Source organism: Hemitrygon akajei, chromosome 25 (genome assembly GCF_048418815.1).
Source record: "Hemitrygon akajei chromosome 25, sHemAka1.3, whole genome shotgun sequence".
In the NCBI taxonomy this organism is placed as follows: Eukaryota; Metazoa; Chordata; class Chondrichthyes; order Myliobatiformes; family Dasyatidae; genus Hemitrygon; species Hemitrygon akajei.
In genome coordinates this window covers 47,365,475-47,434,512 of record NC_133148.1, presented here as the reverse complement: position 1 = coordinate 47,434,512, position 69,038 = coordinate 47,365,475, and the positions used below count along the sequence as shown (strand labels likewise).

General features: G+C 44.0%; 1 gene segment (V, D, J or C); it reads right to left on the bottom strand.

Annotated features, from left to right (window-relative positions):
- Positions 1-24,858: 24,858 nt before the first annotated feature.
- Positions 24,859-48,870, bottom strand: LOC140716286 (immunoglobulin gamma-1 heavy chain-like). The segment is given in 9 exon segments: positions 24,859-25,541; positions 29,426-29,746; positions 31,519-31,836; positions 31,925-32,227; positions 33,964-34,269; positions 35,164-35,478; positions 44,411-44,500; positions 44,891-45,178; positions 48,858-48,870. Coding segments are annotated over 9 exon segments (2,340 nt in total).
- Positions 48,871-69,038: the final 20,168 nt, after the last annotated feature.

The window sequence follows — 69,038 nt, the reverse complement described above, 5'->3', positions numbered from 1 at the left end:
ATCACATCATGGCAGCGGGGATGATTAAAGTCAGTTTATTAAACATGTAACAGTGATTTAATTCTTAATTATTTTTTAATTAAATTTGGATCTGGTCTGAAGTCGTCTCCTTTTCCTGCAATAATGTTCCCAGTATCAGATTCAGTGCCATGCACCCTCATGACCTGCTCTGCACTCCAGGTTCTGGGCACAGGGAAACTCCTACAATCTGTGATTTTAGACGCAGTTTCTATAATCTTCTCCATATATATTTTTCCCATATGACTGAACATGGTGCATTCCTGAGATGTGGGGTTTGGAATCTGATCTCGGATTCTTCCAAATAACTGATTTTAAATTGTTTCTCATACATGGGAATCACAACATTCCTGAAGATCAATCGTGTATTCCCAAGCTCTGTCGTATTCCCTCATGAACAAAGTTGAGAATTAACCACAATTTTTGGTCCTGTGGAGGGGTATTTTTCCCATTGTCTGGTCCTTCATAGTTTTCCCCAATGTCTATTCCTGGAGTATGTTCCTTCAATACCTGTGTGCCTTCCTGCAACGTCTGTCCCTTGGACTTACTCTGCTCAAGTCAGCTGCTGTTGTCCATCCACTAATAGCTGTTGTATTCTATTCTAATCTTGATTTGCATTAATTAGTAACTGTTTATGTTTTCTACTCCTAATGAGTTTACCCCAGTATAGACCATAGACAATTGACAATAGACGCAGAAGTAGACCATTCGGCCCTTTGAGCCTACACCGCCATTTTGAGATCATGGCTGATCATCTACTATCAATACCCGGTTCCTGCCTTGTCCCCATATCCCTTGATTCCCCTATTCATAAGATAGCTATCTAGCTCCTTCTTGAAAGCATCCAGAGAATTGGCCTCCACTGCCTTCCGAGGCAGTGCATTCCCAGACCCCCACAACTCTCTGGGAGAAGAAGTTTTTCCTTAACTCTGTCCTAAACGACCTACCCCTTATTCTCAAACCATGCCCTCTGGTACTGGACTCTCCCAGCATCTGGAACATATTTCCTGCCTCTATCTTGTCCAATCCCTTAATAATCTTATATGTTGCAATCAGATCCCCTCTCAATCTCCTTAATTCCAGCGTGTACAAGCCCAGTCTCTCTAACCTCTCTGCGTAAGACAGTCCAGACATCCCAGGAATTAACCTCGTGAATCTACTGTTACGTATTCCAGGCAACAATAAATATATATGAGTTAGGCAAAGGGTTTTTATAACAAATAACATGTTTATTAAACACTGAAAACAAACCCCTCAAAAGTAAACAAACTCAAACGTAACCGGAAAACAGCTGCTGTGTGACAGCTTAAACAGTTCTTAAAGCGATGTTGAAAAAAACAGTTCTTTAAAGCAGTATGCCGAAAGTTCAAAAGCTCACAGTTCATTAAAAGGAGAGACTTTTCAAAAGCGATTTAAATTCTCTTCTACGTCGTTGTCCTTCGATTCCCCCGGCGTCGAACTTTCCCACGAAGAATTTTATGAAATGTAATGGTTTAATGGCACTAACCTCTTCTTCCACACTCTGTCCTCAATCTCCCGCTACCCCAGCGGAGATTAACACGAGAACAGTCAACGAAATCCTTCCGAATGAGATCAAGTAAGGTCGAAACCAATCCACCGTCGAAAATCGATTCTCCTCGATTTTTATCTTCCAAACTTTTATCTTCACTCTCCACAGCAAAGAAACTGTTGGCGATGACCTTTTAAACTTTAGGCATTAATATAAAACTTCATTTTTCAACTAAACTGCGTCATCACATTAAATCACGCAGGGACATGAGTCAGCTTGGCAAATCCGCCACGAACTGCCCCACCTGACAGGGTGGGTCCTTCCATTTATAACCTGTAAAAAAAACCTGTCCACATGACCTCTACTGGCGGGAAAATGACATCACTCCACCATCACAAGACCATTACCTCATGTCCAGTATAACTTCAACCCCAGTCACGTGACAAGGGTACCACTGTCACGTGTCACGGGTACGTAACACTACGCTGCACTTCCTCTATAGCCAGGGATGTCCTTCCTTAACCCTGGAGACCAAACATGTACACAATACTCCCAGGTGTGGTCTCACCAGGGCCCTGTACAAATGTAAGAGGATTTCCTTGCTCTTGTACTCAATTCACTTTGTATATGAAGGCCAACATTCCATTAGCCTTCTTCACTGCCTGCTGCACTTGCTCATTCGCCTTGTGACTGATGAACAAGGACTCCTAGATCTCTTTGTATTTCTCCCTTAGCTAACTTCACACCGTTCAGATAATATCTGCCTTCCTGTTTCTACTCCCAAAGTGGATAACCTCACACTTATTCACATTAAACATCATCTGCCAAGTATCTGCCCACTCACCAGCCTATCCAAGTCACCCTGAATTCTCCTAACATCCTCATCACATGTCACACTGCCACCCAGCTTAGTATCATCAGCAAAACTTGCTGATGTTATTCTCAATGCCTTCATCTAAATCATTGACGTAAATCGTAAACAGCTGTGGTCCCAATACTGAGCCCTGTGGCACCCCACTAGTCACCACCTACCATACCGAGAAACACCCATTCACTGCTACCCTTTTGCTTTCTATCTGCCAACCAGTTTTCTAACCATGTCAATGTCTTCCCCCCAATGCCATGAGCTTTGATTTTTCCCACCAAGCTCCTATGTGGGACCTTATCAAATGCCTTCTGAAAATCGAGGTACACTACATCCACTGGATCTCGCTTGTCCAACTTCCTGGTTACATCCTCGAAAAACTCCAATAGATTAGTCAAGCATGATTTACCCTTGGTAACTCATGCTGGCTCGGCCCAATCCTATCACTGCTATCTAGATATGCCACTATTTCATCTTTAATAATGGACTCTAGCATCTTCCCCACTACTGATGTTAGGCTGACAGGGCGATAGTTCTGTGTTTTCTCCCTCCCTCCTTTCTTAAAAAGTGGGATAACAATAGCTATTCTCCAATCCTCAGGAACTGATCCTGAATCTAAGGAACATTGGAAAATGATTACCAATGCATCCGCAATTTCCAGGGCCACCTCCTTTAGTACCCTAGGATGCAGACCATCTGGACCTGGGGATTTGTCAGCCTTCAGTCCCATCAGTCTACTCATCACCGTTTCCTTCCTAATGTCAATCTGTTTCATTTCCTCTGTTACCCTATGTCCTTGGCCCATCCATACATCTGGGAGATTGCTTGTGTCTTCCCTAGTGAAGACAGATCTAAAGTACTTATTAAATTCTTCTGCCATTTCTCTGTTTCCCATAACAATTTCAGCCAATTCATTCTTCAAGGGCCCAACATTGTTCTTAACTATCTTCTTTCTCTTCACATACCTAAAAAAGCTTTTGCTATCCTCCTTTATATTCCTGGCTAGCTTGCGTTCGTACCTCATTTTTTCTCCCCGTATTGCCTTTTTAGTTAAGTTCTGTTGTTCCTTAAAAATTTCCCAATCATCTGTCCTCCCACTCACCTTAGCTCTGTCATACTTTTTTTTAATGCTATGCAATCTCTGACTTCCTTTGTCAACCACTGTGGCCCCTTTCCCCCCTTTGAATCCTTCCTTCTCCGGGTGATGAACTGATTTTGCACCTTGTGCATTATTCCCAAGTATACCTGCCATTGCTGTTTCACTGTCTTTTCTGCTAGGATATCCGTCCAGTTAACATTGGCCAGCTCCTCCCTCATGGCTCCATAGTCTCCCCTGTTCAACTGCAACACTGACACCTCCGAGCTGCCCTTATCTTTCTCAAATTGCAGATAAAAACTTATCATATTATGATCACTACCTCCTAATGGCTCCTTTACTTCAAGATCGCTTATCAAATCCTGTTCATTACATAACACTAAATCCAGAATAGCCTTGTCCCTGGTCGGCTCTCGTACAAGCTGTTCCAAGAATGCATCCCGTAGGCACTCTACAAACTCCCTATCCTGGGGTCCAGCACCAACCTGATTCTCCCAGTTCACCTGCATGTTGAAATCCCCCATAACTACTGTGACATTACCTTTGCCACATACCAATGTTATCTCCAGATTCAACTTGCACCCAATATCCATGCTACTGTTTGGTGGCCTGTAGACAACACCCATTAGGGTCTTTTCGTCCTTACAGTTCCTCAGTTCTATCCACACAGACTCTACTTCTCTTGATCCTATGTCCCCCCTTGCAAAGGACTGAATCTCATTCCTCACCAACAGGGCCACCCCACCCCTTCTGCCCACATTTCTGTCCCTACAATAGCACGTATACCCTTGTACATTCATTTCCCAGGTCTGATCTCCCTGCAGCCATGTCTCCGTTATCCCAACAACATCATAGTTACCCATTCGCACCTGAGCTTCAAGCTCATCCACCTTATTTCTGACACTTTGTGCATTCAGATATAGAATTTTTAGCCCATTTCTCCTCTCTCTGTTTGAAACTCTGCCTATTGTGCTTAACCCAGCTCCCTGAACTCCCATCGGGCTATACGCCCCTAGAATTTTGTTGTCCTTCCTAAATTTACTTATTCTTTCTGCACATTTAACTCCATGTTCCGTCAGACCATCCCTCTGTACGTGTCCTCCTTATCACTTGTTCTGCCTCACCTTTCTCTACTACACACTTAATATTCCGGAACCGCGTAATCCCCACCTGTCCTTTATTCTTCCTCTCGCTATCCTCTTGCACATTCTGGATCCCCGCCCCCTGCAAATTTAGTTTAAACCCCCCCCAAGAAACACTAGCAAACTTCCCTGCAAGAATGTTAGTACCGCTTCAGTTCAGGTGTAAATCGTCCCTTCGGAACAGATCCCACCTTCCCTGGAACAAAGCCCAATTATCTAAAAACCTGAAGCCCTCCCTCCTGCACCATCCTCTCAGCCACGTATTAATCTGTATAATCCTTCTGTTCCTTGCCTCACTCGCACATGGCACAGGTAGCAATCCTGAGATTGTTACCCTGGAGGTCCTGCTCTTCAGCTTCGCACCTAACTCCCTGAACTTCCTACGCAGGACCCCCTCACTCATCCTACCCACGTCATTGGTCCCTACATGGACCACAACATCTGGATTCTTGCCCTCCCTCTCGAGAATAACCTGCACCCGATCTGAGATGTCTCGGACCCCGGCACCAGGGAAGCAACATACCATCCGAGACTCCCGATCTTCCCCACAAAATCTCCTATCCGCCCCCCTGACTATAGAATCCCCTATCACTACCACTCTCTGCTCTTCCCTCTTCCCCTTCCTAGTTGAGGGTCCAACCTCAGTGCCAGAGACAGGAGCACTGCAGCTTGTTCCTGGTAGGTCATCCCCACCAACAGTATCCAAAATGGTATACTTATTTTTGATGGGAATGGCCACAGGGGTGCTCTTCTCTCTCTGTCTGCTCCCCCTGCCTCTCTTGACTGTCACCCATTTGCCTACCTCCTGTCTCTTTGGTGTGACTACCTCCCAATAACTCTTATCTATCTCTGCCTCTGCCTCCCGAATGATCCGTAGTTCATCCAGCTCCTGCTCCAATTCCCTAACTCGGTCTGATAGGAGCTGCAGCTGGATGCACCTTTTGCAGGTGTGGTCATCAGGGACAACTGTGTTGACCCTGACCTCCCACATAGTGCATACAGAGCACACCACTGCTCTAACTGTCTCCCCCATTACCTGATTCCAGATTAGTCAGAATAAATGAAAAAAGAACCTACTGACCTTACCTTTTTACCTCAGCAAGCACATACTCAGGCTCACTGATTTCCCCTCACCGAAGTCCCCTTGCGCCAAAGCCCAGCACTCTGCTCCCGCGCACTCCACTGCAGGTTCCTGAAAGTGGGCCTCTTTTTAAAGCCCGCGCTCGCTGCTGACGTCACCCGCGCCTGTGCATTTTTACCTTCCTCCTCAGGTACTCTCCAGGTCGGTCCGAGGGTCTCGGCCCACCTACAACAGCTGATCCTCCGATCTCCAGTCGTCTGTCGACCTCGAGCACTCCTTACTCCCTATTGTTCTGTATCTGTTGTATTTTCCTGCACTGGCATATTTTTTCAAATACTCTCTCTTGCTGACATCACATTCAAACATTTACATGGTCGATATTCAGTTCAGAGTCACCTGATCTTGTACCAACACCTCCACACACTCTGACGGGGGATGGTGCAGGATGCGCAAAGTTTCCTTCAGCTAAACACCGAGCAGGCCAAAAGCTTTGGTCACAACAGTGAGTTCTGTTGATGCTGTTAAGTTGCTTTTCAGTGATGTGAGAACAGAGATTCAGGCTGACTTGGCTGTTCACTGTAGTACAGAGGGACAGAGGTGCTGTCTTTCAGCTGAGACATTGAAGGGAGTTTGTACCCCACATTTTTATGGGACATGGAGGGTGGAGAATTAGGATAATGTGTTGGAATATGGCCTGAGACACTCATTATGAAACATTCCATCAATATCTGGCTCTGGGATGTGCATCAGGGTTCTGAGAAACTCTTTCAATGAGCCGCTGTGTTTTCCTGAACTGTGCAGCACCCCAGTGTTCCCACTGTGGGAAATCCATTAAGAATGTGAGCAGTACATGTGGAACTACACTCATACACAAGCAGGAAATATCTTTGATATTTTTTTCCCGGGATGCATTACCCACTTGTTGTACTTGAAGAGAGATGAAGTCACTGCAGTGATGAGGGAACTAAGATGTTCTGAATGGCTTCCCTCAGTTTTATTAACTCCAGTCACTTCATTTTCTCCTTTTCTTTATTTTTAATGAATACAATTTCAAATCATGACATAAACTCCAGCGGAAAACTGAAAGAAAAGCTACAGGCAATGATTTCCACAACATCTGATACACAAAATTTGACAGAACATCCTCCAACACACTCCCCCTTCCTATGTCAACCTCTCGCTCCATAACAATAATTACCACTTCCTCAACCCCATCTTCTCCATCGCTAACCACACTCCCATTCCCCAGCTCCTCATTCCCAAGCTTTAACCCTGCCTTCCTCTCCCTCCTGTATACCCCCTCCAGTGTCACATGTCCTGCCATTTTCCAAATGTATCATCCACTGCTGTCCCTCCGCACACCTAACCGGCTCTGTGCCCCCATTTCTCATCTGGCATCCCCGGTGCATTTAGAGGTTTATATTCTGAAATGAGCAGTTGCAGTGCAGTAGCCTCGGATTGCCGAGTGAGTGAGATGGAGACTCCATTTCCAAACATAGGGATCTCTTGATTGAATGTGAGGCGAGCATCTGCTGGTCACTGCTGAACCTGAAATATAGACAGGAGAGTAGATATTGTGTGTGACAAGGTGCCGCACAGACCTTAACCTGTGAGGACAGATGAACTGAATAACATCTAATTCAAGGAGATGAAACCCTATGAAGAGGTGTCTGCCAGTATTCTAGAACATCAACTGAAAACAAGAATCTGAACACCAGTTCGGAACTTTAGGATGATCCACAGTTGGGCTCATGTTTTAGTTCCTGAGTAAAACCATAAAATAAGAGATAGGAGCAGAATTAGGCCATTTGGCCCATCTAGTCTGCTCCAGCATTTCATCATAACTGTTCCAATTTTCTTCTCAGCCTCAATCACCTGCCTTTCCCCAGTATCACTTCATGTCCTGACTAATCAAGAATATTTGTTCCTTAAATATGCCCAATGACTTGGGCACCACAGTTCCCTGTGGCAACAAATTACACAGATTCACCACTCTGACCAAAGAAATTCCTCCTCATCTCTGTTCTAAATGAGTGACCCTCTAGTCTGAGGCTGTGTCCTCTGGTCCTAGACTCTCCTACGAGAGGAAACATTCTCTTCACATCCACTCCATTGAGGAATTTCAATTTGATAGGTTTCAATGAGATACCCCCCTCATTCTTGTGAATTCCAGTGAATACAGACCTGAGCCATCAAACACTTCTCATATGATAAACCTTTCAATCCTGGAATTGTTTTGTTAAACTTCTTTGAACCCTCATCAATGTCAGCACATCCTTTCTTAGATAAGGTGCCCAAAACTGTTCACCATACTGCAATTGAGACCTCACCAGTGCCTTATAAATACTCAACATTACATCCTTGCTTTCATATTTCAGTTCTTTTGGAATGAACTCAAACATTGCATTTGCCTTCCTCACCACAGACTCAATTTGCAAATTAACCTGAATGGAATCCTGTACAAGGACTCCCAAGGCCCTTCGCACCTCAAGTTTTTGAATTTTCTGTCCTTTTAGAAAGTAGTCTACACCTTTATTTCTTCTCCCAAAGTGTATGACTTTTCACTTCCCAACACCTCATCATATCTGCCACTCCTTTGCCCATTCTCCAAATCTGTCTATGTAGTTCTGTAGCCTCTCTGCTTTCTCAACTCTATCTGCCCTTCTACCTCTCTAAGTATCATCCACAAACTTGGTCATAAAAGCCATCAACTTTGTTGTTGTCACTTCGGCAACACATATACTAAAATTGGAACAACACAGAGAAAATTAACATAGCATCAATTTTGTAATCCAAAACATTGATATTTTACATGAAAAGATGTGATCCCAACACAACAGCTGACTTGTGTTCATTGCACAAAGCCCAATCCAGAATAGCTAATCACCGAGTGGGTTTATTCACCAACCACTCATGGGCATCCTACAAATTCTTTCCCTTAGGATGCGGCACCAAAATAATTTACTGCAGCACGGTCCATTTGGCCCGCACTGTTGTGCTGAACCAGCTATAAAACAAATCAAAAACACCCAAACACCAATCCCTGTCACCTATGCCATGTCCATATGCCCCCTTCTTCCCTACATCCACTTGCCTATCCAAACATCTCTCATGTATTTGCCTCTACCACTACACCAAGCAACACATTCCAGCCATCCTCCATACTCTGAGTCATTCCCTCTGGTAATACATATTTCAGCCCTGGGAAAGAGATACTGTCTATCCGCTCTATCTTTGTATCTCATAATCTTGCAAACTTCTATCAGATCCCCCCCACCTCAACCTCCAACGCTCCAGAGAAAACAACGCAAGTTTATGTGGCCTCTCTTGATTGCACGTTCCCTCGAACCCAGGCAGCATTCTGGCAAACCTCTTCAATACCCTCTCCAAAGCCTCAACATCCTTCCAATAGTGGGGCAACCAGAACTGTATGCAGCACTTCAATGCGGTCTAACCTGAGTTTTGTAAAAGTGGCAACATAACCTCTTGACTTTTGAACTAAATGTCTCGAATATTAAAAGCAAGCATTCCTTAAACCTTGTTAACCTCTTACTGACCTGTGTAGCCACTTTCAAGGAGTATGAACTTGGACCCCAACATTTCTCTGCTCAACAACACTGTAAAAGTCCTTGCTCTTAAAACTGTACTGTCTCTTTGCATATGCCCTCCCGAGGGGTATCACCTCACATTTATCTGGATTAGACTCCATCTGCCATTTCTCAGTCCATACCTGCAGCTGATCAATGTTGTGCTGTATTGTTTGCCAGTCTTCTGCGCTGTCAACAACTCCACCATTCTTGGTACCATTCACAAATTCGTAAACTCACCCATCCGCATTTTCATGCAGATCATTTATATACATTACAAACAGCAGAAGTCCCAGCAAAGATACCAATAGAACTCCACTAGTTACAGATCACCAGCTTGAACAAGTCCCCTCAAGTATTACCTTCTGTCTTCTATGCGCAAGCCAGTTCTGAATTCAAACAGCTAGTTTGCCATGGATCCCATGTGTCTTAATCTTCTGGATTAGCCTCCCATGGCGGACTTTGTCAAATGCCATATAAAATTCATGTAGACGACAATCACTGCCCTACTCTCATAAATCTGACTTGTCACTTTGTCAAAAAACTCAATCAATTTGTAAGGCACGACCTGCCACGCATAAAGCCATGCTGGCTCTCCCTAATTAAGCCATGGGTTTCCAAATATTCAGATATCCTAGCCTTATGATTTTTATTGGGCAATTTCCCTTCAATTGAAGTGAGATTTACTGGTCCATAGGTTCCCAGAATTCTCCCTTGTTCCCTTCTTAAATAGAGGTTCAACATAAGCCACTCGCCAGTGCTCTGGGACCTCACCTGTGGTGAGAGAGGACACAAAGATCCTGGTCAAGGACCCAGCAAGTTCACCTCTTGCCTCCTTCAGTAACTGGGAGTAAATCCCATCTGGCCCTGAGGACTTATCCATCTTAATCCTGATCAGGAGGCCCAACACTTCCTTCTCCTTGACCTCTAAGTGCCCTAATGTATTTATATACTCAGCACTGATCTCCTGGTCCTCCATTTCCTTTTCCTTGGTAAATACTGAACCAAAGTACACATTTGGCACCTCACTCATATTCTTTGCTTCCAAGCAAATGTTCCTCCCCACTCCTTATCTTTGAGTGGCCCCACCCTCTCCTGAGTTATGTCTTCCTCTTGGTGTCTGTATAAAACGACTTGAGATTTACCTTAATCCTACTTTCCAAGGACTTTTCATGGCCCCTTCAGACTTTCCCCATTCCCTTTTGTTCCTTCCTGGTTTCTTTATACTCCTCATGTGCTTCATTTCATCTGAACTTCTGAAGCTTTACACACTTTTTCTTTTTCTTCTTGACTAAATTCATCACCTCTCTGGATATCCAAGGTTCTCTTATATTTCCATCCCCATCCTTCCCTCTGACAGGTACACACCTTTCCCATACTCTGTGTAGTTGCTCTTTAAACACCCTCCACTCCCTAAGAAGGGAGGAAGGCAAAAGAAAGGAAATTATAGGCCAGTTAGCCAAAACTCAGTGATTGGGAAACTGTTTAAGTCTCTTATTAAGGATGAGGTTATGGTGTATTTGGAGACTAATGATAACATAAGTCAAAGTCAGCGTAGTTTCTGCAATGGAAAATCTTGCCTGATAAATCTGTTAGAGTTCTTCGAGGAAATAACATGCAGGGTGGACAAAGGAGGGGCAGTGACTTATTTAATTGGATTTTGAAAAGTCATTTGATAAGGAGCAACACATGAGGCTGCTTTACAAGATAAAATTGAATGGCATTACAGGAAAGATATTGGCATAGATGGAGGAATGGCTGACAGGTAGGAGGCAGCAAGTGGGAATAAAACGGGCCTTCTTTGGTTGATTGCCATTGACTAGTGATGTTCCTCAGGGGTCAGTATTGAGACCATTACTTTTCACATTGTTTGGTTATGATTTAGATAATGGAATTAATGGCTTTGTGGCAAAGTTTGCAGATGATACGAAGATAGGTGGAGGGGTAGGTAGTGCTGAGGAAGCAATGCAATTGCAGTATGACAGATAAATTGGAAGAATGGGCAACAAGTGGCAGATGGATTACAGTCTTGGGAAACCCATGATAATACATTTTGGTAAAAGAAACAATAGTGCGGACTGTTATCTAAATGGGGAGAAGGTTCAAACAACAGAGGTGCAAAGGGATTTAGGAGTCCTCATGTAACACTCCCTGAAGGTTAATTCACAGGTTGAGTCTGTGGTAAAGAATGCAAATGCAATATTAACATTTATTTTAAGGGGAATATAATATAAAAGCAAGGAGGTAAGGCTGAGGCTTTATAAGACATGGATTAGGCCTCACTTGGAGTATTGTCAACAGTTTGGGCCCCTTATCTCAGAAAGGGTGTGTTTTCATTGGAGAGAGTCACGAGGATGACTCCAAAAATGAAGGGATTAACATATGAGGAGTGTTTGGCAGCTTTGGGCCTGTACTCACTGGAATTCCGAAGAATACGGGCAGATCTCATTGAAACCGACCGAATGTTGAAAGGATGAGATAGGGTGGATGTGGAGAGGATGTTTCCTATGGTGGGAGTATGGAGAACAAGAGGGCACAGACTCAAAATTGAGGGGTGATGTTTTAGAACAGAGGTAAGGAGGAATTTTTTTAGCCTGAGAGTAGTGAATCTGTGGAATGCTCTGCCACAGCCTGCAGTGGAGGCTAATTCCATGGGTATATTTAAAGCAGAAGTTCATAGTTTTCTGATCAGTCAGGCCATCTAAGGATATGGTGAGAAGGCAGGTGTGTGGGGTTGAGTGGAGTCCGGGATCAGACATAATGGAATGGCAGGGCAGCTTTGATGGGCTGAATGGCCTAATACTGCTCCTGTCTCATGGTCTTATGTCTGATGTGGACTTGCCAGAGAATGTGTTCTCAAATAACACCACTTAGTTCCTCCCTAATGCCCTATGTCGATTTAAAACTCTTCCACAAGGACCATACCTATCCTGTCCATAGCTATCCTGAAAGTTAACGAGTTGTGGTCGTGATTCCCGAATTGTTTACCCACTGGAAGGTCAGTCACCTGGCCAGGCTCATTCCCCAAAACCAGGTACAGTATGGCCCCTCCTTTCACTGGACCATGCACATATTGATTTAAGAAACCTACTTAACAAATTCTAAACATCTGAACCCCTTACACTAAGAAGCCTCCCCAGTTTATATTAGGGAAGTTGAAGTCCCCCATGACACCAACCCTATTATTATTACACTTCTCCTTGATCTGATTACATATCTGCTCCTCAATGTCCCAGTGGCTATCAGGGGCTCCGTAGTTCAATCCCATCAGTGGGATTGTACCCTGCCTATTCCTGAGTTTCACCCAAATGGACTCAGTTTCTGACCCCTCCATTATGTCTCCTGTCAATGCAGCTGTGATATTGTCCCTGATTAGGAGTGCAACTCCTCCCCCCACCCTCTTACCTACTCCTCTATCTTTTCTAAAACTCCAAAAACCTGGCACATTAATCATTCATTATTGCCACTCTCTCAACCAAGTTTCAGTAATGGCTACAACATCGTAGTTCCATGTACTGATCCATGCTCTCATTTCATCACCCTTACCCATAATACTCCCAGCATTAAAATATACACACTTCCAACTATCTGACCCATTCTACTTGTTATTTAAATTTTGCCTTTCAATACTATCCCTGACATCTAACTTCTGGTCAGATCCATTCCCTACTGACCTGGGACTCTGGTTCTCAGCCCCCGAAAAACTAGTTGAAACTCTCCCAAGTAGCATCAACAAAGCCAGGATATTGGTTCCCCTCCAGTTCAATCAACCAGCAGATTGAAATTCATGATGACTCTCTTAACATTGCACTTTTGACATGCATTTTCTGTCCTCCATTGTAATTTGTAGACCACATCTTTGCTATACTGTTTGCAGGTCTGTATATAACTCCCATCAGGGTCTTTCACCCTTGCAGATTCATAGTTCTATTCAGAACGATTCTACACCTTCCGATCCTATGTCACCTCTTTCTAATGATTTAATTTAATTTTTTACCAAAACAGCCACACCACGACTTCTGCCTACCTCCCTGTCCTTTCGATACAATGTGCATCCTTGGGCATTAAGCTCACAGCTATAATCTTCTTTCAGCCATGATTCAGCGATGCCCAGAAAGTCATACATGCCAATATGTAGCTGGGCTTCAAGTTCATCAAGCTTATTACATACCCTGTGTGCATTCAAATATAACAGCTTCAGTCCTGTATTCATCACATCTTCAAATGTTGTCCCCTTTCAGATTGAAACTCATCCTGTTAACTAAAATTCTACCCAGTCGTCAGCTTCTTCTTGCTAGCAGTCTCACTACACACTGCCTCTGTTTGTAAACCAATGATTTGATCCTCAATCCTATCACTCCATTTCACTTCCCTCTGCCAGATTTGTTTAAACTCTTCTGAACAGCTCTAGCAAACCAGTCTGCAAGATATTTCTCCCCTGTGGATTCAGATGTAACCCGTCCCTTTTGTACAGCTCATAACTTTTGTTTATCAAAGCCCAGAGGCTTGGAGAAAAGAGGAATGTTGTAAGGTCCCAGGGGTTGTGAAAGGCCTCAGACTGCATTGTCTGTTGATTGTGCTGTCTTTGCAATTGCAATGTCAGAGAATACAATGTTTGATAAGGAAGGTGAAAGTTTGTGTTTCAAGGGATATCTCTTTAGTCAATTAGTTACCTTGACAACGGTGACGAATGTGCTGTAGAGGAAACTGATGATGAACAGAATGGCAAAGGCAGCAACTGTAGGCACATTGTCATCTCCATCCACGTGTCCCTGTTCTTCCTTCCCCTCCTCTCCTGTCAAGTCTGTGCAGGTTTCTGAAAGAATTGAGAAAGTGAGATGGTTAGTTTCTTGTCGATGGTTCTGGAAGTTCAACATGGCAATAAAGTTGAGTAAACTTGATGACTTGTTTCTTCATAGCATGTCATTTGTAACCTGGGAGCCCCTGGACAGAACAAAATGAACTAGTTTCTCCGAATCAACTGTGTTCTCTCCACTAAAATTATTAACCAGATCTTCACTTAGCATTCATTAACCATCATCCCAACTTGTAATTTCCACTGGGGAGTGCATGTATGTTCAGCAGTCCCTCCAAGACAGTTTGTCCAAAGACCTGGAGTTGGCTCTGCCTATTCATTTCATCGATTATCATCTCTGATAATAAAAAGATGCTGACAGATCTGCCAGCCTTGTGTGAGTGGCAAAAGTTGGTCATGTGTGTTTCTGCCCAATATCTAAACCATGAATAAATCCAGTGAATAGTGTCAGCACTCAACACATTGCTGCAGGTCCCAGGGCATCACTGGCTACATATTGTCCCTTCTTTCTGTAACTCTCCACTTTCTGAATGAGTTCACCAAATGTCTTCATAAAGTTGATAAAATACCTTTCCCTGTCAATTAACCTTTGAAACTGTGGAACCCTCCAGAATGTTCTATCATTTGCACAGTGGAAACAATACACATAGACATACACACAATAATAATACACATATACCTATATCTACTTGAATGTCTATCTGCTTATACAATGAAGAACAGAACCAAACAGGCAACACTGCCTACCCCACATGTTTAAGTCACACATTGTATCCCAAAATGTACCGGCACGGAACACTGGTAGCTGAATGCTTTCCACACCTTCTTTATTGAACTTTGATTACACAAACACAGATTGACATTTAACTTGTCCAGTAGTCTATACAAGTTTCCAACAGGATCAGACCAAAATAAAGAGGTTTTAACAAGAACTGCAGGATCTCAGAAATGTTGGTAATTTATTTTGATGTATTTAATCGTGGAATCTATATATTTCCATTTTGCACTAATGTGAAAGGACTTGCAGGTAGTCTTGCTTGTTTCAGTGACATGAACCACAATGTTGTAGGATCAACTATCAATTGAAGGTTGACAATTGGAGTTGTCGGCCAGTCTGTCCATGGGAATCTCTGCTGCAGAGAACCCAGTGACCCAACCTCTTTCCATCTCATCTGGTGGGGAAGGGTAACCTTAGAGGGTTCCGATTGGGAATGGACCTTTATTTTCCATATGATGTTTACCTGGAATATTCTGCTCTTACATCATCAGGTCAATGTTTACACCACTAGTGATCTCTCTGCATCTAAAATGTAAAGGCTTTTTACTTTTGGAAATGAAAGGGGAATTGTGGAAGGTGTTCAGCAGGTTAGAGAACATTTATGGACAGAGAAAGGGATAACATTGAGATAGCATCACAAGTGTACTCTGTACCTTTGCTTCAGCACTAGTTCTGTTCCTGGCTGAATACTGTGCATCTCTTTGGTTTACTGGTAACACTATCATTTTAATAGCATTAATTCGACCAATTAATGATAATGTCATAGGGAAGTATTTGTTGCGTGTATTCAATTAACGGAAGAAAGTTATATTTAAACAACACACACAAAATGCTGGTGGAACACAGCAGGCTAGGCAGCATCTATAAGGAGAAGCACTGTTGAAGTTTCGGGGGGAGACCCTTCGTCAGGACTAACTGAAAGGAAAGATAGTAAGAGATTTGAAAGTAGTAGGGGGAGGGGGAAATGTGAAATGATAGGAGAAGACCTGAGGGGGTGGGATGAAGCTAAGAGCTGGAAAGGTGATTGGCAAAAGTAACAAAGAGCTGGAGAAGGGAAAGGATCATGGGACGGGAGGCCTCTGGAGAAAGAGAGGGGGAGGGGGGAGCACCAGAGGGAGATGGAGAACAGGCAGAGTGATGGGCAGAGAGAAAGAGAAAAAAACAACAATTAAATATTGTCAGGGATGGGGTAAGAAGGGGAGGAGGGGCATTAACGGAAGTTAGAGAAGTCAATGTTCATATTTCTTCGTGAAGCTTTTTACTTTTGGAAATGAAAGAGAAATTGTGGAAAGTGTTCAGTGGGTCAGAAAACACTTGTGATCAGAGAAAGGGATAACATTGAGATAGCATCACAAGTGTACTGTGTACCATTGCTTCAGCACTAGTTCTGTGCCTGGCTGAGTACTGTGCATCTTTCTGGTTTACTGGAACTCAACAACTGTCTGGTGTCCAGTTACATTCCACAATGCCTGCTCCAGTGAAACTCAGTTCCCCCAGTTTTGCTGACAGATAGACTTGCTTCATGTCTCTGAGACGCTGGTGTGCAGACATTGATCCTGCAGTCATTATTTCATCATTCCCTCACTGACAAGGCCGGCATTCCTTGCTCTGCTCCAGCCGGCCGATCACAGAGCAGTGAAGAGTTTGGTGTGGGACTGATGGATATGGGTAAACAGGGTAGGAAGGCCAACGTCCTTCACCAAAGAACATCAGAGAAATAGTTTGTAATCTCAAACTAGAATCCGGCACAGTCACCTCTGGTTGTGTGTTCACGCCATTGTCCTGAGGCTTGGGAACAGACTGTAGGTCAGTGATCCTGGTACTAGTACTGAGGGAGTGCTGCACTCTCACACATCTGTCTGAGATGCGACACATGAGATATTTCCGCGGGACCCATTCAGACCATAGCAGGGACTGCAGGACAGTTGCCCAGCTACGTGACATTTAGCTGCTGGAATGCCAATAAAATGCGCTAACAGAGTTGTGAATTGCAATGAGAGATGCAGTTTCTCATCAAAGACGACATTTCCTGAAATCTTCTTGTCTCGGTGCATGCGAGAGTCTGTAGATCCATTTGTGACATTGATCTGAATCAATGAGCTGCCTCATATCTGTTCGGACTGAGCCTGGGATTCCTCCAGATAGAAAATTCTGATGCTGACTTTCAAATCTGCCATGAAAAATCTCTCTTTTTATCTCTGTAACTTGCCTGCCCCAGTCAATGATCTCGCTTTGTTCCATTTGTCCTGTTCACTTCATCTATTTCCATTTCTACACTTTAAACCTCCCTGCCATTCTGTTTACTGTGGAGTCTGCTTTTCATTTGCTGGACACTCATAGACATGGCCTTGAGTCCCATCATCCACATCATTAGTAACATCAGTGAATAGTTGCAGAGCCGACAAAGATCATTGCAGGACACTGGTCATGATTAAATCCTGCTGGCTTCAGTCCCCTGTCACATGACACAGTGACAATGGAGTTGTTGATGAATGATTGTAAACAATTTCAGTCCATTAGTCTACAGTAGATCCAGGCATGGTGTGGGGGCAGCCACCTCAGGCCAACATCGGACAGTCACTGGAAGAGCTGAGCACCGTGATCAGTAAACACGAAATAGCACCCCTGGATTTGAACCCAGGACATCTTGAGGAAGTCTCTGAACAACGACCACTAACATATCTCCTGTGGAAACAGAGGAGCCAACACTTTACCACTGTTATACCACCATCAACATGGTTACTGTGCTGTTACGAGTCCGGCAACAATGAATATAGAATTGAGTCAGGTTTTATAAACAAACATAAATATTTATTAAACTCTGCTCAACAAAAATGAAAAGTAACCAAACCACTAAATTAACCGGAAATTAACTGCTATATGGCAACTCTGGAAAAGTTCTTAAGGTAGTAATTTCAAACACAGTCTTAAAGGGGTAAATTCTAAAGTCCAAGTGATTTATACAGTCAGAAAGGAGAGACTTTACTGCAACAATTTCTCTGAAGAAAATGACAAATCTGTTGATCACAGTCGAGATATGCATTGTCCAAAGGATTCACGACAAAGGAAATAAAAACGGCTTAAAGGAACTGATCTTTCTCTTGGCTAATAACACTGCACAAACCTTCCTGCTCTTACAGGCAGGGGTTATCTCAGATGCAGGTCACTATTTTCTGAACGAAGATTTAATAATGTCGATCCTGTATTAAACCGCCGAACGACACCAACTTTAATTTGTGTTCCCGTACTTCGGTAAAGTCGTCACTCTCCAATACTTAGACTTTAGGATTAAATCAAAGACACATCAAGCAAGACTGGCAGCAGTTGGTGAAACTGCCAGCACAATGATTCTGTACCTTACAATAGGAAGTAAAACTCCACTTTAAAACAAAACTGCATCATGAGACAAATACGCAGCATAACGGAGTAACTGCCAAATTAAACAAAGACTCAACTCAACTGCGTTACAACAAGGGTTTCCTGTTATATACCTGTTGAGAACATGTCATCATGTCACCTCAGACTGGCGGGAAAATTACATCACCCCACCATCACAAGACCATTACATCATGCTCACAGGATTCTGAATTACATCATGGTCATAAGACAGTCACAAGATACCCATGGGGTATGTAACAGTGTCAGCCCATGGCCACACTTTGATAAGGCCAATCATCTGGCTGTACATCACCTCCCGACATATAGGCAGAGACTAAAGACCGCAGTGCTGGTAGTGAGGACCAAGAATATTTTGTCAAGGAAGACAGAAGTGCAGGACCACCTACAGGACTTTGAGTTGGTGAACTTGATAATATTCAGAGGCATATCTTCAAATCTGAATGAATATGTCAGAGGTGTCACCAGCTTCATCAAGACTGTGTAGATGAGTGTGTGCCTTCAAGAACATACTGGACATACCCAAAGCAAAAGCTGTGGATGGACCAGGAGGTTTGTAGTCTGCTAAGGGCTTGATCTATGGCAGTCTAGGCTGGTGATCCTGCATTAGACAAGATGCCCAGGTACGACCTGCGGAAGGCAATTTTCAGAGTAAATAAACACACCTTGGTGAAGATGGTGCCAGAGTGCGATGCTCCCTCAGTCAACGTCTTCCAGATAGCTCACAAAAATATATTCTTTTGGTCCTTTACGTCTGTTTTTCTCCTTAAATATGTTTCTGGGACTGTTAGAGTTAGAGATTGATTTTGACAGGAGTTCGGTTCAGTGATCCAGCACTTTGCTGACTCTGAGAGGATTCTGAGCAAGTACTCAGACAGCCTCGATGTGATGAAACGTAAGGAGGTGGCGCGAGCCAGTGATTGACTCCATTTCGCCATTTAAAGCATCCATTAAGCGAGTGGGAGTTTCGGCACCGACTGCCTGTCTTTCGATCACTGCTAGAGATGGATTCTGTGAGCGGCCTGTTGCTGTGTGGCTCGCTGTGACAGACAGGTCGGCCTCTCTGCCTCGTGTGGTGCCCCTCTCTGCTCTTTCAATGAATGTCAGTGATATCGGAGATGGTATTGTGGTTCTGTGTTTATGGATTGCACTGTTGTGTTTATGGACTGTGAACATTTTCAGACTTATCATTTTATATTCTGTGTTTTTTAATCACCTGTTCCTTTTCAGTTTTGTTGTATGAGGGAAGGGTGTTTGGGGGTCAGTGTTCTGTTAGTTTTAGTGTGGGGGAGGGTTTATTTTTTGGGGTCAACGTTCCTGTTCCATTTTGTGTAGGGAGGTAGTGGATGGCACTGGGGGGGGAGATTCATGATCGGGATAGCGTGGATTTGATGTTTCTCTCTGAAAGATTTTCATATTCTTTCTTGTTTTCATGGCTATCAAGGATGGGCCTGTACAGTCACTCCAGGATAGACATATCAAACTGCACTAACTGACTGAAAGGAACCATCATCATCCTATGGGATGGATAGTCAGAGAGAGAGAGAGATCTGGAGAACACAAATTTTAAGTTGTATGTGGATACAGGCTTTGATAATAAATGAACTTTTGAACAATTCCAATTGAACTAAGAGAAGGAATCAGATCCCCTTCAGCTCTGGCATACTTTTCAGGCCATTATTTCCTACAAGGTGAAAGCCAACAACATGAATGGCAGTGATGCTTCATTCCCAGATGAGCTCAATGCCATTTAAGCACACTTTGAAAGGGAGAATAAAACTACATGTGGGTAAATCCCTGCAGTTTCTGGTGACCCTGTCATCTCTGTGTCGGACACCAACGTCAAAACAGCTTACAAGAGGGTGAACCCTCATAAGGCATCAGGCCCTGATGGTGTACCTGGTCGGAAATTGAAAACCTGTGCCAGCTAACTGGTGGGAGTGTTCAAGGACATCTTCAATATCTCACTGCTGCAGCCAGAGATTCCACCTGGTTCAAAACAGTGAGAATCATAGTAGTGCCCAGGAAGAGCAGGGTGAGCTGTCTCAATGACTATCACCCAGTTGCACCTACATCCACTGTGATGAAATGCTTTGAGAGGCTGGTCACGGCCAGAATTAACTCCTGCCTAAGCAAGGACCTGGACCGACTGCAATTTGCCTATTGCTGAAATAGTTCTACAGCAGATGGAATCTCACTGGCTCTCCACTGGGTCTTGGATCACCTGGACAATAGCAATACCTGTTGTACATCAAGATGTTGTTTACTGATTACAGCTCAGTGTTCAACACAATCATACCCTCAGTTATAATCAATAAGCTCCAAAACCTGGGCCTCTGGACCTCCCTCCACAACTGGATCCTTGACATCCTCATTGGGAGACCACAGGAGCACCTTCTCCTCATTGACAACCAACACTAGAGAACCTCAGGGATGTGTGCTTAATCCACTGATCTACACTCCCTACACCCACGACTGTATGGCTAGGTACAGCTCAAGTGGTGTTTATAAATTTGCTGATGAATGATTCTGGGCAGAATTTCAGGGTGATGAGGAGGCACACAAGAGCAGGATAGATCAGCTGGGTAAATGGTGTTGCAACAACAACCTTACATTCGACTTTAGTAAGATGAAGTAATTGATTGTAAACTTCAGGAAGGGGAAGTCATGGGAACACACATCAGTCTTCATTGAAGGATCAGCAGTGGAAAGGGTGAGCAGTTTCTGGTTCCTGGGTGTCAATATTGCTAAAGATCTATCCTGGGTCCAACACACCTATTTCTTTATTTGCATAGTTCTGATCTCATCCTTTGTCTCTTCTTCCAATTCTCTCTGTCTCTGTCTCCACTGAACTCACAAGACGAAAACAGGAGAAAGTGCAGACCACCAGATTCCATCCTCTGGGCTGAGATTTCTGGGGATTCATTCCCTCTGAGGGAAGAAATTTCTCTGCACTGCAATTTCAAATGTTCTGCCCCTTGCTTTGTAACTCTGTCCCTTGTTCATTGCTCTGTGACAGGTGAAATTCTCTCAACATCTACCCTCTCGTGCCCCTTTTACATCTGATATGTTTGAGTCCAGAAATCTGGATTCTTCTCAACTGCACTCAATGCAGACGCAGACTGTCTGGTCTTGGTCATTGTCTGACAGTCATTGAGTCTCAGAAAGGTACAGCACAGAAACAGGCCCTTTGGCCCATCTGGTCTGTGCTGAGCCATTTAAACTGCCAAGTCCCATTGACGCACCCAGACCATTGCCCTCCATACCCCTCCCATCCATGTAACCACCAAAACTTCTCTTAAACATTGAAATCGAGCTTGCAAGCACCACTTGCTCAGGCAGTTTATTCCACTCTCCCACAAATCTCTGAGTGAAGAAGTTTCCCCTCATGTTCCTGTTAAACATTTCACCTTTAACCCATGATCTCTAGTTGTAGTCCCACCCAACCTCAGTGGAAAAAGCCTGTTTGCATTTACTCTATCTATACCCCTGATAATTTTGTATGTCACCATTAAATCTCCCCTTAATCTCACATGTTCCAGGGAAAACAGTCCTAACCTATGTAATCTTTCCTGATAACAGTTTCTCCAGTCCTGGTAGCATCCTTTTAAACTTTCTCTGTACTCTTTCAAGCTTATTTACATCTTTCCTGCAGGTAAGAGACCAAAATTGAACAGGTAAATATTTTTACTCCTCATGTATGTGAAGGATGTAAGTAATATAGTCAATTCAATTCACTTCAAATTAGGCCTCATGAATGTCTTATACAACTTTAACATAACATCCCATCTCCTGTACTCAGTAATTTGATTTATGAAGGCCAATGTGGCAAAATATTTCTTTATGATCCTATCTACTTGTGCCTCCATTTTCAATAAATTATGGACCTGTATTCCCACATCCCTTTGTTCTACTGCACTCCTCAGTGTCCTATCGTTCACTGTGTAAGACCTACCCTGGTTGGTCCTACCAAACTGCAACACCTCACACTTGTCTGCATTAAATTCCATCAGCCATTTTTCTGACTATTTTACCAACTGATCCAGATTCCACTACAAGCTCTGATAGTCTTTCTTGCTATCCACAACACCCACAATTTTGGAGTCCATTGCAAACTTGCTGATCCAGTTAACCATGTCATCATTCAGATCATTGATACAGATGACAATGGACTCAACACCGATTCATGCGAAACTCTACTCGTCACAGGCCTCCAGTCAGACGGGCAACTATCTTCTGGCTTCTCCCACAAAGTCAATGTCCAATCCAATTTGCTGCCTCATCTTGAATGCCATGCGATTGAACCTTCCTGACCACCCTCCCATTTGGGACCTTGTCAAATGCCTTGCTAAGGCCCATGTAGGTAACATCCACTGCCTTTCCTTCATCAACTTTCCTAGTAACTTCCTTCATAGAATTGGTTAGACATGTCTACACACACAAAGCCATACTGACTATTCTCAATCACTCCATGTCTATCCAAATACACATATATTCGGTCCCTTAGAATACCTTCCAATAGCCTTCCCACTACAGATGTCAGGCTCTCTGGCCCATAATTTCATGGTTTATTTTTACAGCCTTTTTTAAACTATGGAACCTCAGCTATCCTGTTATTCTCCAGTATCTCGCCTGGTGCTAAGGATGCCTTAAATATCTCTGCTAGCACCATCCCCCAACAATCCTTAATTTGCTTAAAGACAGTAAACACCTCCTACTCCGTAATCTGTAAAGGGTCCATGTCCTCGATTCTGCTTTGCCTCATTTCCACAGATGCTCTATCCATCTCCCAAATAAATGAAGAAACAAAAAAATCCATTGATGATCTCCCCATCACTTTTGGCACCACACATAGATTACCATTCTGATCTTCTGGAGAACCAATATTGTCCCTTGCAATCATTGTGCTCTTAGCATATCTGCAGAGTCCCTTGGGATTCCCCTTCACTTTGTCTGCTCGGGCAACCTTGTCCATTCTCTTAGCCCTTCTTATTTCTTTCTTAGGTGATTTCTTGCATTTTTTACACTCCATAAGTACCTCATTTGTCCCTACCTGCTGATACCTGCTGTGCACTTCCTTTTACTTCTTAATCAGGGCCTCAATATCTCGTGAAGACCAACATTCCCTGAACCTGTCATCCTTGCCTTTTATTCTGACAGGCACATACTTGCAACGTGCTCTCAAAATTTCATTTTTGAAGGCTTTCCACTTACCAAGAACACCTTTGCTAGAAAACACCCTGCCCCCAGTTCATGCTTGCCAGATCCTTTCTGATACCATCAGAATTGGCCTTTCTCCAGTTTAGAATCTGAACCTTGGAACTAGACCTATATTTTTGCGTAATTATTTTGAAACCAATGGCATTATGGTCAGTAGATGCAAAGTGTTCCTGTACACAATCTTCTGTCACCTGCCCTGTCTCATTGCTGAATAAGAAATCAAGTATTGCACAAACTCTGTTGGGATTTCTATGTACCGATTAAGGAAACTTTCCTGAATACATTTGATAAACTGCATCCCTTTTACAGTATGAGAGTCCAAGTCAAAATGTGGAAAGTTGAAATCACCGACTATCACAACCTTATGTTTCTTGCAGTAGTCTGTGATCTCCCAACAGTTTGTAGCTCTAAATCCTGCAGGGTCATCTATATTATAGCCCCATTAACATGGCCATAGCTTTCCTATTCCTCATTTCCACCCGTAAAGCCTCACAAGAGTTCTCCAGTCTCTCCTGACTGAACACTGCCGTGACATTTTCATTGATGTGTAATGCCACAACTCCCACTTCAATCCCTCCCACTCTGTTGGGTCTAAAACAACAAAACCCCAGAATATTGAGCTGCCAGTCCTGCCTCTCCTGCAACCGAGTCTCACTAATGGCTAAATATCATAATTCCATGTGTTGACCTCTGCCCTGAGCTCATCTGCCTTTCCAACAATACTTGCTTGAAATATAGGCAGCTCAGAACATTATTCAAACCACACTCATCTTTTTGATTCTTGACTTTCTCTAATGTCTCAACATCTGTCTCCACAACTACTCCACGATCTGTTCTGACACTCTAGTTCCCATCCCATGCAACTCTACTTTAACTGGCATCCACCCACCTCACTCCAAGCCCCACCTCCACCATGCAGCACAAGTAAACCTTCGCACTAGGATATTAGTTCCCCTCCAGTACAGATGCAAACTGTCTGCACTGACAGACAGATGTTTAACTGCGCCATTGCTACAGAACAGTTCCCACCAATGATACGGTTCATTTAGTCAGCATCACACAGGCACCAGATGAGGAGCAGCAATGTTAGTGGGGACAAGGAGCCCTCAAATAGTGATCCAACATCTTCGACACTGATATGACATTTTGTCAGTGGTTTCAACTCTCAACTCTTCATCAGATGGCTGTAGGTTCTAATTTCTCAGACTATTAGTTGACAGCTGATCATTGGGACACCCACTGCAGGAAGCGTTTAGACACCAGAGATACAAAGATATTATTTCTCCCTGAGTGTGCGCTGCATGTTGAAAGTTCCATATTTCCCGTCTCTGAAAATCACAATCAAAACATTTTCATGTCATATTTATTGAACATAGATCAGTACATTGACAGATACAAAGATTTAATACATTGTGCCGTCCCACACAGGGTTGAAATCCATTCAAACGTGGCAGAAGAAGGTCTGAGAATGTACACACAAACTCAGAGATTTGTGCTGAATCATGTTTGTCGTTTAGTTTAATTTCATTAATTATTTTAAAAGGTCCAGATTTTAAACATGTTTTAGTCAGCTAAATAATCCTCTCTGATAATTAATAATCATAAAGCTAACAAAACTAGGGTTTCATGGATTGAATCACACAGTGTTACACACAAGATTTAAAACTATCAGTCAGAACAAGTGAGACATTGACCAGGGTGGGTTTGCTGTGAGATTTATTGATGCTTCGGAACAGGTTGGTTGTGAACGACTCATGACCCACCACACAGGAGAAAGTGGTGCCGCTCTTCCACTCCTCAGGAGAAACCTTCAGCTGACTGGTCATTGTGTTCCAGCCTTTTCTGGGGTCCTTGGTCACCGGCTGGTTCACAAACCCTGTCTTCAGAAGGGTGTCATTGGCCATCCAGGCCACATAGATGTCTGCGGGAGAGAACTTGGTGACCAGGCACATCAAGGTCCCAGTCTGATCGGTGTCTACCTCATCCGATGAAGGTGGGAGGAGGTAGACGTGAGGACGAGTCACAACGTCAACTGGAACAGAGAGAATCTCAGTTAGAATGAATTTTCCAACAATTCCTTACTTACCTGACACATTCTGGTCTTGTAGCAACATGAACAATTTCTAAATCTGAGAGGCTTCACTTTATCTGAAATTGAAGGCTTTTCCCTTTATGCTGATCACTGGGATTTGTGGAATGGAAATCTTCAACCTCCTGCATTTTAGAGATTCCAGCGATGTTAGTCTATTCAGTTTAATCAATGGGAGTCGCTGAACACAGCAACTTGACAGAAAGTGGAACTCAGCCCCTGGACTTGCATCATCCTGTGCTGTTTGTTCCATCTCCCCTGGAGCAGGGGTGACAGTCTCAGCTGTGTACGTGTGAGAGGGAGTGAGAACCTGTGGAACTCTCTCCCACAGAAAGCACTTGAAGAAATATCATCTAATATATTCAAGAATGGGTTGAATATGCTTCTTTGGGTGAAAGATATCTGGAGAAAACAGGAGCAGAGATTGAATTTGGATGATCAAAAGAATGAGGTGGAGGATAACTGCATTGCTGAGGGATTGGAGGAGGGTCCAGGGATTCAGATTTCTAAATCATTGGGACCTTTTTTGGGACAGGTATGACCTGTACAAAAAGGACGGGTTGCTCTTGAATCTGAGGGGTACGTATAACCTGGCGGGGAGCTTTGCTACAGCTGTTGGGGAGAGTTTAAACTAGAATTGCTGGGGGGTGGGAACCAAACTGAAGAGACACAGAAAGAGGCGGTCTGCTCACAAATAGAGGAAGTTTGTAGACAGTGCGAGACGGAGGATAGGCAGGTGATAGAGAAGGGAAACACTCAGACCGATGGTTTGAGATATGTCTATTTTAATGCAAGAAACATATGAACAAAGAGGATGAGCTTAGAGCGTGGATCAGTACTTGAAGCTATGCATTACAGAGATTTGGATGGCTCAGGGGCAGGAATGGCTACTTTGAGTGCCAGGCTATAGATGTTTCAGAAAGGCCAGGGAGGGAGGCAAAAGAGGTGGGGGTATGGCACTGCTGATCACAGATGGTGTCATGGCTTCAAAAAAGGAGGAAGTTATGGAGAGATTGTCTACGGAGTCTCTGTGGGTGGAAGTTAGGAACAGAAATGGGTCAATAACACTACTGGGTGTTTTTTTTATAGACCATCCAATAGTAACAGGGACATCGAGGAGCAGATAGGGAGACAGATTCTGGAAAATTATAATAATAATATGGTTGCCATGGTGGGAGATTTTAATTTCCCAAATATTGATTGGCATCTTCCTAGAGCAAGGGGTTTAAATGGGGTCGAGTTTGTGAATTCAGGAAGGTTTGTTGACACAATATGTAGATAATCCTACAATTGGTGAGGCTGTACGATCTAGTATTGGGAAATTAACCTGGTCAAATATCAGATCTATCAGTGGGAGAGCATTTTCGAGATAGATCACCATTCTACCTCCATTACCATAGCAATGGAGAGGAATAGGAACAGACAAGTTTGGAAAGCGTTTAATTGGAATAAGGGGAAATATGAGGCTATGAGGCAGAACTTGGAAACATAAATAGGGAAAGGATGTTCTCAGGGAAACGTACAGCAGAAATGTGGCAGATGTTCAGTGGATACTTGTGTGCAGTTCTGCATAGGTACGTTCCAATGAGACAGGAAATGGATGGTAGGGTACAGGAACCATGGTATATAAAGGCTGTTGTAAATCTCATCAAGAAGAAAAGCTTACGAAAGGTTTAAAAAGCTAGGTCATGATAGAGATTTTGAGGATTAGAAGGCTAGCAGGAAGGAGTTTATGAATAAAATTAGGAGAGCCAGAAGAGGCCATAAGAAGGCCTTGGCAGACAGGATTAAGGAAAACCCCAAGGCATTCGACAAGTATGTGAAGAGCAAAAGGATAAAATGTGAGAGAATAGGACCAATCAAGTATGACAGGTGAAATGAGTGTTTGGAACCGAAGGAGATAGCAGAAGTACTTAATGAATACTTTGCTTCAGTACTGACTATGGAAAAGGATCTTGACAATTGTGGGGATGATTTACAGTGGACTGAAAAGCTTGAGCATATAGACATTAAGAAAGAGGATGTGCTGGCGCTTTTGAAAAGCATCAAATTGGATAAGTCACCGGGACCAGACGAGATGTACCCAAGGTTACTGTGAGAGTTGAGGGAGGGGACTGATGAGCCTCTGGTGATGATCTTTGCATCATCAGTGGGGACAGGGGAGGTTCCGGAGGATTGGAGGTTTGCAGATGTTGTTTACTTATTCAAGACAGGGTGTAGAGATAGCCCAGGAAATTATGGACCAGTGAGTCTTTTCTCAGTGGTTGGTAAGCTGATGGAAAAGATCCTGAGAGGCAGGATTTGTGAACATTTGGAAAGGCATAACATGATTAGAAATAGTCAACATGGCATTGTCAAAGACAGATCATGCTTTACGAGCCTGACTGAATTTTTTGAGGATGTGACAACACACATTGATGAGGGTAGATCAGTAGATGTAGAGGCTATGGATTTCAGCAAGACATTTGATAAGGTACCTCATGCAAGGCTTATTGAGAAAGAGTCATGGGATCTAAGGGAAATTGTTTTGTGGATCCAGAATTGACTTGCCCAGAGAAGGCAAAGAGTGGTTGTAGATTGGTCATGTTCTGCATGGAAGTCAGTGACTTGTGGTGTGCCTCAGGGATCTGTCCTGGGACCCTTACTCTTCGTGGTTTTATAAATGACTTGGATGAGGAAGTAGAGAGATGGGTTAGTAAATCTGCTGATGACACGAAGGTTGGGGGTGTTGTGGGTAGTGCAGAGAGTTGTCAGAGTTTACAGTGGGATATCGATTGGATGCAAAACTAGGCTGAAAAGTGGCAGATAGAGTTCAAACTTGGTAAGTGTGAGGTGGTTCGTTTTGGTAGGTTAAATATGATGACAGAATACATTATTAATGTTAAGACTCTTGGAAGTGTGGATTAGAGGGATCTTGGGGTCTGAGTCCATAGGACACTCAAAGCTGCTACTGTGGTTAAGAAGGCATATAGTGCATTGGCCTTCATCAATCATGTGTGGAGTTTAGAAGCAGAGAGGTAATGTTGCAGCTATATAGGACCCTAGTCAGACCTCACTTCTACTCAGTTCCGGTCACCTCACTGCAGGGAGGATGTGAAAACTACAGAAAGGGTGCAAAGCATTTACAAGGATGTTGCCTGGATTGGGGAGCATGCCTTATGAGAATAGGTTGAGTGAACTGGGCCTTTTCTCCTTGGAGCAACGGAGGATGAGAGGTATTCTGATAGAGGTATATAAGATGATGAGAGGTATTGATTATGTGGATTGTCAGAGTTTTTTTCCCAGGGCTGAAATCAAGTCAAGTTGCTTTTTTATTGTCATTTCAACCATAAACTGCTGGTACATTACACAGTAAAAATGAAACAACGTTCCTTCAGGACCATGGTGCTACATGAAACAACACAAAACTACACTTGACTATTTGAGGCTAAAACGATAGGGCACAGTTGGAAGTAGGTACAGAGTTTTTTTACGCAGAGGGCGGTGAGTGCATGGAATGAGCTGCTGGCGACGGAGGTGGAGGCTGAAACAATTTAAGAAACTCCTAGACAGTTGCATGTAACTTAGAAAAATAGAGGGCTATGGGGAACCCTAGGTAATTTCTATAGTAAAGACATGTTTAGCATAGCTTTGTGGGCCGAAGTACTTGTATTGTGCTGTAGGTCCGTTTCTATGATCAGCCAAAACCAGATTGAATGGTTGAGCAGATCGAGAGCCCCAGTGACCTGCTGCTGTTCTCATTTTCTATCGTCTATCACAGTGCTGGATGGTGATAAATCTGTCCAATTGCTGAGATCAGACTCACACTGAATTCTGTCCACACGTACCTGTGTTCTTCCTGATGGATTTCTTCACCGGTGTTGGCAAACTCTCGTCCTTTATCACACACGAGTACTCAGCCCCACTGTTCCACTCTGCAGCAGGGACTGTCAGTCTGCTGGTGATCATGTCTTCACCTCCATTGCTGTCTGGACCCAGAGTCCACACCCCATCTTCCCTCTTCCTTCCGTCCACCTGCCAGGTTACACTGAATCCCTGTAAATCACTGTGAACCACCTCACACAGAATGGTCGCTGTCCTCTTTGTCCAGATCTCTTCGAAGGAAGGTTTGCTTAAAGTGACTGAGGGGTGGGTAGCTGAACATTCATCTGGGAGAAACGTCACAATTATTATTTCACAATTCCCTAATGAACAAATTTCTCACTGACAAGACCAACATTTTCTGTTTATCTCTGGTCAATGATTTGCCAGTCCCATCTAGACAAGATGAGACCAATCTACATTGGTGAAGAAAGGAATTTCCCCTATTGAGCAGACAGGGTAAACACCCTGAGGGAATGTAAATGAACAAGATTGGCCCTTACATTGTTTTTGAGGTTTCATGGTCACTTAAACTGTGACCAGCCACTTATTAAAACGAATACAGAAAATAACCAGTATTTCAGAGTATGTCTGTGGAACAGGAAACAGAGCAAAGTTTCACGTGAAAATATTTCAGAAAATACACTTCATATTTCAAAATGTAAGAAGCAGAAACATTTACATTTTGTCACAAATGCTGAAAGGTATCTTTTTTCTGTATTTGGTGTAGCTAAAATTTGCTTCTGCTTTGTCAGAAAGTTGTGTGTTCAAGCCGCCCTCCAGAGGCTTCTACACATTGTCCAGGCTGACTATTCCCACACAGGAGCAGAGGGAGAGCTGCTCTGCTGGAAATTCAGTCACAACTAAGGCACTAATCGGAGTCTGAGATAGTATTGAAAGGCAGAGGAAGGGCGCATTTTGAAGACAAGTATCAGGGATTTTCAAAGTGCCTATCCAGTAAAATCAGAATCAGAATCAGAATCAGACTTTAATCACCAAGTACCTATGCACATACAAGGAATTTACTTCCGGCAGATATTGTCTCTCTGCTCATAACAATAATAATGATAAATATAAATGAAAATATAGATTATACATACAGGTAGTGCAATCCAAGTAATAGTTAGCCGACAGTTAACCGGCAGTTAACTGTTCAGCAAAGTGACCGCAGTAGGGAAAAAACTTCTCCAGTGGTCTGGATTCTCCTCAAATTATGGAAGTATTTTCTGAGATACAATTATTTATATGGTGAAACTTCTGGATTATATTGGTTGAGAGCAGAGAACAAACCGATAACTGGCCGGGTAAGATTGTAAAGACTAAGCCGTTGAGGCTGAGTCAATGGACAAACCGGTATTCAGCTCACTACTCTGTGAGGCTTCCCTCACCTCAGCACTGAACTGACTCTGCAGCTGCGGCCTGCAGCCATCGGCACTCACCTCAGCACTGAGCCTGGCTCCGTGGCCGTGGCCTGCAGCCATTGGTGCTGAACTGGTGATGTGGCTGTGGATTTACTTTAGGGGACTCTGTGGTTCAGGTTCTGTGGATTGTTTGTTTGAAGTTTGCTATTGTTTGCACAACTTGAACTTTAGAATTATAGAGCTACACTGCATGGAAACAGACCCTTTTGTCCAACGAGTCCATTCTGACCAAGATTTCCCCATCCACACTAGTCCCATTTGCTAGTGTTTGATCCATAACCTTATAAACCAGGGGTTCACAAACTGGGGTGCATAGACCCCTTGGTTAATGGTCAGGGTCAATGGCAAAAAAAACAGTTGGGAGCCCTTCCAATCCATGTACCTGTTCTTTCTTTTTCACACACTGGATGTTTGACTCTGAATTCTATTGTGTTTCTTTGTTTTGTGACTGCCTGCAAGAAGAGAATCTCAAGGTTGTATCTGATGCACATACTTTGACAATAAATGTACTTTGTTCATTGAACTTTATCAGTTCACTCACATAACTAAACCAGGGCTGGACCGTGATTTAGTGTTAACCCTGAATTCATAGCACAATGTAAACAATTTCAATAAGATGCTGAGTCCCAGGATCCTACCTGGGATGTTCTTCACTTGCATCTTGATACGGGTGTTGGAGGGGGGATGAATCACTGTACAGCTGAAGACTGATTCTGTCTCCCACTCCTGTAAACTCATGGTCAGGAAGTGTCTGGCACTGAAAGTCCACCCCTGCTCCAGAGCGGTCGGTGTAGCGCTGGTGTTGGAGGTGATCACGGTGCTGCCTTTCTCCCAGATGACATTTATTTGGTCCGGGAAGAATCCAGAGACCACACACTCCAGTGTGGCCATTTGCCTTTCTTTGGTCTCTTCCTGAGGTGGAGGCAGCAGTCTGACCTTGGGACTTTTTATCTCGACTGAAATAGACAAGAAAACAAAGGAAATGTCAAACATTTTGACTCAGGTAACTAATGCTGGCCATTTAATTGCTAGTCTCTGACCGACCTTTGGTACTATTGGTCCGTGCTGTCACTGGGGAAGATGAAGGAGATTCCTGAGCAGAGCACTCGTACTCCACCCCACTGAACCACTCCTCCACACTGATCTGGAGTTCGCTGAGCACTCTGTATCGGGACCCGTCCCTCTCCGCTTGATGGGTGTGAATTCCTTTAGTTTTCTCCTTCCCGCCCACGTGCCAAGAGATGTGGATATCTTCGGGATCTGTACAGATAACCGTGCACTTCACGGTAGCAGTCTTGTCGATCCACATCTCTTCAATGTCGGGATTTTGAATAAAGACTGACAATTCTGTGGATTAGAAATACAGAATTTTAGAATCTTAATGGAAACGTTTCTCTTGGTTGTGTTAAGACAGACAGATCATCAGTACATTAGGGTTATATTTACTGCAGAGTAGAAGAAACACACCAGGTTGAACATTGTGGTATACACTGCTGCAGGTTTTAACAGAGAAAATAAGATAAAAACAACATGCCATTTGAATTAAATCCTGTTCCAATGACTGTGACCAGTGAGGCCGAGCATTGTTTAGTTACTGTGTAACACAGTGACGGAAAGATGCATGCAGATTTCTCAGCAGAGACACACCTCAGTATATTCTTTGCTTGGAGACTCCGTGCATTGGTTAGTAACAATGAACACTGTGACTCAATGAGAATCCCTTTCTCCATCTGGGCTGAGCCTGGGATCCACTCAGTTTAATAACTTCACATCCTGATATTCCAGTCTTACTGTGACTGTGTCTCTACCCATCACGGCAATCTTCGCAATGTCAGGAAATGTTGCATTTGCCCAGCTCCAGTCACTCGTACAGCTCACTCCTTCTGTTGGTGGCTGTGTTTTTAGCTGTCTTGCTTGCAAACACGGAATCTCACTCAGTAACCCTCCATGGTTGATTCCAGTCACTCCTGTTTGAAATGAGCAGCGATAGCTGGAAAGTCTCCATCAGTTGCTGGACTGATGATGTGGAGACTCGAGCTCAAATTTCAAACTGGCAGTGGGAATTTAAATTTAGTAAATAAATGCATTCTGAACTAAAAACATGCATTACTGATGTGGACTGTGGAAGGATTTGCACTGTCATAAAACCCATCCAGTTCACCGTTGTTGTTCAGGGAAGGAAATCTGTCGTCCATATCTGCTCTGGCTGACATGTGACTCCAGACCTGCAGCAGTGCAGCTGAACCTTCATCACCATCGGAAATGGCCCCACAAGTCCCTCAGTTCTTGAGCAATCAGCGAGGGACATGAAATGCTGCCCTTGCCACAGCCCTCAATACTTCTGACTGGGTTCATGACAGTTTTTTGATGTAATTTCACTAGAAAGGTTGTAATAAATTTCAATCAAATATTCAAAACACGCCAATCACTTTATTTCGCACTTTCCCCTGTGGCATTGATACTAGTGTTGAGTCCCATCATGGAATAACACATTCATACTAGTCTGGTAGATGAACATTGGCACACACTTCGAACCATCTCCACCTGGAACTGGAAGATTCACAGAACTGAGCATTAGACTGGGAATGTTCCATATTTTCCCAATACCTCTCCTATGTTTTAGGAAACTATAGGGATGAGGTCACAGAAAGTACAGTAGGCTGCTTCACCTTTCCCCGCACTGTACAACATGAGGAAGTAAACCAAATTTCAGGAGTTTTGGGTCATTTAAAAAAAAACCCAGGGTTCGACATTCCAGTAAGTTCACAATCTATCGAGTAGCCACTAGAAACAAAAGCAGAGTTTGGAGACTTGGGAAAATAATGATTGGGACGTCTATTTTCCTCGATGCCCCATTCTCTTAACCCGTGACATAGTGGAAACTAAAACTGTGAGAGTAAAAGGGGGATGGTTTCCACCCTGATGTTGGGTTAAAAGTAGGGGCAAGTTCAGTGTCAGAAAACCAACCACCGAACATCTTTTCTCTCCCACTAATGTTGACGTTTAGGACATGAACTCAGCCTGAGCTCAGTACAAGGCTGAGTTGTAGACGGTAAATGGGTTTCCCCACAGATACCACTCACCACTTTGATATGTCACGTTGATGCTTTTCTGGAAATTGGAAGGTGTGTGGGTCACTTCACAAGTGTACTTGTCTCCACTGGTCCACTGGTCCATCGGCACCGTCAGGTAATTGATGGTTTCAAAGCTTGAGCAGTTTCTCATTGTTGAGGGGAGAGTGGTACCCATTTGAATGGATCCAGCTTTTGTCCAGGAAACCTGTATCTGGTTGGGATAAAATCCGGATATCAAACAGCCCAGGATAGCTTGTTGTTGACTGTGGACATCCTTCAAGGTTGGAACAAGGGAACTGATCTCTGGAGGCTGAGCTGTAAAACATTATTATAACTTTAATTAAGATCAACTCTATCACCCCAACATCAGGGGCAAAATTCCCCAACAGTAACCCTGTCCACAATGCTGCTGATTTACCTCTGACCATTGACATGGTGAATCCACAGTGAGACGTTCTGACTGGGAGGGCTGTCAGTATAACTGAGGTCTCCCAAACAGAGTGTGCCTCTATGCAGTGATGAAGGGGAAGGGTGGGTAAACGAGGTTGAGGTTCATCGAGTTGTTTGGTGGAGTGGGCACAGGCAGCAGGAATACAACACCTGTTTCTGTGGAAAAGATGAGGTTGAACTACTTTCACTGACAGGAGGCTCGGGAACAGACAGATACCAGGAAGTTTTCACAAATTCACCCAGTGTTCAACTCTGGGTGTGGGTGATGTAAGTAGATTATTTGGGAATTTTCCTGAGGGAATTGGATATGTATTTCAATGGGAAATACTTCCAAGGCCAAGTGGAAATATTAGGGGCAATGGGGCTGACTTCATCTCCCACATAATTCTGGCAGAGACAAGATGGGCCAAAGGGCATTCATCTGCCCTGGGTGATTCTATGAAACATGAAGTGAGGCAGGACCTGGATGAAGACTCAACAGTCTCGCTCTGCTGTGATTCAATCCACCCAATATTCAGTTTTCTTGACATTAAAACTGCTGAACTAATCACTCAGAGTGGTTCATTTCAGGCTGAAAATGCAACAACTTCGCCCTCTTCCAAATTCATACCAAGACTCAAGACTTTCCATTTCATTAGCAACACCACTGGGAAAGCAAATATACACAAGAATTCATGACCCCTGCACTAGTCAGCAAAGGTTTCTGCCCAACTCCTGAAGTCAGTGAAGTTTTGAATACAAATACTATCTTATACTAACTTCTGACTTGATGTCTCTGCACTTTAGCTTGTTTTATTTTGTCTGGCTTGTACCCTGCCTTGCAGGTGTAGACTTTGTTGCTGTTCCAATCTGCTGCAGGAACTCGGAGCAAGCTGCTCATCATGTACTTCATATTTTGCCCCAGGACTACAGGGCTCTGCTTGATCCCAGCTGTGATCTCTCCAGTGTCAGTGGACCATGTTGAAGTGATGCTAGTAGACTCAAAGTCCTTCACCAAGCAGAGGAGGCTGACATCTTGTTGAGTTTCTGTGCTGGTGGACGAGGTGATGTAGACTGATGGCAAGGATCTGACATCTGAAAAGTAAAGAAATTCATGCAGATTTTGCTGTAAATAAATGCATTGCAGTCAGATAAAGCTGAAGAGATGTTGTTGTGTTTAAAACACAAAATCCATGTCCGACTGCACTTACTGATTTAAACTGGAGTGTTTGTGAGGTGTAAGGACGTGGGATAGAACCCACTCCGCTGACCTGAGCTCACACTCCAGTGTAGCACCACACCAGTGATGTAATGATTGACTCTTCAGTTAAACCCAAAGCTAATCATTCTTCCCCATAACAACATTAGCTGTAGGTCAAAGGAGTTTTCATGAAACAAAGTATTGTATACTGAGGTATTTGAATAATCAAGCTGTTTTCGAGGTGCTGTTGAATGGAAGAGTTAAATGAGCATGCTGCAAATATTTGGGTTCTCACTCCGGCACTAAATGTGAGACTGACTTGTGGCTACCAATGTATTAAACTCTGCTTCCGAGATTTAATTCAACTCACCAAAGCAGCACGTGATGTCACACATCATGATAAACGCAAGCAACCCCACAGATTCGACATGAATTACTGACCCACCTGTCGGTAATGATGACGAGGGTGAGAAACAAAATGGGTGTGTGGAAAGACACTGGCCTGGATGACACCGGCAATAATGAGAGCGATTTGGAGATCCTGAGCCAATGCTTGAAATGCTGCTCGATGTTGATGTATTTCCCTCAGTGCACACCTGATGGGGGGTGTCCAGTGAGACGACACGAGGCTGTGGTAATTCCTCACCAATTATCATCAAAACCCCACTTGAAACAACTCGGTCTTTATCCACTTCCCTGGAGACGACTAATTGTTGATTTAATGAAGTAACTCACTGACTCCAATTACATTATTTCAGGTATTCCTGAGTGCTATATTTAACTAGCGGAATTAGTTAACATTTTTTAAAATGTTCTTAATGTTTGAATATTTTCCAATCTAGTTTGAAAGTTCAGTGTTCCAGTGGCTTTGACAGGAGAATAAGTGATGGGATGTGTTTTAACCAGTTGTCAGAATTATCTTCAGTGGAGTTGTGGACAGGGCTTGTTCTGACCCACCTGCTTTTCCCTGCTATTGACAGCTAAAGTTGCCAACAAGAGTGGGTTGAGGGGCCCCAGAAGCGGAAGGACAAACAAACACATGGATTTGGGGCAACAGGAGGACAGTCTGCCCCTCAACCACAATCTGCCATTTAATAAGGTAATGGCTGATCAGAAGGTGACATTGAAGGCACACAGAGTAACCTCTTGCTTATCAAGTATCTTCTATCACTGACATGAAACTATTCAGACACTCTGCTTCCACTGCTGTTTGATAAAGACTCACAACATTCAGTGAGAAAAGTGTTCAACTTGTCTCTGTTTTAATCACACCATCTCTTATTTAGAAATAATGATCCCCAGTTCTTGATTCTCCACACAAGAGGAAATATCCTCTCCACATCTAGTCTGTCAAGAACCTTATAATCTTAACTGTTTCAATGAAGAATTCTTCACACAGAGCTCCACAGAAATACTCAATTCACAAAAAACAAATTGGTGTTAGTGCAGTCAGGATTTTTGGGATGGGGTGGTTTATGTTCAGTCTTAACTTTAAATAGGAAGCTGATTTCTTTTAGCTAACTGGGTGTAAATGGACTCAGGAAAAGCAATTGGGTCATAAATCAATCTCAGTGTCTCTCCATGGTAGAACAGGTAGAAGAGGATCAATGCATCCTCCCATTGCCACGTGGCTCAGTGCCTTGCCAGTCTATGTTGTGATGTCAGTGTGAAGTCTCCACCCTTTCTTTGTAAGAATGTGTATATTTCCTCTTTAAGACTGTGTCCAGCTCACAGCGTTCCCGATGTTTTGGCCTTGGTGAAGCAATGTTTATTCTGCATTGTTGGGAAGTGAGTTTGTCTTGTCAACAATACATATCAAGGGTTTACTGGTTCTAATTAACAGTCAGGATGTAAACCCACCATCCCTGGAACCAGTCTAGTGAATCTTTCCTGCATTCACCCTATGGTTTGTTCACTCGTTCATGATGTGCCGTGTCATGTGTCTTTCAATGACCATGATTGGGAGATTTTCTACAGAAGTGGTTTGCCATTGACTTCTTCAGGGCAGTGTCTTTACAAGATGGGTGAGCCCAGCCATTATCAACACTCTTCAGAGATTGTCTGCCTGGCATCAGTGGTCACATAACCAGGACCTGTGATATTTACCACCTGCTCCCATGGCTTCATGTGACCCTGATCAGGGAGTGGGGTGGGGGGCTAAGCAGGTGCTACACCTTGCCCAAGTGTGACCTGCAGGCTAGCAGAGGGAAGGAGCGCCGTACACCTCCTTTGGTAGAGATATATTTCCACCCCGTCACCCCATACCCTATGGTAAGGAGTTCAAAACTATGCAATACCCCAGTGGCCATCTCACAAACTGCCCTCTGACCACAATAATACTTACTTCCTCTTGTGTTCGCACCCTCTTTAATAACATATCATTGGTGATCCTGATCAGTTGCTGCACCTACATCCTCACCTTTACTGCCTTCTGCACAAGCACATCTCAGTTCCCTTGAACATTACCACTACCAAGAGAGGAAAATGACGCTCAATTTCTCATTTGCAGAGCCCTGACAGTTTGGATTGGCAACACCATTTCCTCCACAATCTCCATCAGCACAGGTGCACCACAAGGCTGTGAGCTTCGCCCCTGCTCTTTTGCACATTGGTTGTTTGTCCGTCCTGTTGGGAGAGATCTTTCCTGTTCTGTCCTGTTTCTTGTATTTACTATGAATGCCCACAAGAAAATGAATCTCAGGGTTGTACGTGGTGACATATATGCGCTTTGATAGTAAATTTACATTGAACTTTGAACCCAGTCTCTCACCATTTAACAACTACTTTGCTTTTCGAAGATGTGCACCTGAACAGACTAACTGGCATTTTTCCAGATTATATTCCACATGTCAGTTTCTCAGCTCCTCATTCATCTTGTCCATATTTCTTTTGCATCCTCCCTGGGCCTATCCCAGCTCATATAATATCCTCAGTAGTCTTGCTAAAATAATGTATTATATGCTCATTCAACGTTGATGCAGCTTTGATTAGCTGTGGTCTAAATACCCTTCACTTTGATACCCCACTCGTCAAAGCTTGCCATCCAGAGAAGAATCCATTAAGACAGCTCTTTGATTTCTGTCCAGTGATCAACTCCCAATACATCTCAGTGCACACCTCCAAATCCGTAGGCCCTAATCCAGCTAATATCCCATACAAGACTTTATCGAAAGCCTTCTGGAAATCCAAATACAGCACATTCGCTCATTTCCCCTTCTCCACTCTACTTGTCATATCAACAAAGGGCTCCTGCAGATCAATCACCCATGGTTTTGTCTTCATCAATATAAGCTAACTCTGCTCTATTCTATCATTCTTTTCAAGGTGTTTTAGTACAGTCTTTATTGTAGAATCTAGCCACTGATGTTAGGCTAACAGACTGGTAGTTTCTGACATATTTTTCTCGCTAATTTCTGTGTAGTAGTGATGTTACATTTACTACTCTTCAATCCACTGGAAAAATCCCTGAACCTACAAACCTTGGAAATAATACCCAGAACATTCACAATCTCTGAAGCCATCTCTTGCAGAACTCTGGGATGTCCTTGTGATGTAGTAACCCTCACGCTCACCCACACCTATGTGCTAGTTTTAGACTAATCCATCAAACAGGTTTGACTGCAGTTGACAAGAGCACTGTGGTGTAACTGTGACACGGCTGATGGATGAGATTGGACAAGATCAAAGTTTGGATAAAAACAGTAGAAATGTCAAGAGCAAACACGAGGAAATCTGCAGATGCTGGAAATTCAAACAACACACACAAAATGCTGGTGGAACACAGCAGGCCAGGCAGCATCTATAGGGAGAAGCACTGTCGACGTTTCGGTCCGAGACCCTTCTTCAGGACTAACTGAAAGGAAAGATAGTAACAGATCTCTTAGTATCTTTCCTTACAGTTATTCCTGACGAAGGGTCTCGGCCCAAAACGTCGACAGTGCTTCTCCTTATAAATGCTGCCTGGCCTGCTGTGTTCCACCAGCATTTTGTGTGAGGAATGACAAGATGCAGTCAAGGCCAAAACAAACTGATGAAAGACTTCAAACTCATAAAGGGGTGCTTAGAAGGATGGAGATAAAGTACAGAAACCTTGTTTTCCAATACTAGACATAAAACAGATAAAGGTCAATAAGTATCAGTTCACACAATGGTCAAGATTTTTAAGAACCAATTTTTGACCAAAGTTGTACACTCAGTCAGCTTAGGTGATTCATGTTGACCAAAAGACGCACAGAGCAGAAAACTAGTTCCAATCTCATTCCTTTCAGACTGAGCCTGAAACAACCAGTGAAATGCTGATGTCAGACTCCCCACCGGGGACACAACTTCTGTGAAACAGGGGGACAAGCTGACCTGTGCTGTGGGTGAAGTGTCACAGGAGAGAAAGCACAGGGCACAGTGCCAACTGGACCATGTCCACACAGACCGGGCTGAATGGTGCTGGTTCTAACCTGTTGGGACTCTCCCCACACTGCTACACTGGGAAATGTGGGACCCTGCTGGGTTTCAGGAGGCTGGGGGCTTGTGGCAACGTGTATCAGGGCATCAGCATTAAATAGTCTCAAGCAGCACCCTGTGGACTCTGGGTCCAGAATACTCTGACGCTTGTGGCTTGGAAGTAGGTACAGAGGAGATGCCAGGGTAATTTTTTTTTTATGCAGAGAGTGGTGATTGTATGGAATGGGCTGCCGTCAATGGTGGTGGAGGCAAATACGATAGGTTCTTTTTAGAGACTCCTGGATAGGTACATGGAACTTAGAAAAATAGAGGGCTATGGCTAACCCGAGGTAATTTCTAAAGTAAGTACATGTTCATCACAGCATTGTGGGCTGAAGGGCTTGTATTGTGCTGTAGGTTTTCTATGTTTCTACACTTGGTAACTGCGGGGAGCCGATTGTCTTGTCTCAATGCTGTCATGTAATTTAACAGATTTGAAATGTCTGGGAAACATTAAAGTTGATGTAAATTCCTGTGGCAACAATTATTTTAGCATATTTTGCTTAAAATAATAAACCTGATATGCATTAAAATATTATAATCAGCCAGAAATAATTCCTGACTAAATCCTTTCCCAAGGCTCAGAATCCCCAGTCAGATGAATGGGGAATGTAATCCTTTGTCAGGTCCGGCCTGTGAGGGAAATGTGGAGGTGGATTTCCCAGTGTTACCCTGGGAATTCCAGTAGGACCCGGTGTCATGTGGTAGAGTGTGGTAACAGCTCAGGAGGCATCTGTCACTCAGTAAATCCCGGGGTTCAGTGGTCTGTGGAACTCTGGGACTGACTCCAGTGTAAGTGGCTGAGCACTGGTGATTCCCTTTGGAATTGCCAGCCACAGCCAGCACCATTTCACCCACACTGTCCTCAGCCTCCCAGGTACACAGCAGCTCAGGAGTTCCCAGTGGTGGGGAGCTTTAGGAATTGCAGGCTAAAAGTGAACATTCCCTTCCAATGTCACCCAGACTAGATTGATATGTTGTAGTTCAGTTTGTGGGAACAAGATGCAGGCAAGTTGGAGGTTTAGTCCCACATATGAAGTGACACACTGCAGAAGTACTTGCTGGGTTGGAAAAGGCTCTGGGAGTTCTAGGGTTACAGAAGTCAATGAAAAACACTTGTTTTCATCAAAATAAATTCAGTAACATAAAACTGGGAACAGCATAGTTGTCAGAAATCAGACTGACAGAGTCTGGTGAAGGGTCACTGATGTGAAACATTAACTCTGTTTCTCACCCCACAGATGTTCCCTGAGCTGCTCAGTGTTGGCAGTGCAGGAGGCACAATAATGTCAGTCGGTGAGATTTGCAGCTGAGGATCTTTTACATCCCGGGACCAGCAGGTGGTAAGTACAGTTCTGTCTGGATCAGTGTTCCTCTGGGTCTTTATAAAAACACCCATCAAACTGACAGCAGGGTGCTGGGTGAAGAGGGGAACTGGATCTGGGTGGGTCACAGGGTGCTGGGGTGAAGAGGGGAACTGGATCTGGGTGGGTCACAGGGTGTTGGGGTGAAGAGGGGAACTGGATCTGGGTGGGTCACGGTGCTGGGGTGAAGAGGGGAACTGGATCTGGGTGGGGCACAGGGTGCTGGGTGAAGAGGGGAGCTGGATCTGGTTAGGTCACAGGGTGCTGGGGTGAAGAGGGGAACTGGGTCTGGGTGGATCAACTCAGAAGAAATTTGCAATGAAATAACACTTGGGTATTTGTACAAAATGATCAATGGTCAATTAGTAGATCGGGAGAGACTCAGTCTGATTTTAGTCTGTGTTGTAGCAAGTGGATAGAACATCGGGTAGTATGAACAACCAATGGACAATTTTATTCATTCAGCTTTTGGGAGCTGACTATGCCGGTAAAGTCTGAATGAATTACACATCTGAGCTGCCATTCAGAGGCATTTGGAGACAAACACATTGATGGGTCAGGAGTCATAAATAGGCTCGAAGGGTAAGGATGAGAGATCTCCTTCCCTGAGGGACTTCAGTAAAACTGAAGGGTCATCATTACTAATGACTGGATTTAAAAACAATACCAAACAATTACTAAGATGATGGAAATCTGACCACAGATCCAAATCTGTTGGAAATTATTATGAACTGAGTTTAAATTTGTCAGTTTTGTTGTGGTGGTAACCATGGACTGTTCATCCATCCCTCTGCACTACTCATCTGCTTTGATGTACTGCCCTGTTTCCCTTCACTCCGAATCCAACCTTGTGCCTGTCCATTGGATCACTGTGTCCACGGTGTCCTGGACAATATTTCCCTTCAATAACATCACCAGAACAGACTGTCTGATCGTTCTCACCTTGCAGTTTGTGGATTCTGCTGTGTGCAGAGTGGCTCCACATTCCCGACTCTACAACAGGGCTGTACTTTGAAACTACTTCATTGCCTGTGAAGAGCTCGGGGACACCATGAAAGGTGTCTGTAAATGTCAGCACTTTATCTCACAACCACTTTTACTGAATCACCAGCAACACTGGTTGATGTAGGAAAGCACTTGTTAAGTAAACCCAGTCGAGGGATGGAGGAGGGCAAGAAATTAGAGCAGTTGCTCCGTCTGTGAACTGAGAATAAGCAGTTCATTTGAACAGTAAAGTTCAACTCGTGTCCCGTGAGTGTGTGATGGGACAGGTTGGGGGAAGCTTCACTCTGTGTCTAACCTCTGCTGCCTCCGCCCTGGGAGGGATGGGACAGTGCAGAAGGATCTTTGTATCTAATGCATGGCTGCCAGGAATAGGTTGAGTGAACTCGGCCTTTTCTCCCTGGAATGACGTTGGATGAGAGGTGACTTGACAGAAGTGGATAAGATGAGAGGCATTGATCATGTGGATAGGAGGAGGCTTTTTCCTTGGGCTGATATGGCTAACATGAGACGGCACAGTTTTAAGGTGGTTGGAAGTTGGTACAGAGGAGATGTCAGGGGTAGACTCGTTACGCAGACTGTGGTGAGTGCGTGGAATGGGCTGCCAGCAACGGTGGTGGAGGCAGATACGATATGGTCTTTTAAGAGGCTCCTGGATAGGTACATGGAGCTTAGAAAAATTGAGGGCTATGGGTAACACAATGTAATTTCTAAAGTACGTACATGTTCGGCACAGCATTGTGGGCCGAATGGCCTGTATTGTGCCGTAGGTTTTTCTAGGACAGGGGAGCTGTAATCTGCATTTAATTCATGCTCTGTGTACTCTGGGTGCTTGTTGGAATCCCTTTGAGGAAGAATTTCCCAGATTTACAAGATAAATACTGATTCCATTGAATGACAGAGCAGAGAGTGAGGCCATTCGTCCGATAGTGTCTGTGCTTCCCTTTAGCTGAGCAAACCCAATAAACCCATTGGTCTCTCTGCTCTTCCCTGTATCCCTACAAAAGGCAGATCTCCTCCTGTTCCCTCTCTACACTCACTGTTGGCCACCACCATCATTCAGGCAGTGTGTTCCAGATCACAAACGCTCATCAACAAACCTTCACTTAAATGCTCCCCTATTACACATTATTGACTTGAACGCTTCCCTCCCCACCCCACATGCACCACTCCCCCTCCCCCACCCACCGATGCAAGGCTGCCCGGAATGTGTGAAGGAATTGTGATTTCAATTCCCTGCCTTACCTTTCCTGAACCACTTCCTCACTGCCTTCCCAACTCCCAAATTCTTCCCCACCGTTCCCACCTCCTCACCCGTCGGGGAATGAACCTAAAACCTTAATCCCATCAATTAATCCTGGGATATCGCCGATACTTTTGCTGTATCCCGGGACGGACCTCACGCCGGACATTACATGATGGGACTGACACCCACCTGTACCCTGGGGATATTGAGCCATCAACCAGATCATACATGTGTAACCATTCCCTCAGATTATGTCTCAATCCCATTACCTTCAACATGAAAGCAGCCGACAGTAAAACCCGATCCCAATAACTTGACACTGAACAGATCCATTGTTGTCACTGACAGGGAACGAGTTCAACTGCACTGAAACGCTCAGCCCCTGAACGTGGTTTCAGTTGGTGCTGAGGATCAGAAGCCAGACTTGAACCAAACACTGAGCTCACTCAGCACAACCGGCCGGTGTCAAGGCACAGTCTGGTGACAAGATCCGACCCCATTCCCCTGAGCCTGTTCCCGGTCTGTGGACAGTTCACTGGTGGGGTGGGGTATGTACCCTTGTACTGTTACTGGGCTCTAGAGAAACCCGCCGGTTCGGGGAGATTCATGCACTCGCTCTAAATATCTCGCTGATTTCACGTGAATCACCGAATTCGCTAAAACCGTAAATAAATAAAATTCTAGTGCGTGAAGATACAATTGAGAAGTTGGTCTTACCTGAAGTCACTGTCAGCGAGGTTCCTCCGCCCCAGCAAACACAACTGTCACAGTGCTCCGTCTCCCCATTCACCCAGTGCAGTAACTTCACTTGCCCGTCACATCCAATAATCTCAGCAAAATGTCAACATGATCCCTGTCCGGACCGGGAGCAGCCGCTTCTTAGATTTCCATTCCAAACTCCGTCCTTGTCTCTTCCTGGCGTGTGAGTGAAAGAGGCATTTTCACAGTTTTCTTGTCTGTGGACACCGGCTCTCGCCATCACCCGGAATCAGAGTCGAATCCTTTTTGAGCTTTTAATTGTCCGGAAATGGACGTTTGAGACCAGCAGTCTGAGATTCAGGGATTTGGGATTTGACTCTGGAAAACAGCAATGCGGAATCCGTGGAGACATACTGCGCTGCAGACGCTCCTTTGTCGGGACCAGTTTCTGTTCAGCTCCCCGTCACCGTGCTCCATCCCACCACTGATCTGCCACACAGTAATAGGTGGCCGTGTCGTCCAGTCTCAGGTTGTTAATTTGTAGATAAATAGTGCTGCTGTCTTTGGAAGCGGTGAACCGGTTCTGGACTCTGGACGCGTAATACTTGCTACCTTCACTCGATATACCCGCCACCCACTCCAGCCCTTTCCCGGGGACCTGTTCCACCCAGTGCATCCAGATGCTGCTGAGGTTGAGCCCACTGACTGCACAGGACAGTGTGTGGGACTGCCTGGACATAACCACCGCTGACTCGGGCTGTGTCAGCACGATGGCGGACCGCACGCCTGTCAATAGAAAAGAGCAGAAATTAATAAAATGTTCCACGGGCAGAGGTTCACAAAGCCTCCGAGAAACAGCCGGTCCCGGGTGGGCGACAAGCCGCGGGACACCCACCTGCCAGACAAGACAGGAGGAGACAGAGATAAGGAGCGACCCCCATCGCCCTGAACACTGAGCCGGACTTGGACACTGTTGAGATCGGCGGCTTCAGCTCAGGCCGGCTTTGTCCGGAGCCGCAGTGAGCGCTGTTTAAATAGGGACGTGGGCTGTGAGTGAGAGAGGGAGCCGCGGTTTGAACAGGCTCTCACACACTGAAACCAGAGGCGCAGCTTCCTGTCCCCGCCCACAGCAGCGATTTCAATTCCCCAAAAGATGTTTGTCTCTGCAACAGGCGGCAGGTCCGCGGCAGTGACCAGATCCGGATTAAAGATCTGTCACACTCTGATCGATTCATCAATTTCAGCGATGAACAGTTTGTGTAAACTGAAACACACAGAATCCCAGCGAGAGAGAATGAGAGACAACATCACTGGAGAGATATCTCCCTGAGAGACACCAGTCAGTGGACAGATATTCTGCTAAGAGACACAGACTGAGACTTTCTTTGCAAGAAAATATACGAAGCAACAAAAAGAGTTACCACACAATCTTCTGACTGCAGCCACACCACGAGAATCAATGTTAAACAGATTCCTGGTGAAATTGGGTGAAATTTACACTTGTAAGATATTTTCTCTCTCAGGGACCTGGCACCATGAATTTTACTGCCAAGCCCTCAGCAGTTCTCCCCACAAAATCTCTTTAACCTGTTTCAGCTTGTGAGAGGAACAGGATGTTTGATGCAGGGAACTCGGGAGCTGAAGCCACACAACAGGAGAAGTCATAGTTGCTAGTAACAGGACACAGTAAGTTGGCAGAGAGTGTAGCTGAATGGTGTGCTGAAAGGAAACTGGTGGGTGGGGGGGAGGGCATCCAAGGTGCAGATCAGCAGGGTGGGTAATTTTGATTACCCACCCTGGTGATGGGAGTACTGTGTGTTCCAAATCTTGCATCCTCAGTAAAGTATAAACCGTGTTGATTGAATTACTAATCAAACCAAAGCTCCCCTCTCTTGAGGTGATTTGCCATCATTCAGCAGCTTTCACATCTCCATGGCAAACAAGAACAGTTTCTGCATACATTGAAGTACCTTTTGAAGTGGAGTCTCTGTTGTCATGGAGAGAAGGTGGGGCACAAATTACACAGAGTAACCTCTTCGAAACAGCAATAAAGTATATAACAGATCAGACATTCTACGAAGTTGGTTGAAAGATCAATGTTGGGACAGACAGTGGAGATCTTTCCAAACCTTTCAGGTCCATCTGACACAGAACCCCACCATGGCACAAATCAAAACGGTGGATCATTTTTTTCCTCCAAGTGAACCACAAACTTGCTGTAGGGTTTGGAGGCTTGAGTGTTTCAATGACCCAGAGATCTATGTTGGCTTGAGTCAGGGCTTTGTGCTTTAGCTCTAGGTAGTGACACCCATGCCAAACAGGTCAAAGGGTAGAGATCAGACTAAGAATGGTCCACCATTCCTCCAGGTTCGGAGTTTCAGGTCAGGATTAGTGAAACTGACTAGTCAAAAAGAAAAAAAAATGTACAGTAATTGTAATGAAACACTCCCAACCATGCCAGCTTCCAGGATTTAGACACTTTACAGCCCCTTTAAGTTTCAGGATGATCTCACTTATTGACAATCATGTTTTGGGCACCAAGAATTGAGTATTTAGAGAACATCTGAACTGATGTTCGGTGCTCAATCGTAAGCCCTACTGGTGACATTGTCCAGCATTTGTTTTGTGCTCAGTTCCCAATCCAGTTTGATACCATGTCTCAATCCTTGCTTCGGATACTCCAGTAAATCATCCTCATCAAGGACTCTCTTCATAGTTATGGATGCAGCAATGAAGAATCCTTCTACATCTGAGTGTGATGATATTCCCTTGTCACCACCCAGAACTTGCATGGCTGACACTGACAGTGAAAACTTTGCCAAGACCAAAACCAAAAATGTTGTTTGGAATGTACAAACCACGTACAGCACTGGCAAGCTTGCACAACTACCCGCACTAATGTGTCGTTACAGCCAACATACACTGGCATCGGTGAAAGCAGATGGACAGGGTCTGGCAGATGAAAGGCAGCAAATGGTAAAACAGTTTTACATTCAGGAAGGGAAGATGGTCAGCATCATGATGGTGTAGCTGTCATTTTGAAGAAAGGCATTGAGAAGTGCCCGCTGGAGTGAAAACCAATCAACAGTCGGCTGGTGAGAGTCAGGCTGAGAGTGAAGCAAGTGAACATGACTGTGATCCAGTGCTATGCTCCAAATAACAAAAGTGACATTGAAGAAAAGGATATCTTCTACAAATGGCGGAGGTAGAGTTAACACCACACCATGACATAATCATCATCATGGGAAATCTAAATGGCAAAGTGGGAAATACAACTCACACTTCACTAGGGTCATAGGTACATAAGAATGTAGAATGATGAATAACAATGGTGAAAGACTGGTGGAATTCTGTGCCTTGAACAATCTGGACACAGGAGGGACCCTCTTTCCACACCATGAAATCCACAAACTGACACGGTTCTCACCCAATAGAAGTGAAAAAATCCAGACTGACCATTTGATGATCAATGGTACGTGGAGACGATCCTTACAGGGTGTAAAGGTGAAGAGAGACGCAGATACAGGAGGTGATCACAACCTTGCTGTAGCTGTGATGAAACTCATTGCTGAGAAGCACTGGGACCAGAGCACATGTACAAAGACATTTCAATGTTGAGAAGCTCAAAGACACCAGTATGAGATCTACCATCAACACTCAATTTAAGAACAGATTTCAGGCCTTTAATGAGGATGTGTCAGTAGACAGGATCAACATAATGTGGAAACAGATTGTGTTGGTGTTCATGGAGAGCAGCGAGGCTTGTCTATATTACAGAGCTGGAAAGAAAAACAAGGAATGGATATAGCAGGAAACATGGACAGCCTTAGAAGAAAGATGGGAAATTAGGAAGAAAATGTTCAATACAAAGTCAACATGAATTAAAGTGAAAATTCAATTGGCATTCACTGAAGCTAGCAAGAAAGTGAAGAGCTTCTAAGGATGGATAAGAAAGTCTACATGGAAAACCTTGCAGTGGCGGCCACAGCAGTGCCAGTCGACGTGATCAGGAAAATGTATACAAGATCTCAGAATTGGTATGCAGAAATTTCCAAGCCAGATCCTGGCAGAATACTCTCCATTGTACATCTATAGTAATACAAGAATTGTATTTCCAGTAATACAGGAATTGTTTATTGGTATAGGTCCCTGAATCAAAAAAGTATTTCTATGCCTTGAGCAGTGAGTTTATTCTTCTTAGTAAGCCAATTTCCTCTGGAAGTTTCCCTGTTCAGATTAAGTCAAGCCACATCTCCTACAGGAAGCTGAGAAGGAAATATCCCCTATATCACTGTCCAGTTTCATCCACCTGTCAAGAATGAAAATATGAAATGTGTTTCTGGTAAATCAACAGCTGCACACAGAGATTCTGTTCAAATTTATCCTGTGCACTGAATGTCAGAATTGTTCAGCCCTCCAGTCTATTCCACTTAAGCTGATATGTGTCTGAGCTCCATTTACTCACCTTGGCTCCACATATTTGAATAATTGAACTCGAACAAAATTATATTAGTATTGAATTTTCAACTGACACCTCCCACCCCTCCCCCAAATTCTTGACCACTTTCCAAGGAGACTTTCAGATTTCCAGTGACCTGTATATCCTGAAATAACAGATTCTTTGTGTTATTTTTCTGTGCCTTTCTGGAATGTTTTTAAACTCCCTAATTACAATGGCCTTCAGTTTTTCTCACTTCAAGGAACAAGAGACCAGACCTAATATTTTATCCCAGTCCCAGTAGCACTACACTGTGCCTCATCTACACACACCCTCTCCAAGGAAGAGACATCCTTCCTGAGGGTTGATACCAAGAATCCCAGCCAGTGCTCCAGATGTGGTCTAATTCGATCTGCAGTGCAATATCCACCCCTCTGTATCCCTGTTTTCCCCATTAACTGCAGCACATTGAAACCCTAACTTAAGTTCATCCTCAGGATTAATTAGAACCCAGACCTGCCAGGAGTCTCTCATCCAAAGTAAACCTTTCACATTCCCTCTCTGTCTGCTGGGATTGGTTATTGTCATGGTCCCATCTGGCTATCCCTCATTTCACTCCTACCTCCTTGAATGTGCCTTAAATCCTGTCATCTGATCCCCATTTGCTGCCAGATCAATTAGTTACAGCACACCTCGTTCACATTAGGGAATATAGGATAAGAACACTGGCGTCACAGTCATGGGTCGCCAGTTCGTTGGTTGATTCTTGTGTGTAAAACTCGTTTCCTGATCCCTTATGACTGTTAGTTCTAAGCTCCGCTCCGTTCCCTGGATATTCTACGTAAACCTTGTCTCCAAGTCAGGACTCCCTTCAGCCCCTCCTCCCCCCCCCCCCCCCCCCCCCCAAACCCGGATGCAGATCCAGGTTACCATGAATTACCACCAATAATCCCTGTCTCTATCTGCCTTGATGGACTCCGGTTCCAAGGGAATTCTGTTGGACGAAAACATAGCCTCCCCGGCCAGAATTCCTCGGGAACCATTAAGTACCCCTCTGGAGGCCCAGGCGCTGGACGGCAAACTTCTGGCTCGGGTCAGCCAGTGTACGCCATCCCTGACCTTGATTATGTCCGAAAACCATCAAGAAAAGGTACAATTTAATCTAATTCATTCTCCTCTAGCCCTGATAGTTCTGGGATACCCCCGCTTGAACCACCACAATCCCCACATTGACTGGTCTACTGGGAGGGTAGCCAGCTGGAGCCCGTTTTGGCACGCCACCCGTCTGCAGTCGGCTCTATCCCATAGGGAGGATACAACGACCTCGTCTCTCTTGGAACCCCTCGAGTTGTCCAAAGTTCCCGCAGAATACCACGACATGGGAGAGGTAGTCAGAAAACAATGGGCTCTTTCGCTGCCTCCACAAGGCCCGGATGATTGTGCTATCGACCTTCTCCCTGGGATCTCATTACCCACCAGTTGCCAGTATAACTTGTCCCGGTCTGAGAGGGAAGCCATGGAGAAATACATTAGTGAGTCTCTCGCCGCGGGCATTATTCAACCCTCATCCTCCCCGGTGGGCGCAGGGTTCTTCTATGTGGAGAAGAAGGATGGGTCGCTACGTCCCTGTATCGATTACCAAGGCCTTAACAACAGAATCGTTAAAAACAAGTATCCACTGCCCCTCAAACTCAGCATTTGAACCACTTCACGGAGCCACCATCTTCTCGAAGTTGGACCTTGGAAGCGCCCACCATCTAGTCAGAATTAGGGAGGAGACGAGTGGAAGACAGCATTTAATACCTCACTAGGTCACTTTGAATACCTGGTCATGCCATTTGCCCTCACCAATGCCCCCGCCGTTTTTCAAGCCCTGATTAATGACGCGCTGAAGGACTTTGTATTCCGCTTTGTGTTCGTCTACCTTGACGGCATCTTATTATTTTCCAGCAGCCTCCAGAAACATTTTCACCATGTCCATCAAGTCCTACAGAGACTGTGGGAGAACAAGTTATTTGTGAAGGCGGAGAAGTGTGAATTCCACATCCTCTCGGTCAGCTTCCTGGCTACATCGTCGAGAGCGGGCAAATTGAAAAGATCCGGGCAGTGGAAGAATGGCCCAGACCCACGACCTGCAAGCAACTTCAGCGGTTTTGGGGGTTTGCAAACATCTATCGCCAATTTATCAGGGATTACAGTCGGGTGGCGGCGCCCCTGACCCGACTTACCTCACCTACAACACCTTTTCTTTGGGACTCCAAGGCTGATTCAGCATTCAGTGAACTGAAGAGCCATTTCATGACCGCTCCCATCATGGTCCAAGGTTGACGCCTCTGACTCCAGGGTGGGAGCAGTTCTGTCCCAAAGATCAAGTTCAGACCAGAAGCTTCATCCCTGTGCCACCTTTTCTCACCAGCTGTACCCCGACATGGGTAACCGGGAGCAACTGGCGGTCAAGCTGGCATTGGAGGAATGGAGTCACTGGCTGGAGGGGGATCATAAAAACCTTGGACATATCGAGACCGCCAAACGCTTGAGTTCCCGCCAAGCCCGTTGGGCATTGTTTTTGGATGATTCAAGTTTACTCCCATCTACGGTCCGGGGTCCAAGAACAGGAAACCTGACACGCTCTCCCGCCAATACAATTCCAAGGAGGACACTTCCAGCCCGGAGACCATCCTGTGTGATGGCAGCCCTCACTTGGGAAATCGAGTCTATTGTAAAGGAAGCCCAACAGGATGACCCCGACCCCGGTAACAGACCCGCCAGTCGCCTCTTTGTGCCCGATTCCATCAGGTCTCAGGTTCTCCAGTGGGGGCACATGTCTTGGTTCGCCTGCCACCCCGGGAGTGATTGGACACTGTCTCTCCTGAAAAGACACTTTTAATGGCCTTGCATGGATGCGGATACCAGTTCCTATGTCTCTGCATGTTCCGTCTGTGCCCGCGAAAAAGCCTCCCACCAGCCACCTGCTAGATTACTTCATCCCCTACCTGTCCCAAGTCGTCTTTGGTCCCACATAGCCCTAGATTTCGTCACGGGACTAGCCCCTTCACACGGAAACACCACCGTACTCACTGTGGTAGACCGGTTCTCCAAGACTGTGCACTTTGTAGCCCTCCCTAAACTCCCCTCTGCTCAGGAGACCACAGGCCTTCTCGTCCACCACATCTTCCGGCTCCACAGAATCCCTGCGGATATCATCTCCGACTGGGGTCCCCAATTCATCTCACAGGTATGGATGCCTCCGCTAGCCTATCATCTGGCTTCCATCCACAAATGAACGGGCAAACAGAATGGGTCAACCAGGAGTTGAAGGCTGCGCTACATTGCATAAAAACCAAGAACCAGTCTACCTGAACAGGCCACCTCATGTGGGTAGAATACGCTCACAATTCTCTGGTTATTAAAGCCACCAGAAGATCTCCTTTTGAATGCTCTCTTGGGTACCAAACCCTGCTGCTTCCCACTCAAGAAGAGGAGATTTCGGTGCCATCTGTTCAGGCCGACATCGATCGGTGCTGCAAGGTTTGGGAAGACACACGCACGGCCCTGCTCCAATCAGCCGATCGCAACCGGAGGATTGCAGATCACCATCGAAATCCTGCACCTGAATATCGACCTGGCTCTCGTCCAAAGACATTCCTCTCAAGAATGAGCCTAAGAATTTCGCCCCTCACTTCCTGGGAACTTTCGAGGTCCAAAGTATCATCAACCCCACAGCAGTTTGACTTAAACTACCAAGATCTATGCCCATTCACCCTACATTTCTGGTTTCCCAATTAAAACCGGGTTCTGTCAGCCCCTTGTGCCCTCCGACTGAACCCTTTCCACCCGCCCGGATCATCAACGACCACCCGACATACACCATCCGGCGGTTATTGGATGTGCGCCGTCGGGGCAGGGGCCTCCAATACCTGTTCAACTGGGAGGGATACGGCTCAGAGGAACGTTCTTGGATTCCCTACTTTTTTATCCTGAACCCTTCCCTCATCCGTGATGACTTCCATCGGGACCATCCAGACAAGCCTGGAGGATCACCTGGAGGCTCCCGTTGAGGGGGTGGGGTACTCTCATAGTCCCGCCTGGCTATCTGTCATCTCTCTCCTAGCTCCTTTATTGTGCATTAATTCCAATCACCTGATACCCATTTGCTGCCAGTTCAATTAATTACAATACACCTGGTTCCCAGTAAGGAATATAGGATAAGAACTCTGGCAGCACAGTCATGCTTCGCCAGTTCGTTGGTCGATTCTCGTGTGTGAAACCCTCGTTTCCTGATCCCTTAGGAATGTTCATTCTAAGCTCTGCTCCATTCCCTGGATATTCTATGTAAACCTTGTCTCCGAGTCAAGACTCCCCTGGTTATCTGTTCCACGATCATGACTGTGCTTGCGCCTCTCGAACCTGTCTCTGTGCCTGTGTTCTGCACTTGGGTTCATCCCCAGTCACTCCCTTGCAACAGTTATTCCCTTATGGAATCTGTGTCAGTCAGCTGACACAACCGAAACAAGACTTCTCTTCAAACAGGAGCTCACCAAACAACAACCTCTGACTGTGGGTAGTTTACCTCCTTATGTTTCCCACCACACCTGCGTACTTTCATGTGTACCTGCCTCGACCTACCATTGGCTTGTATTTATTACAGATTGCTTAAAAATTTCTAGACTTACAGCTGTAAGTTTAAAATCTCACAGTTGGCTATCCTGTTCCAGCTCCCACTGCCTCTTTGTCCCATTCTGAATTGAGATATGGGATGTGCTCCACTTTACTCTCTCTACACCCATGACTGTGTGGCTAGGCACAGCTCAAATGCCATCTTCACATTTGTCTGTTGTTGGCAGAATCTTCAGAAGGTGACGAGGAGGTGTATAGAAGTGAGATAGATTGGCTGGTTGAGTGGTGTCACAACAATAACCTTCACTCAGTGTCAGTGAGAATGATGAATTGACTGTGGCTTTTGGGAAGGGAATGTGGGGAGACACACACCAGGTATCATTGAGGGATCAGCAGTGGAAAGGGTGAGCAGTTTCAAGTTCCTGGCTGTCAACATCGCTAAAGATCGATCCTGGGTCCAACTTATTGATGAAATGACAAAGAAAGAACATGAGAGGTTAAATTTCATTGGGAGTTTGAGATGACTTGGTGTTTCACCAAATACTCCAGCAAGTTTCTACAGATGTACCTTGGAGAGCATTCGATGAGGTTGCATCACCGTCTGGTACAGACAGGCCACTGCACAGGATCAGAAAAAGCTGCAGAGAGTTGCAAACTCAGCCAGCTCCATCACGGGCACCATCTTCCCCAGCATTGAGGACATCTTCAAAAGGCAATGCCTCAAAAAGCCACATCCATCATTAAAGACCCACATCATATAGAACATGTTCTCTTCTTATTACTACCATCAGAAAGGAGGTACAGGAGCCTGGAGACACATACTCAACATTTCAGGAATAGCTTCTTCCCCTCTGCCATCAGATTTCTGAACAGGCAAAGATCCAACTTATGAACACTACCTCCTACTTTTGCTCTCAATTTGCATGAGTTATATAGACATGTATCTTATTGTAATTTATGATTTTAATGTGTTGCACTGTACTGCTGCCACAACACAACAAATTTCACTACATATGTCAGTGATATTAAACCTGTTTCTGATACTGATGGGAGTGAAGGCAGAAAATAGTTGAGTCTGATGATCTGATATACCTGACCGTAGGTGACTGGTCTGGGCCCAACTGCTGCCACTGGGAAACAACAGTTCCTAAGAAAGAGTTTGGGATTGGGTGATGGACAGAAAAGTGAAGGGAAAATAAAGAGAGAGGAACTTACAGAGAGAGTGAAGGAGGAAGAGGATAAGAGACATGAAGTGGGAAAGAATGAAATGAGGGAGGAAGTGATGAGCGGGATGACAGAAAGAGGAAATGAGGGGGAAACGATGTGGTTATGCAGAGAGTGTGGGAGGAACAGGAGAGTGGAAGTCCCAGGAAGAGATAAAGAGAGTGAGAGAGGAACATGGTGAAGGAAAGGAAACTCAATAAATTTTGTTTCTCTCCCGTGACTCTGGTAATACACAGACTTAAATGAAACATACAGCACAGGAGCAGATTCAGACCAATTATTTCATGCCATTGTTTATTTTCCATATGAACCTCCAGTCACTCCATCTTTGTTCAACTGGGTTAACTTTTCCTTCTGCTCCCTTTACCCACATTTACTTTTGTGGGAGAGATCCACTTTCTCCCCACTCTCTGAATAAATAATCCAAAATGGGTGATGAGTGATTATTTACAAGAGTTTTAATCCCCCTGAAGACTGAACCACATTTCTCCTCCATCCTATCAAGTATCTTTATTATCTGTGAGGTGGAAATATGCTTTACCCTTCAACCTTCTCATGACCCTCATGACAGGGTGTATTTGAGCATCTAAACCATTCACATATTACTAATGAGGTTAAAAATGTGTCCCTGTTTCCACAGGAAAGAGCCCAAAAGGTGAATCCAGTACATTCCAGCATCAAGGAGACAGTGTTCCTGCTGGGAGAATTTCATGGTACTGGGTAAGAGGAGAGTACAGATTGCTTTTTGTTCAAGTTAATGCGTAGGTTTTCATGTCTGCATTAACCTGGGTGAAACTTCATGAAACCCCAGTTCTGTTTGCTCCATTGTAAGGATGTGGAGGCTTTGGAGAGGGTGTAAAAGACGTTCATGAGCATGTTGCCTGGATTAGAGAATATTAGCTGTAAGGAGAGGTTGGACAATCTTTGACTGTTTACACGGGAGCGTCGGCTGAGAGGCAACCTGATAGAGGCTTATAAAAGCATCAGAGTCATCGATAGGGTTGACGGTCAAAGTCATTTTCCCAGGGTAAAATGTCATATCCAAATGAGATTTAAGGTGAGGGGTGTAACATTCAAAGGAGATTTGTGGGTTGTATTTTTTACACAGAGAGTGATAGGTGCCTGGAATGCACTGGCAGGAGTGGTGGTGAATCAGCATGATAGTACAGTTGAGATACATTTGAAAAAGCACATGACCATTCAGGATATGGAGGGATATGGATTCTGTGCAGATAGTTCAGTTTAGATTAATTTGGTGTTAAGGTTGTCACAGTCATCATGGGCTGAAGGGCCTGTTCCTGTGCTGTACTGTTCTGTGTTGTAGGTTTACTTGAAGCTCAGTAACTATTTGTTATTAATAGCTGACAGATGTCTGAAACTCTGCGATAACATTAACACTCAGTCCTTACACTTCCTCTCCGGTTTCACAGGCAGGTTTAATTTGAGCAGGGGGCCCTCCCAGTGGAGCTGTGTTACTAACAAGAATAAACACACTGCTTTACATATGGAAATACAATTCTAACATTGTGCTTTGCACCAACCAACAGGTTCACATTTACCACACAGAATGAGACAAAATGAATCAAAATCAAATAGCAAAGACACAGCGACAGCAACACCCTCTCCTCGTTACAGAGCATTTGCCACGTGTCAGAAACGGGCTCACAGTAGTGATGATTGTGTGTTACTGATTGATTTATTGATGATATTATGGAAATGAGCAGTTCAAATGTATGTACACCTGCATTTTATGTTCTGAAGCAATTGGGAGACTGTCACCAACTACTTAAAGTGTGTTTGCTGAAACTGAGCACAGAGGTCCATCTTGGTGATCAGATAATTGTGAATTGTCATCAATAAAGTGAAAAAGAAGGAGAAACTAAAAGGTGCCACAGACTGTATTGTCAACATTATAGAATCCCGGTGTGACATGCTGGAGCTGATGTTTGTTGATGAGAACGATTGCTGCCCGGTGAATCAAGTTTAGACTGAAAAGCAACACAGACCACAATCACCATGGATCACAGTGGGAGCTGGGGGTTATCATTGGCCTGGAAGCTCTCAGACCCTGAAGATCAAGGATAACAAACTTGCATATTCAGAGAGAAACAATAACCTGTCATTGAAAGGTTGTGAGCTGATGAGTTCTGCAAGTATAGATATCTACCAAACCTTTTACCTGGCATCTGGATAGTAAAATGTGTAGATTTATTCCTGTAATAGCTCTGGGCCAGTACCTTGCTGTTGATTTTTGTGTTCACCTTGAATAAAATAACATCGCCTGAACTGGTCTCTTTAAACTCTGAATCAATTCTGGTAAGGACAGATTGATAGATCTCACAATAGCTGCAAATAATGATCCCGAAGGTACTGGGATGGTACGACTTTATTATTTTCATTGTAGTTTAACTTTCTTATATTTGTTTGTGTTTTTAAACAATTACTTTTATACATGTAATTGTTCAGTGTGTTGCCATTGTCTGTGTATCTCCTGGAAACTCCCAGTTTCAGTGGCGGGTATCACATTGCTGGAATAGGGACTATTTTATTGGTTAATTTAAGCAATGGAATTTGAATAGAATGTCTGCTACCAGTTTTCAGTGGTCGTAAGCAACGGGTTTTAATGCCCCTTCTTGATTGCTGAAGTACTTTAAGTTGCAAAAACATCAGGACCCAACACAAGTTTAAGTTCTGATCAACAAATCCATCAGACAGGCTTAATTTAATTTAATCTTATGGATGTCATTTCCCTTCCCTTCACTCTTCCGTCACTCTGTGTCGACGTCTCAGTGAGTCAGTCAATTGTGGTGCAAACCATTTCAGCACATCATCCCGTTGGACTGAGGCATTGCTTCCAGATTCCTCATCTGACCAGACACTTCCTCACCTGCCATCCCCTCTCCTTCTATGACCTGACATCTGATTTATGCTCCTGTGAAACACCTTCTGATGATTTCCTATATTAAATCCACACTGTAAATGCAAGTGGTTGCTTTTGGGCAAAATTGTCCAATTATTTTGCATTGCAGACCAACCATGTCCACAAATTAGCCACAAAAGTTCTTGATGATGAACGGGGGCTGAGTCGCAAGGAAGTCACATTTTCTATTAGAATGTGCAAGAGTGTAGAAAATAAAATCAGAAAACAGCGAGGTAGACAGTGTCTGGGAAAGAACATTAATCACTGGTGATTCAGGTCTGCATTCCCCTTCAGATTGCAGTGGGGTCACACTTACCTCTTTTGATGGTTTGTCCCAGAAACACTTATAAGGGTTTCTGTCCTCAGTCTGTACTGTCTCCTGTACAGATAGAGAGATACAGCACAGAAACAGGCCCATCATCCCACCAAGTCTGTACTAACCATTAACCACTGAGTCTTTACTAACCATTAACTACCAAGACTGCACTAACCATTAACCACTGATTTGTTTTTTTGTAATTTATTTTTAATTGAAATTCATCATCAAACAAATATTTCCATAAGATGTATTTCAGATATCGTACATATACATCATATCATCATATATGCCACAAATCTCCACATAATATTTATCTGAGCGAAAGGAGAAAACTGTGTACAAGCAGGGACTGATCTTTTTTTACAACATATTCATTGATTTCTGAGGATAAAATCAGGCCTATAAGGTATTAAGTAGTTAAACCATTTTTCCCAGTATGAATCAAATTGTTCCAAGTTATGATTAACAGATGCTGTTATCTTCTCCATTTTGTAAATGTCCATTGTAATTTCCATCCATGCATTTAAGGTTGGGCTTTCCTTTGATAACCATTTCCTAGTAAGAGTCTTTTTACCAGCCACCAACAGTATATTCATTAAATATTTATCTCTCTTCAACCATTCTTGAGGTATATACCCAAAATATATGGTTTTACTCTCTAAGGGTATTTCACATCTAAAGGTGTCTTGTAGAGCATTGTGTATCCCACAAATAGTCTTTGATAACGGGGCATTCCCAGAAAATATGATAATGGTTTGCATTTTGATTTCCACAATTTCTCCAGCAAACAGGGAGGTTACTATCATAATGGGATTTCTGAGAGGGTGTAATAAAATATTTTATCAAGTTTTTCTATCCAAACTCCCTCCTTTTCTGTGAACTGGTACACTTCCATTGAGACCTCCATATTGTTGTCCATTCTTCCTCAGATTTAATTATCCCTCCTTCTTTCTCCCATTTTGTTTTAATGTATGAAGTCGAATGTGTTTTAAGATTTGACAAACACTTATACACATGAAATAATACTACTACCATTATCTAAATTATATGCTTTTCTAAATAGCTCTATCAAATATGTTCTTGCTTTGGTTACATTTTTAACCATCCTATTAACATAATGTCGCATCTGTAAATACCAATAAAAGTCTTGTTTTTCTAATAAGTGTTTCTCTTTAAGCATTTCAAAACTGAACAGTGTTACTTCTTTCATTATATTGCAAAGGACAGTTATTCCTTTAGCTATACAGTCCTTAAATCTAGCATCCAGTTTATTCAGCGTAAACTCCGAGTCATATGCACACCATTTAAGAATTGCAATATCTCTCTCTAGTTTATATTCTTTAATAGTATTTTTCCATATTTTAAGAGTCCATTTCACCCATGGGTTATCAATAGTATTTATGTACCTTTGTAGGGTGTTATCAGCCAATATTGCCTGTATGAGGTTGGGAAGTACCCGCTCCTCAATGTTTTTCCATTGAGTGTCATATGATGGGTTGCACCAACACATCACAGCTCTCAACTGTGCTGCAAAATAATAATCTCTAAGAGAAGATTAACCCCATCCGCCCTACTCCTGGGCTAATTGCGAAGTTTTGAAATGAACTCTAGGCCTTTCACCTTGCCAAGTATATCTTGCTTACATTTTGTTTCATTCATTGAATTGATTTTGATTAATCTCTATTGATATGGTCTGAAAGAGATATAATAGTCTGGGCAGTATATTTATTTTAATAGATTCAATCCTTGAACTGAGACTAAAAAACAGAAATTAGGTTCCATCTTGTTATATCTTCCTTAATTTTTTTATATAAAGTCTGATAATTACATTCTGATAATTTTGCCAAGTCTTTTGGCATAATGATGTCCAAATATTTGAAAGACTCTGTTTGCCATGCCCAGGGATATCTACTTTCAATTTCTCTTGGTGGGCTATATTAATATTAAAGTAATTGGGTTTTTATCTATGTTGATCTTGTATCCTGATAATTGACCATATTTTTCAAAAGGTTGCATCAATTTAGGTAAAGAGTATGTTGGTTGCCCAAGATCGATCAAAATGTCATCTGCATAACAGGCCAATTAATGTTTTGTCCCTTTAATAGTAATTCCCCTGATATCTTCATTTTGTCTGATGTATTAAGCTAATGGTTCCAGATATAATGCAAAGAATAGTGGTGACCGTGCACAACCCTGTCTCGTGCCCCTTTCTAGTGTAAAACTGTTTGATAAATATACATTGATTTTAATCCTAGCAGTAGGGTTGTCATATAGTGCCTGTATAGTTTTAATAATTGTGTCTTGGAAATCAAATCTATGTAAAACTCTGTAAATAAAATTACAATTAACTGAATCAAATGCCTTTTCAGCATCCACACTTCGCACTATTGCTTCGATTTTATTTTGTTGTATATGATCCATAATGTGAATTGTCCTTTGTATATTGCCATGTGTTTGGCATTGTTTATAAAACCTGTCTAAGCATTATGTATCAATATGGGTAGAATTTCTTCTAATTATTTGGCCATGATGGACGTAAATAATCTATAATCTACATTAAGAACAGATATTGGTCTAAATGACACACATTCAATTTTATCCTTGCCTTCTTTCGGTACAGCTGAGATTATCACTTCCTTCCAGCTGGGTTGAATTTGTGCCTTTTTTAGAGCCCAGTTCAGTGTGGGGAGTAAGTCAGGAATTGAATCATTTAAAATTCTTTGTACCACTCTGCCGTATACCCATCTGATCCTGGTGACTTGCTTAATTTAAGCCTACTAATTGCAGCTTTTAATTCAACTTCAGTTATGTCAGCAGTCGTCGTTCTATTTTGTTCTTCACTTAAAGTGGGTAACTCTAGAGAATTCAGGAAGGTGTCAATTTGGGTTATGCTTCCCCCTGGAAATTTAGAATATAGAGTTTTGTAAAACACTTCAAAAACTTCTTGAATTTCACTTAACTTATTTTTTTTTATCATTTTTGTTTGTGGATCCCTAATTCTATGAATTGTATTTTCTGCTTTTTTTTTCAGTTTCCACGCCAGTATTTTCATAGACTTAGATCCACTTTCATAATATCTCTGTTTCAGAAACATTAAATTTTTCCTGATTTCTTGTGTAGCCAAACTATTAATTTCATTTCTAATTTTTAAAATTTTCTCTAATGTATCCTGTGCCAAATTTAATTTGTGTTTTATTCTAGTTCCTTCAGCCTATTTTGTAAGTCCTCTAATGTTTTATCTCTTATTTTTTTCTTATATGAAGATATCCCTATAATTTTCCCTCTTAAAACAGCCTTCAGAATATCCCATAGAATGGGAACTGAAACCACTCCATTATCATTAAATTCTAAATAAAGAACAATTTCTTCTTTAATTTGTTCCTTAAAGTAGGGATCATTGAGTAGACTTGAATTTAGTTTCCAAATAGTATTCTTTGGTCGTAGGTCAAAATCAACAGATAAACATACAGGTGCATGGTCACTTACATCTATTGTCCCAATTCCACAGGTGTTTATTTTGTCTTTTTCTTTTCCAAATGTTATAAAATAGTCTATTCTTGTATATACAGAATGGGGAGCAGAATAATGAGTCTAATCCCTTCTGTTGGGGAAAAAGTCCCTCCATATATCAATGAAACCAACATCCTCAAAAAGTGTATTAACTTCCTTATGTAAGGATTTTGTTTCATAGGTTTTTCTATTGGAAGAGTCTAAGTTTGGTTGTAATTGTAAATTTAAGTCTCCCCCACATATCAGGAGACTTTCTATTTCTGTTACCATAATATTATTAATTTTCTGAAAAGAAACTAATATCACTTCCTGGGGGTGCGTATATATTCAATAGAGTAACTGAATTTCTGTCTATATTCCCGCTTACCAGAATATATCTGCCCTCCTTATCACCCATTTCGAATACTTTTTCAAAATTTAGCTTGCTTGAGATAAGAATAGCAACTCCTCTCCTATGTCCTGATTTATATGAGAAGCAAAACAAATAGTGAAGCCCATTCTCTTTAGTTTTCCATGCTCATTATCACTTAAATGAATTTCCTGTAAATATACTACCTAGGCTTGTTCTTATTTTTCATTTTGGATGGAAGTCTACTGCGTTTGATTAGATTTAACAGCCTGTTAATGTTAAATGAAATGAATTTTACGTTGTCCTTAGCCATGCGTATTTATCTGTCAATATATCATAGAAATTAGCAGAATTAAACTTAATCGATCTACTCCCTGAACAAATAAGACCCAGGAAATGTGAATAATAAAAAAAGGCAACAAAAGTGTGATTCTAAGGCTGAGGTCTATGGTAGATGACCCTGGATTGAGCTAGAGGAAAGGTCTAGCTGTGGGGGATAGCCCCTCCTACCTGGGAGTTGAGGGCCCCCATTGCTGTACCCATAAAAGTAAGTGAACAAATCTATGTCCATTACACAGAAACGAGTTCCCTGTGTATTCCTCCTATATATATATATATTCTCATTTAGGTGGGGAAAATGGAGTGAATGAATGAATAAAAAAGAATAATTGAGTAATATAAAATCAAGTCAAGTCAAGTCAACTTTTATCATCATTTCGACCATAACTGCTGGTACAGTGCATAGTAAAAATGAGACAACATTTTTCAGGACCATGGTTTACATGACACGGTACAAAAAACTAGACTGAACTATGTAATAAAAAAAAACAGAGAAAGCTATACAAGACTACAGACCTACACTGGACTGCATAAAGTGCACAAAAACAGTGCAGGCATTACAAAAAATAATAAACAGGACAGTAGGGCAAGGTGTCAGTCCAGGCTTCGGGTATTGAGGAGTCTGATAGCTTGGGGGAAGAAACTGTTATATAGTTGGTTGTGAGAGCCCGACTGTTTCGGAGCCTTTTTCCCAGACAGCAAGAGGGAGAAGAGATTGTATGAGGGGGAATGGGGTCCTTCATCATGCTGTTTCCTTTGCGGATGCAGCATGTAGTGTAAATGTCTGTGATGGCAGGAAGAGAGACCCCGATGATCTTCTCAGCTGACCTCACTATCCGCTGCAGGGTCTTGCAATCTGAGATGGTGCAACTTCCGAACCAGGCAGTGATGCAGCTGCTCAGGATGCTCTCAATACAACCCCTATAGAATGTGATGAGGATGGGGGTGGGAGATGGACTTTCCTCAGCCTTCGCAAAAAGTAGAGATGCTGCTGGGCTTTCTTTGCTATGGAGCTGGTGTTGAGAGACTAGGTGAGATTCTCTGTCAGGTGAACACCAAGAAATTTGGTGCTTTTTATGATCTCTACCGAGGAGCCGTCGATGTTCAGCAGGGAGTGGTTGCTCCGTGCCCTCCTGAAGTCAACAACCATCTCTTTTGTTTTATTCACATTAAGAGACAGGTTGTTGGCTCTGCACGAGTCCGTTAGCCGCTGCACCTGCTCTCTGTAAGCTGACTCGTCGTTCTTGCTGATGAGACCCATCATGGTCGTGTTATCGGCGAACTTGATGATATGGTTCGAGCTGTGTGTTGCAGCACAGTGGTGGGTCAGCAGAGTGAACAGCAGTGGACTGAGTACGCAACCCCGGGGAGCCCCCGTGCTCAGTGTGATGGTGTTAGAGATGCTTTTCCCAATCCGGAATGACTGAGGTCTCCCAGTCAGGAAGTCTAGGATCCAGTTGCAGAGGGAGGTATTCAGGTTCAGGCCCAATAGGCTCAGCTTTCCAATCAGTTTCTGAGGGATGATTGTGTTGAATGCTGAACTAAAATCCACATTATAATAAGTATTTCTCGAGATAGGTATATCACCACCTGTTTTTGCTTCTGTTTAGCTTATCAACATTTTTTAAGTTAGCCAGACTTTATGGTTCTTCTGGAGGGGATGAGGGCTGCCTTCGGAAAACTTACAGTCTCTTCCTGATATATTTCTCTCGCCCTCCTCCCGTTTCCATCTTTCTCAATTCTCACACTATTTCCCAAGCGGAGGGGGATAATTCCTCTGCCAGGCTTTCCCTCGGTTTGATTACGCTGACGGGCAACCCTCTGGCCTTCATGTCTGTAGTCGCCTCTTCCACTGTCTGATATAGTTGCAACCCATCTTCATAAATCACTCACAGTTTAGCAGGGTACAGAGTTTGGAATCGAATCTTTCCTTATTTTAATATTCGCTTTACTTCAGACTATTCTTTATGTTTCTGCAGGACTGCCAGGGGGTAATCTTGATCAAAATATATTAATTTCCCGTCCAAAAACACCCTCTTCTTTCCCCAGGCCCTTTGTAGAATCTCTGCCTTGGTATTGTATTGAAAAAATCTAATTACTATTGAGCATGGCTTATCTGCTCTGTCTCCAATAAGCCACGGGGCGAGTGCACAATGCACCCTCTCAATTTCAAGCTCCATAGTCGAAGGAATCTCCAGCACATCCTGCAGCAACTTTCGTACAAACTACAACATTGACAAACCCTCCGCTCCTTTGGGAACATTGTATATCCTGATATTTTTCTGCCGTGATCTTCCCTCCTGGTCAAGCAGTTTACTTTCTTGTTGATTTAATATTTTTATCATTTTACTTAGTATCCATTCCACGTTTTGCATGCGATCTTCCACTTTCTTAATTTGTGTCTCTGCCACCGCTATTTTTTGATTGACATTGGCGAGCTCTGACTTGGTATCATTTAGTTGCTATTTTATGTCTTTTTTTAATCCCTGTATCTCTTCCAGAATTTTTATTATTTTGCCACTTCACCTGAATGAGGCCCATCGTCAGCCTCGGTACCATGCGTTCTGGAAGGACGACTGGTCTCTGCACCCCTCTCGTCCATAGGCTCCACAGTGTTGTTTTTTTATCTCCTTTCTTTTCCCCCATTCTTGCCCCCTTATCAGTTCAGATATTTTCGAAAGATCTTCTATTTGATGGATTAACGGGGCAAAAAATACGTTTTTCTGGAGGAGCTATTGACTTAAGCTGCCATTCCGGACAATGACATCACTGGAACCATCTAACCACTGATTCTGAGGTGTCGTCCATCTAGTCCATGTGATTTAACTACCTTCGGTTGTGGTCCGGTCCAGGGTCCGCATTCTGGTTCACGGTCCACGGGCTCCGGACTCTGGGTCCTCTGGCTGTCCCTTGTTTCGGTTGGACTAAACCATAAACACCTGATGCTCATCTTGTTGGCTGGGATTTGAAGTGGCCCTGGGATTGAGTGTGGTTGGGGGGTTGTCTTGTCAAGCTTCCCTGGCAAGATTCTCATAGAGCAAATGGCTGGTGGAAGGCTGGAACGGCTGGTGGAAGGCTTGGCATCTTTAGGCTGTGTTGGATAACCATTGCTTCTTGGAGCCTTGCTGTCAGTAGTCGGAGCTGTCATTGCGGTATGGATTTTGCCGTTTCATGGGCCAGGTGGGTGGCCGTCAGCCACTCCGAGCTAGGTAGGGATCCGGTTGTTTCCGTAGCCAGCCAAGGTTGCTAGCTGTAACGGCTACTCGGAGCAGCCCTGATGCAGAGCTGGAACTGTCTGTCGTTCTTTGGTGTTTGTCTCTTCCTGTCCTGGCCCCGTGGGGTAGTTCAGGCCATTTTGCCATTGCCCTGCGGGGGGGGGGGGGGGGGGAATCTGTCTTGTCTTGTCCTCGCCTCTCCGTGGGGTAAGTCAAGCCATTCTGCCATTACCCGATGGACAGTTCTGCCCCACCTTGGTGTGGAGTGAAAGTTGAGTTTCGGCTTGTCAAAGGAGAAGTCCCGGCTCTACGTTTATGTACAGTTCCTAGTCTGCCTCCAAGCTCCAGTCAAGCCTCAACCCCAGCCTCAAGCCTCCAGCCAAGCCTCAACCCCAGCCTCAGGCCTCAAGCCAGGCCTCGACCCCAGCCTCAAGCCTCTAGCCAAGCCTCAAGACCCCAAGTCTCTAGCCAAGCCTCGTCACATCCTCGCCTGGGTTTGGGGGTCCGGTCCAAAGCAAGACCAAGGTTCTGGGCCCTTGTTCAGTCTCGGGCTCGGAGTCCACCCCAGGCTCCTTGTTCCCAGTTCCTTGTCCTGACCTGTTCCTAGCACTACAGTGTTTGCGTCCTGCATTTGGGTCCTGATACAACACCCCTGTATGACACCTTCAGACTTTTCAGCATCCCAAGCACCTTCCTCCTTAGGAATAGAAATGACACTCACTTCTACACCCGACACTCTTGTATTTCTGGCATTCTGCTGGTGTATTCCACAGTGAAGACTGACACAAAATATTTACTAACTTCACCTGCTATTTCTTTGTCCACATTGCTATCTCTTCAGCATAATTTTCCAGTGGTCTGGTCTCTCATTTACTTGACATATCAAGGTGTTTGGTGATAAAGAAAGGCCAATTTACCCAGAAGTTCACTTTGAAGATTCAGGATGAAGAAATCCTGAATAGGAAACCCCATCAAGTGCCTAGGGAAATGGTATGATGACAGCCTGAAGGATGTCAACAACAGCAGACGCTTGGAGCAACAAACAACAGAAGGTCTGGTAAAGATCGACAAATCAGGTTTACCTCGAATGTTCAAGGCATGGATCTTCCAAAATGGACTCCTACCCAGACTAATGTGGCCAATGATGCTGTATGACATCACCCTGTGAATGATGGAGGGCATGGAGAGGAAGATTAACCAGTACCTGAGAAGGTGGTTAGGAGTACCGCAGTTGCCCCTCTCCTCAGTTGTAGAAGAATTTAAGGCAGAAAAAGTATGCCTCATCATGACTCTCAAAGACTCCAAGGACAACAAGGTCAGTGAAGCAGCAGTCAAGATACAGACAGGGAGCAAGTGGAAGGTGGCAGAGGCAATAGATGAAGCAGAGTCCCAACTTCGCCACAGGGACTTTGTTGGAATAGTGTGTAAGGGCAGACAAGGCCTGGGATGTGAGTGAACAGTCAGGTGGAGAGAGGCCAACCCTGAGGACAGACGGCACTTGGTCCAGCAGGAGATAAGGAAGAAAGAGGAGGCAGGCAGGCAGTGGAGATGGGGAGTCAAAGGACCTGGACAAAGTGGGAAACAGAACAGAGAGTGTTGACATGGGATGACATATGGAAATATACATCTTTCCAACTCCAGTTCTTACTGAGGGCTGTGTACGATGTACTACCAACTCCAATGAACCTGCAGAACTGGGGAATAACAGAAGACCCAATGTGCCATCTGTGTCAGAAACCAGCCAACCTGGAGCATATTCTTTCTTCATGCCAGGTTGCCCTTTCCCAAGGATGGTACAGATGGAGACATGACCAGGTTTTGAGAGCACTTGCCCACACTTTGGAGACAGAGAGGAAGAAGAACCACAAGAAGGACAGACAACCAAACTTCATCAACTTCATCAGGACCAAGGAACGTGCTGCAGCAAAACAACCAGGCACAGAGACGGTATCCTGAGCATGGTAAAGGACTAGGAGATGAAGGTCGATCTTGAAAAGAAGCTGATGTTCCCACCAACAGAGAGATCACACTTCGACCAGACATTCTACTATTGTCAGAGAATGCAAAGAAGCTCGTGGTGAAGAGCTAACAGTACCATGGGAGACTCGATGCCAAGAGGCCACGAGAGGAAGCTTGCGAGGTATGAAGGCGGACTGCAGACGTGGAACTTCCCTGTCGAAGTGGGGGCAAGAGGATTTCCTGCCATGTCATGCTGGAAGATGATGGCAACTTTAGGGCTACAAGGGAGAACTAGGAAGAGAGCCATTAACACCATGGCTCAAGCAGCAGAGAGAGCGTCCAGTTGGCTTTGGCAGCGAAGGGATGATAGTAGCTGGAAGTCTTACAGACTGGGGTAGAAGATTGATCACCTTCTGCTGTCCCAGCATCCCGAGGATGTTCTGGGTCAGGGGATGAAATGTCTGGAGATGGATGGACCTGGCTGATGACTCGATGATCCAGCAGCAGAAACAACACAGCTGTTTAAGGTAATGTAGCCCTTATCCTGGCTACTGTTCAGAGACCTGTATACAACTTCCATCAGGGTCTTTTTACCCTTGCAGTTTCTTAACTCTGCCTAAAATGATACTACATCTTCTGATACTATGTCACCTCTTTCTTAGGATTTGATTTCATTTGTTACCAACAGAGCCACCTCTGCCTACCTGCCTATCCTTTCATAATATGTGCATCTTTGGATGTTAAGCTCCCAGCTAAGATTTTCCTTCGGCCACGACTCAGTGATGCTCAGAGCGTCATACCTGCAAATCTCTAACTGCGCTACAAGACCTTATTCCATAGACTGTGTGCATTCCAATGTAACACCTTCAGTCCTGATTCATCACTCTTTTTGATTTTGGCCCCCTGTTACACTTTAACATTCACATGACTTCAATTTTGCCTATCATCTGCCTGTCCTTTCCTCTCAGCCTCACTACACACCACATCTAGTTGTATACCAACTGCCTGATCCTCACCTCTATCACTCTGCTTCCCATCCCCCTGCCAAAATAGGTTCAACCCTCCCAAACAGCTCTAGCAATCTTGCCTGCAAGGGTATTGGTCCCCCTTGGGTTCAGGTGTAACCTGTCCTTTTTGTACAGGTCTACATTCCCCAGATCACAATGGTCCAGAAATCTGAATCACTGCCCCTGCACCAATTCTTCTGTCACACAATCAACTGCTAAGTCATCCTATTCTTACCCTCACTGGTACATGGCACAAGCAGCAATCTAGAGATTACTACCCTGGAGGTCCAACTCTTCAGCTTTCCATCTAACTCCTATATTCTCCTTTCAGGACCTCTTCTCTTTTCCTTCCTATCCCATTGGTACCAATATATACCATGTCTTCCAGCTGTTCACCCTCTTCTTTTAGAATGCTGTCGACCTGATCCAAGACATCCCTGACCTGAACATTCAAACCTGACTCATTTGTGATCTATTGCTGCTGGTACATAACAGAAGCAACACCCCATCTGGGTGTCTCTTTCACATCCATAGAATCTGCTGTCTGCTCCTCTGACTATGGAATCTCCCATCACTGCTGCACTCCTCTTCCACACCCTCACCTTCCCTTCTGAGCCATTGGGCCCCACTCAGTGCCAGAGAACAGGTCACTGTGGCTGTTCCTGGTAGGTAATCCCCTCCAATTGTATCCAAAGCAGTATTCTTATTATTGGGGTGAATGGCCACAGAGGTACTCTGAACTGGCTGCC